This window comes from Thalassophryne amazonica, chromosome 7 (assembly GCF_902500255.1).
Source record: "Thalassophryne amazonica chromosome 7, fThaAma1.1, whole genome shotgun sequence".
NCBI lineage: Eukaryota > Metazoa > Chordata > Actinopteri > Batrachoidiformes > Batrachoididae > Thalassophryne > Thalassophryne amazonica.
Genome location: NC_047109.1, coordinates 36723634 through 36795722, shown reverse-complemented (window position 1 = coordinate 36795722; position 72089 = coordinate 36723634). Strand labels below are relative to the sequence as shown.

General features: G+C 40.0%; 1 pseudogene; it reads left to right on the top strand.

The window, feature by feature from the left end:
- The first annotated feature begins 30361 nt into the window (after positions 1–30361).
- LOC117513795 lies at positions 30362–71656 on the top strand (annotated as a pseudogene).
- Positions 71657–72089: the final 433 nt, after the last annotated feature.

The following is a 72089-nucleotide window of genomic DNA, read 5'->3' as shown; positions in this document are numbered from 1 at the left end:
AACAGTTTGTTCAAATCATCCTCCCAACAGAATGGTTCAAAATACTCCAAATTAAAGTTTAGTCAAATTATTTAATTAACATTTATTTAAATAAGGTGCCAGCACTGAACACAGGCGGTTTTTAGTTGAAAACCCTGTAGGGCGGTTGAAAGAAAACCGTTGTGCCCAGTATAATGCATGTACGTTCCACCACAGTGATGTGAAAAGCTGATCTCCAGTTAACCCAAATGTTTTTCTGCAGTTCTTCCTGTTATAGGTGGTGCAGTCACCTGGCTGCATCTCTCTCTCTCTCTCTCTCTCCCTTTAATATGATGACTAACTCATGTTTTTGTAGCGTATGTTACACAACTGGAAACCCCTGAGCAGAAAACAACACAGATGGAAGGTTAAGAGTCTTTATTTGCTGCTATGTAAGCGGGGCTGAATGGCGTCCAGATCAATACAACCAGTGTTGTTGTCAGTAACACAGAACACAGATTACCACTTCAAAAAGTCAACAGCATCACTGAAGACAGCAGCAAATGGAAAATGGAAAATCCAATTTCATGAACAATAGGTCAGTAAACATGAATCAAATAATACAACACAAAGGGTCCAATAGATGGCAGGCTACACTTGGAAGAAACAGGAAGCCAACAAAGGTCAGCAGCTAGAGATCAAAATATTGGAAATAGAACATAAAAATATTGGTTTTCACACATGTCAATGTGGCACTGGAGGGAAGGAATTGAGGTGGTAAAATAGTGAATAAGCCAATGACGACATCCATAGTACGAGCAGGACCATCAAAATAAAAATGTAAGAAGAAAAATAGTGTGGACACATCACGAGAAGATAAATACTAGAGCTATTGTTGTGTGGGCCGCTGAAGAGGAGGTACTGCTGGCCCACTACCACCAGAGGGCGCCCTGCTTGGAGTGCGGGCTCCAAGCACGAGAGGGCGCCAGACCCAGAGGATGTGACAGCTGTCACTCATTACTCCAGCTGTCACTCATCTACACCACCATATAAGCCGGACTGCAACTCCACCTCCCCGCCGAGAAATCGACTACCAGTACTAAGGTAATTTCTCTGCTGAATTTAAACTGTGACTTACGTCTGATCTGTTTGCAGCCGTTGTCCTGTGGTGCCCTTTCAACTGGGTTGGCGGTCAGTGAGAGAAGCGACGTCTTCGCCTCTCACTCCATCCAGATAAGTGGTTCCAGGAGCTGCTAGTGTGTTCCTAGGTTGGAGGTGGAGGTGCTTCCTCCCAACTGTGTTTGGACTGTTAATTACTGAGTGTGCGGACTCACACTCACACATCATCTTTCTGTTTTCTGCCAGCAGTACCAGGGTCGACAGCTGAAGACAGAGGCCACCTGGGGACTCGGGACTTGGCGGCTCCGGTGTTCTTCAGGCCGTTGGTGGTGGAGGCCGTGTGGGACGCGGCTTCTCTCTCGTCGGGCGTCTTCTATCTTCGAGCCTGCCCACACGTCACCTGGTGTTTATTGACTGTGAATATTAAGACACGTTTCGTTGTGTAATATCACAACATTAAATTGTTACCTTTTGGCTTACTCATTGTCCGTTCATTTGCGCCCCCTGTTGTGGGTCCGTGCCACGACACCTTCCCAACAGCTATAACACATAGGAAATAATACTAGACAGAATAAAAACCAGCCATCAGAAAACTAATACCAGCAGCATGTCTGTGACCAACAGACATGCTGCCTTTATCTTGGTGATTAATTGCAAACATTTGTTTTGTCTGTAGATTTTAGGTGATGTAATGAGTTGCACGCTTAAAGGTGGATAATGTCACATTTTTTGGAAGCAGTTTGGAGACATTAAACCAAATTTAAGAGGACAGACAATACAGGATTTATGATTGTCACTGCAAAGTCAACCTGTGCTTCAATAAAACATTGAAAATGGATTAGTAGGTGGGGTTCCAATACTCTCCAAACGGTGTAAACTGAAATACACACACACACACAAGCACACACTCATCTTCACCCACTTAGTCCAATCAAGGGTCGTGAGGGGCTGGAGCCTATCCCAGCAGTCATAGAGCACGAGGCGGGGTACACCCATGACAGGACGCCAGTCTGTCGCAGGGCCACAAACAGACAAACAAACACATTGACACCCACTCGCTCACCTATAGACAATTTAAAGATTCCAATCAACCCAACCCGCATGTCTTTGGATGTGGGAGGAAGCCGGAGCACCTGGAGGGAACGCAATAAAACATGCAAACGCTACACAGAAAGGCCACACGTAGGAATCAATCCCATGACCTTCTTGCTGTGAGGCAACAGTACTAACCACTAAGCCACCGTGGTGCTCCTGTAGTGGAAACCCAGCTACTGATTTGAAGTGATTTTCAATGAAGTGATCAATCTGTAACCTAAACTGAGTCTGTTTTTGTTCTTTTTTGTGCTGTTCTACATGTGGTTTTGCTGGCAGAGCAGCACAAAGTGGTGTTGTTCTCCCAGAAATCTACTGTTATTTTGACTTCATGTCTTAACATGTCTTGATTGTTGTCACAGTTCGTGTCCTAGTTTGTCTGCAGGCAGATCAGACTCCTGATTCTTGCATTTGTCACGACTTGCCATGAAGCAACCTCGTCTGTGACAACACATCAAGTCCAATCAAGTCTGGGAGCATGTGCTGGTGTCACGTATTGCCAAATCCACAATGCCATGGAACCACCTTGGGCTCTGGATGGCAGCCACTCGGGTAGATAACTGGCCCATCACCACAGCTCTAAAATGACCATCTGTCTGCTGCAGCCAGGTGAAACGTGGGCACTCCTTTGACCTTTTCCAGTCACTTTTGGAGTCAGGCACCTGACTCCATAAGCTCTTCCCAGGCATCTCTTTGTCTCTACATGATTGGAGCATTTTTAAATTTTGACCTCTGTGTAACCCTTCATTGACCTCTACATGGCTGCAGCTGCAACCCTGGGATTGTTGTATTACATTTTTGTGTAGGCCATGGTCAACTGAGGCTGTATTCTGTGTGGTTTCATCACCTTAAGTGGTACTGAAATCCTGCTTGGCACATGGACTACTTTAGGTGATTCACAACATCTCATGGAGCAAACTCCCTATATGTGCTATGCAATCCAAACAAAATAAATACTTAACATCAACAAAATTGCAGTTTTTTGAACTTTTTATTTTTAACTTATATTGTCTGTTATCTATTTGTTACCTCTGCCAACAAAATTGGAGGAGGTTATGTTATCATCCCTGTTTTGTTGTTTGTCTCTTTGTCTGATTATGAATAGCCTGGAGCCCACAATGTTTCATATATCAATATGAAATTTTTACTGAAGATTCATATGCTGATAGCCAAGAAGTGATTAAATTTTCAAGGTCATAGGTCAACAGCCAAAGTCAGGAAAAATCTTGGAAAAGTGGAAAATCCCTTTCTTTAACACAAAACGAATTTTCAAAAATTTTATAAATCTGTCAAAAAAGATGAAATTTTGTTCATATCTGAGAGCTTTATGTAGGATGGCAAACTTTACTGACTGACAAAGTTTGATCTGGATCTAATCCAAATTACAGATTTTGTGGCCATTTAAATTTAACATTGAAAACCCAATTTAATGTATATTTTACAATACATGTTAATGAAACATGCCCCGTATCACTCTCATTTGTGACAATGAGGTGCAAACAGACACTCTCAGTGAACAGATTACGTTTGATCCGCATCTGATCTCTATTGCGGATTTAGAAGATATTTAATTCTTTTTAACATTGAAAAGTTTCTAATTTGGTGGCATGCCAGAGAAATGAAGGTATATTATAATGATTTCAACACAAAGTAAATATGTGGCCAATCAAAGAGAACTACACCTTTAACAACTGCATATACAGACATTCTATCCGAACAGTCATTGGGTCAGAGGCAGGGTACACCCTGGACAGGATACCAGTCTATCACAGGGCCACATATAAACAGACAAACACATTCACTCACACCTACAGTCAATTTAGAGTCACCAATTCACCTAACCTGTCTGGATGTGGGAGGAAGCCGGAGCACCCAGAGAGAACCCAAGCTATCACTGGGAGGACATGCAAACTTCACACAGAAAGGCAGTCCCATGACTTTTTTTGCTGTGAGGCAACAGTGCTAACCACTAAACCACCGTGCCACTCCGTGTACAAACATGCAGAATAAAGCACACTTGCATGAACTGCTGATATGTATATACAGATGGGGAGCGGCCAGCCACGTCTGAGCGCACACAGTACAGCGAGCCGCCTCCCAGCTGATCGCTGACCAGAGACTCACTGACAGCTGCAAGTGACAGCTCAGTGCACATGACGTGTCACATTAAAAACACAGAGACCACCGCCACGACAGGTATATTAATAAGAACTACACTCACGACACACACAATTACATAACAAATAACTAAACCAAATGATCACATAACACAGAAAGAGAGAGTGACACGTTGGTGTGTGCGCTGAACAGACAGGGGGTGTAGTCACTGAAAGCAGCAGCTGTTAAGATCTCCGGTTCTGCATGGAGAACAGGTGCCGTGTTTTGACGGACATGACCTAACAACTGTCCACTGTGATGTGCATGTGTCTGCTTGCTGTCCTCACGTGGACATACATAAAAACATATATCGCTGTAGCAATGGGCTGTAGCGAGCGAGCACACGGAGCGCACATTGACAGGGTGAAAAGGACTGTTAGATCATAACACGCAGCAGGCGATCTGAATGTCACGTCACCTACATGAGCTCTGTTCCACAGAGCGCCATCCACAGGACACATGTGTCAGGCCGGACACATGCACGGGGCAGACTGGACACCCTGGGCCAGCAGATGTGGACATGATAAGAGCACACTGCTTCATTCATGTCATGTCATGACTCTATGTCTGTGACCATGGGTCATCTACAGAGGAACAGACGGTTCATACTTGTGCTGTCTGCTCGATAAGAGGGATTCAATAAATTGCAGTGTTTTTTTTATGGTCAAATTCAAATTTATTAATTTATATAGCGTCAGTCTGCGATGAGATCACCTCAAGGTGCTTCACACAACATAATAAAAACAGAGAAAACTGAATTAAAAACTTAAACACAATTTTAAAAAAACAAAACCATAAAAGAACACAATAAAACTAATGATAGTAAAAGTAAGTCCCTTCGGCTGCTCCCTTGTTTGCACTTGGGGTCGCCACAGCAAATCCAAGGTGGATCTGCATACTGAATTGGCACAAGTTTTACGCCGGATGCCCTTCCTGACGCAACTCCACATTACATGGAGAAATGTGGCAGGGGTGGGATTTGAACCCGGAACCTTCTGAACTGAAACCAAGCGCATTAACCACTTGGCCACCACCCTTGCCCAAACTAATGATAAAACAAGGAAAACAAATAAGTCTTTAAACGTGATTTAAAAGTCTCCACAGTATCCAACTGTCATATGTGTGCTGGGAGATTGTTTCACAGAGCCGGGGCACGGTGGGAGAAAGCTCTGTGACCAGCAGACATTTTATTCACCCTGGGAACACATAAAAGTCCTGCACCATCCAAACGCAGGGAACGAGCTGGTACATACTGTAGGAGCTTACCAGGTCAGCCAGATAAGGAGGTGCAAGTTCATGAACAATTTTATAAACTAATAACACAACCTTAAAATCTGATCTTGCAGTGACTGGAAGCCAGTGTAGGGATGCCAAAATTTTCTGCTTTGTGTCAAAAGTCTGGGAGCAGCATTTTGAACCAGTTGAAGACCCCTAATACTGGACTGCGGTAAACCAGAAAATAGAGCATCACAATAGTCAAATCTAGAGGAGACAAATCCATGAATCAAAGTCTCAGCATCGGCCATAGACAGGATGGGATGAATCTTCGCTATATTTCACAAATGGAAGAAAGCAGTCCTCATAATGTCTCTAACGTGGAGGTCAAAAAACAACATACGATCAAAAATTAGTTTTGGGGATGAAAATCTACAGGGTGATTCCATAATTTTTTCCTCAGAATTGAGTGATTCCATATTTTTTTCCTCTGCTTGGTCTAAAAAAGTAACCGTTACTGACTGCCACAATCTTTTTTTCTTGATTTCTTATAGTGTTTCTTAAAGCCAGAAAGTTGCCATTTGAAATGACCTTAGTTTTGTGTCATGTCTGTGATCTGCTTTTTTTCTACAAAATTAAACAACTGAATGAACATCCTCCGAGGCCGGTGATTCCATAATTTTTGCCAGGGGTTGTATAACACATGAACCTAAGCTAAGTGCTAGCTGATCAAATTGATGCCGATACCTCACTGGACCAAGAACCATAATTTCAGTCTTATCAGAATTTAGAAGTAGGAAGTTACTAGACCTCCAGCTTCTCACTGATGCAAGGCAATCTTCCAAAGATTTTATTTGAATGAGATTACCAGCAGTTATCGGCATGTACAATTGGGTGTCATCAGCATAGCAATGAAAGGCAATCCCACAACGCCGCAGTATATTCCCAAGGGGTGCTACATAAAGGGAAAAAGCAGGGGGCCTACGGTGTGTGGTTTAATTTCTTTTCTTTTCTCCACAGTAGAGGCATGATGTGGTGCAACACGTTCCAGCTGGTGTTTTTTTTCTCTCCACAACACAGGCACAGTGTGGTGCAACATGTTCCAGCTGCTTGCACTGTGTCGTGCACACCTGTGCGACCGTGTGTCCCTCACGACAGCAGGTGAAGTGTTTCGTGGTTGCCAATTTCGCATTTGGTTCGTGGATTTTCTTCCAGTTTCTGCGTCTTTCGTGTTATGTGTGAAGGGGCCTTAACTGTTGCATAATTGTGCTTTGTGTTTACATACTCACTGCTGGTGCACCTGTAGCTATTTACACTATTGTATCTGCTTACTGTATTCATCAAATTTTATACAAATATTGAATGTTTATGAGTTCAATGGTACGAAGGTTTCATGAGGTGAAAGCTGGAACATACCATTCAATGAGGCAAAGCCGAGTTGAATGGTATGGTTCCAGCTTCATTAAATATTTGTTCCATTGAAAGAATGTAAAAACATTCATTATTTGTTTTATATAATGGCTAAAATAGATCTTTGTCATTTGATAAGCAGGACGGTGCTTGTGCGCGCGTGCAATATCAAAAAAAAAAGACTGTGTACTTCCTCAGTGCAGCGAAAACATCATGTCAGAAATTAGTCCAACTTTCATTCTATGTAACTTCCTCCAACCAGGTCTTCATGCCTCCAGAGAGCTTACAGCGCAGTGGATTTGTTTTGTGTGTATGTGGACACACGTGTGTGCGCATGCGTGCGTGTGTGTCTGCACAGAGAGCAATGGTACCAAACGTATGGAACCAAATTTGCAAATTAAACTGAACCAAATTGCACTCTAAATGCAATGTAACACAACTGAGATGAATTAATCCATGTCACATGACATACAAAGCACCAATCAAATGACAAGGATCCACTCAGCCATTATATAAATTCATTGTATGTTTAGATTTGTTGTTGTTGCTGTTGTATGTATTTAGTATATTTTACTCATAGACATTCCTTGTATGTTCTTAGTTGGCAAAAAAAAAAAAAAAAAAAAAAAAAATCAAATTCTGATCCAGAATTTTTAGTTTAAAAAGTTGAAAAAAAATCATCAAAGACTATATTCTATTTTTGGTTGGGCCCAGAAAAACACAATGTGCTCTTTAAACTGTCTTTTGAACTTTTATTATTTTTCATTTTTACATTAAGTATTATATATGTTTTTTGTGTGTGTGTGTGTGTGTGTGTGTGTGTGTGTGTGTGTGTGTGTGTGTGTGTGTGTGTGTGTGTGTGTGTGTGTGTGTGTGTGTGTGTGTGTTTTGTTTTTTTTTGTCAAACACTGCAATCCCAAACAAGTTCTAAGAATTCCAAAAATAGAGGCAACTGACCAATTTCATTATTATTTATTACTAATTACTACTACTACTATTACTACTAACTACTTATTTATTATTACTAATTTAGAAGATCTTCACTTAGCCTGGAAAAAGAGTCTGTTGCTCTATAAAAAAGCCCTCCGTAAAGCTAGGATATCTTACTACTCATCACTAACTGAAGAAAATAAGAAAAACCCCAGGTTTCTTTTCAGCACTGTAGCCAGGCTGACAAAGAGTCAGAGCTCTATTGAGCCGAGTATTCCTTTAACTTTAACTAGTAATGACTTCATGACTTTCTTTGCTAATAAAATTTTAACTATTAGAGAAAAAATTACTTATAACCATCCCAAAGTCATATTGTTATCTTTGGCTGCTTTCAGTAATGCTGGTATTTGGTTAGACTCTTTCTCTCTGATTGTTCTGTCTGAGTTATTTTCATTAGTTACTTCCTCCAAACCATCAACATGTCTATTAGACCCCATTCCTACCAAGCTACTCAAGGAAGCCCTACCATTAATTAATGCTTCGATCTTAAATATGATCAATCTATCTTTATTAGTTGGCTATGTACCGCAGGCTTTTTAAGGTGGCAGTAATTAAACCATTACTTAAAAAGCCATCACTTGACCCAGCTATCTTAGCTAATTATAGGCCAATCTCCAACCTTCCTTTTCTCTCAAAAATTCTTGAAAGGGTAGTTGTAACACAGCTAACTGATCATCTGCAGAGGAATGGTCTATTTGAAAAGTTTCAGTCAGGTTTTAGAATTCATCATAGTACAGAAACAGCATTAGTGAAGGTTACAAATGATCTTCTTATGGCCTCAGACAGTGGACTCATCTCTGTGCTTGTCCTGTTAGACCTCAGTGCTGCTTTTGATACTGTTGACCATAAAATTTTATTACAGAGATTAGAGCATGCCATAGGTATTAAAGGCACTGCGTTGTGGTGGTTTGAATCATATTTATCTAATAGATTACAATTTGTTCATGTAAATGGGGAGTCTTCTTCACAGACTAAGGTTAATTATGGAGTTCCACAAGGTTCTGTGCTAGGACCAATTTTATTCACTTTATACTTGCTTCCCTTAGGCAGTATTATTAGAAAGCATTGCTTAAATTTTTATTGTTACGCAGATGATACCCAGCTTTATCTATCCATGAAGCCAGAGGACACACACCAATTAGTTAAACTGCAGGAATGTCTTACAGACATAAAGACATGGATGACCTCTAATTTCCTGCTTTTAAATTCAGATAAAACTGAAGTTATTGTACTTGGCCCCACAAATCTTAGAAACATGTTGTCTAACCATATCCTTACTCTGGATGGCATTACCCTGACCTCTAGTAATACTGTGAGAAATCTTGGAGTCATTTTTTATCAGGATATGTCCTTCAATGCGCATATTAAGCAAATATGTAGGACTGCTTTTTTGCATTTGCGCAGTATCTCTAAAATTAGAAAGGTCTTGTCTCAGAGTGATGCTGAAAAACTAATTCATGCATTTATTTCCTCTAGGCTGGACTATTTTGACCGTTGGGGTTTTTCCGTAATTATTGTATGGCTTTTGCCTTACAATATAAAGTGCCTTGGGGCAACTGTTTGTTGTGATTTATACAAATAAAATTGATTTGATTTGATTTGATTATTAGGTTAATTGTATTTGTCATTTAGACAACTTAGGTGCTGAGCATTAAAATGACTACATAATCAAGGGGGAGAGTACCAGTAATGCTTGTGTTGCACTGTGTACTCCTTTTACTTTATCAGTCAATATTAATATTTAAAAATCTCGAATAGAACCTTCAAAATGCATTTAATTGATTCTTTGTAGCCTAAAAAAATTCCCTTAGTTATGCTGCTATAGACTTAGACTGCTGGGGGGTTCCCATGATGCACTGAGTGTTTCTTTCTCTTTTTGCTCTGTATGCACCACTCTGCATTTAATCATTAGTGATTGATCTCTGCTCTCTTCCACAGCATGGCATTATGTTATACTGAGTTTACTTGATTTTACTCAACCTAACTATCATCAGTTGCCTCCTTGTTTCTTTTTTTTTTTCTTTTTTTTTTAGTTCTACTAATTTATTCAGGTTTATAATGCAGGAGAAGATTAAAAATAAGTCAAACTGTTGATTAAAAGTTGAGAAATTGACAGCATAAGCTCATACGCAAGCACTGTGCACGTGACCTTGTTATGCACCTTGCATTTACAGTGCCAGCATGGCAGGTCAAGAGTCCAGTGAGAGTGCCATGTGTACACATAAACACTCACATGAATTTTTCTTATTTCAGAGCCAACATCCCCAAAACATAAACTACACCGGTAATAAATAAATAAACACATACATACATAAATTTTCTTTCATGGACTTTGAGAAGTTATTTAGAGTAATTTTGAGATGCTGAGTCTGAATCTGAGGTCAGATTCCCTCTACCACATCACAGTTTTTTGCAATCTGCATGTTCCTTATTGATGAATTACAACCCCAATTCTAATGAAGTTGGAACATTGTGTAAAATCTAAATAAAAACAAAATACAATGATTTGCAAATCCTCTTCAAGCTATATTCAGTTGAATACACCACAAAGACAAGATATTTCATGTTCAAACTGATAGACTTTTTTGTTTTTGTGCAAATATTTGCTCATTTTGAAATGGATGCCTGCAACACATTTCAAAAAAGTTGGGACAGGGCAACAAAGTCTGGGAAAGTTGATGATTACTTAACAACACCTAACTGGAAACAGGTGAGTGTCCTGATTGGGTATAAAAGGAGGTTCCCCAAAAAGGCTCAGCTGATCACAAGCAAAGATGGGGCGAGGATCAGCAGTTTGTGAACAACTGTGTGAAAAAATCGTCCAACAGTTTAAGAACAATGTTTCTCAATGTACAATTGCAAGGAATTTAGGGATTCCATCAGCTACAGTCCATAATATAATCAGAAGATTCAGAGAATCTGGAGAACTTTCTACACATAAGCGGCAAGGCCGAAAACCAACATTGAATGCCCATGACCTTCGATCCCTCAGGTGGCACTGCATTAAAAACCGACATCATTGTGTAAAGGATCTTACCGCGTGGGCTTAGGAACACTTCAGAAAACCACTGTCAGTTAACACAGTTCGTCACGACATCTACAAGTGCAAGATAAAACTCTACCATGCAAAGCGAAAGCCATACATCAACAACATCCAGAAAAGCCGCCACCTTCTCTGGGCCCGTGCTCATTTGAAATGGACAGACACAAAGTGGAAAAGTGTCCTGTGGTCTGATGAGTCCACATTTCAAATTGTTTTTGGAAATTATGGACATTGTGTCCTCTGGACAAAAGAGGAAAAAGACCATCCAGACTGTTACCAGTGCAAAGTTCAAAAGCCAGCATCTGTGATGGTATGGGGGTGTGTTAGTGCCCATGGCATGGGCAACTTACACATCTGTGATGGCACCATCAATTTGGAAAGGTACATCCAGGTTTTGGAGCAACACATGCTGCCATCCAAGCAATGTCTTTTTCAGGGACATCCCTGCTTATTTCAGCAAGACAATGCCAAGCCACATTCTGCACGTGTTACAACAGCGTGGCTTCGTCGTAATTGAGTGCGGGTACTAGACTGGCCTGCCTGCAGTCCAGATCTGTTGCCCATTGAAAATGTGTGGCGCATTATGAAGCGCAAAATATGACAACAGAGACCCCGGACTGTTGAACAACTGAATTTGTACATCAAGCAAGAATGGGAAAGAATTCCACCTACAAAGCTTCAACAATTAGTGTCCTCAGTTCCCAAATGCTTATTGATTGTTGTTAGAAGGAAAGGTGATGTAACTTTTTTGAAACGTGTTGCAGCATCCATTTCAAAATGAGCAAATATTTGCACAAAAACAATAAAGTTTATCAGTTTGAACATTAAATATTTTGTCTTTGTGGTGTATTCAATTGAATATAGGTTGAGGAGGATTTGCAAATCATTGTATTTTGTTTTTATTTACATTTTACACAATGTCCCAACTTCATTGGAATTGGGGTTGTACATTATAGCGACCCGTGTGAGAGAATGGTGACCGAGCTACAGCTTTCATTGTTTTTGCACGTTGTCTCTAAAAGTTCCTCAATTTTTCCACACAATAACACAGAGACAATGGCGGACATCATCAAACACACTACACTCTACACTTTTGGTGGCGTAAGCACAATACAACCAAACTATTTTAATACATTTGCATATTCAGATGGAGGCATGGCCAGGGAGGAGTTTGGTGTGTGTGCAGTGCTCAATTCCATGTTCAGTGGGATGTACAAACCAAATGTGCATGGATCCATGCCTACACATGGATACATCTGAATACAATTTCTGGGTTTTGGAGTACGCCAAGATTCAGTAGGAAATCCACGCATGTTTTTCTATATGAGGCCCCTGGTCTGTCTTGCATGAACTGCATATTTGAGATCTCCCCAGAGTGGCTCAATGATGTTGAGGTCAGGAGACTGAGACTGCCACCTCAGAAACTTCACTTTATTCTGCGGTAGCCAATGACAGGTCGACTTGGCCTTGTGTTTTGGATCATTGTCATGTTGAAACATCCATGTATGTGTACCCCTGTGCACCTTCCGGGTTGATGAGTGCAAATTTTCCTCCAGTATTTTCTGATAACATGCTGCATTCATCCTGCCATCAATTTGACCAAGTTTCCTGTGCCTTTGTAGCTCACACATCCGCAAAACATCAGTGATCCACCTCTGTGCTTCACAGTAGGAATGGTGTACCTTTCATCATAGGCCTTGTTGACTGGTCTCCAAATGTAACATTTATGGTTGTGGCCAAAAAGTTCAATTTTGGTCTCAATACTCCAAATTACTTTGTTCTCTGTTTGGCAGATGTCAGCCAAATTCCAGGTGACACACACAGACATCTAACACCACTCACATGGCACTTAGAAAATGTGTGGCCATTCGTACTATTAACACGACAACAGTCAGCAGACAATCACTGGGGTGCTGGTAGTGAAATTTGTCTAAACGCCCCACGAGTGTGGCTTTGCAAACACACACACCGGCACGTTGGTGTGTGTGTTGCTCTGTTCCAAATGACGCTGTGTCAGTCCTGTGGCACGGCATCTACAAGACACGCGCGCGTGGCCAGCTGGATGCACCGGACCAGTAGATGTGGACATGAGAAGAGCGAACTGCTTCATCATTGATGTCATTTCATGACTGTGTGTCTGTGACCATGGGTCATCTACAGAGGAACAGATGGATCATATTTGTATTGCCTGCTTGATAAGAGGGATTCAATAAAATGCTGTGTTTTATATGGTGTGTGGTTTTTATTTATTTTTTATACATCCATGTCCTTCGTGATATGAGGCAGTTTCCCGCAGTTATCCCAGGATAAGTTTCTGACTAGCAATTAGAGCTTTGGGCGCGGGTTAGAGTCCTGTGGGTGGCATGTAATTTTTTTTTTACAGCAGCTGCGTGATGTGTAACCACATTGTGCAGCTGCTGTGAAAAGCTACTGTGTCCCATGTACACAAAAACATCACAGCACGTATTTTTTTTATTTATTTTTTCTTCACACCAGCTGCACGATGTGTATCTGGTGGCACTGTGTTCCCGCATGCACGAACCATCGCGCCGGCATTGTGCACGCCTGCCAGTCGGTGTGATGTTTCATGGTGCACTCATATGAGTTGCTCTGACAGGTGTCGCCCTGAGTTGCACATATTCGCACTATGAGTGAAGGGGCCCTTACTTACTATATTAACTTTAAATTTTGATCCCTATACAAACTGAAATTGACCCTTGTTGTCTTTTTTGCTGTTTTTACCCCATATATCCTTAATGTCCACTCATAGATAGTCCACACTATATAGTATCTTTTTTTGAATCTTTATAATCAGACAAATAATGTTGTGTGTCTTGTAAATACAATTGGAGCATTTTTTTTTTTCATTTTCATTTTGACAAATGGGTGACATATTGAAAATTCATGGCTCAATATCTAGTTTTATTTAGAATACCTTTGGCTATATGTGCAACAGATTCTAAGCTTTTATCACAAAACGCGCAGTTCTTATGGAAATTTTAGCTAAGCTGCACCAATATACCACTCAAAACATCCATGACAACACTGAAAGCATTACAGGCCTCTGTGGTTGACTGAAGAACTCAGTGGCATGTGGTACTCTTGGCGTCACCAGTCACATGGTGGAGTGGGTGATGGAAGGGTTTATTTTTATACAAGAAAATCTGTTTCTAATCTAGGCTTCATTCTAATCCATGTTTTAGTCTTGTTTATACATATAAAACAGCAGATATTTGCTTTAATGTGGCTTGTTGTTGTGAATTGTTGCCACAAGTTAACACAAGCTCTGATGGACTTTACAATTGCAGGTGTAATCACACATTTTCATATTCCGACCTGCTTTATACCTAATTATCATTGTTTGGGCCCCTCAGGGGGCCATTCACATTAGATAGAAAGAGCCAAAAGGCTTTGTTGATTTGGATCCTCTCTGTGGAAGTTCGACTGACGTCTCCCTCCTGCAGACTTTTACACCACAACAAACACTAAGGGGAGGGTCTCTTTAAACATGTTACACGTGACAGGTCTTGTCTTCAGCACTGCAGTGATAAAAACACGGAGATAAGATGTTGTTACTGAGCATCACAGTACAGTCAGGTATTTGGGTGTGACTCAGTTTTTTATGATCTTTCCTCTGTATAAAACGATAATAGATTTGAAATGAAGCAATCATGATGTGCTTGTCCTGAAGACTTTCAGCTTTAATTCAAGAGCTTTAACAAAAATATTACATTTACCACTTAGGAATTGCTGCCATGTTCATGCAAAGTTTCTCCTTTTCCAGAGGCTATAAGTAATCGGACAAAGTAAATGTAAGGATTGTTGTTTATACAAATCATAATTTTTACAGCCACTTTGGATACATGAACATTTCCAGGTCACTGAATATGTGTTGAATTTTATTTACATCAATCATAAAGAAATTCAAACAGTATGATACTGTATGGTAAATCTGTCTGTAATCCTTCGGGTTTAAGTATCCTTATACTTGTATTGTTACATTTGATTTGTACTTTTTCCTGTTACTTTTCTCCATATTGCTTTTAATCTATTACATTTTTCTTTACTTTCTTCCCTACAGCTGAGCTCTCCAAGCACCTTTCCAGTTAAAATTTAAAGTTTAGAAGGTTCTATATCGCATCAGCATCTCAGACCAAAAGGGTGGTTTCCCTTTTCCCCACTCCTCCTAAACCCTCCCTCCTCCGGGTGTAGAAAAAAAACCCCAGTGGTAAAAAAAAAGCTTCACTGAAAAAAAGAAAAAAAAAAGAAGAAAAAAACCCAGGAACAAAACTTGTATCATTCATCACAATTTACTGTCATAAGTGCAACTGCAACATTTACATCGACTTTATGTCCACCTAATGCAGGGCCCAGCCCCTGTCAGCAGTTCTCCCACACTTTTGTGACCCTCACTGTAATCCACACACAAGTTGCGTCGTCATTGCTGCCGGCATTTGGTGGCTTTCTTCACTCAGTTCATGGGTGGTTCTCCTCAAGCATCCCGCACAAGGTTGGCCTAGACAAGGGCTTGGTTCTTCTGCAAGCTCTTGATTGCTTTCCAGATGGTGGGATGTGAATGCCCAACCACCTAAAGCACCTAAAGCATCAAGCAATCCCACATCTCTTTCACGTTTCACACACATATCTGACAAATGCAAATGTGGGTGCTGTTTCAAGCATTGCTGCATGTATAATACATCCCTTTTGTTGTTTTTGCACCTAAACAATCCCACCTCTCTTTCAAGTTTCTTAATAATAAAATAAAACGTCTTTGGGGCATCCAGACCAAGTTCGCGACTACTTCTGATCAAGGAAGCTGAGGTGGAGGCTGTAGATTCCTACAAGTACCTCGGGCTATGGCTGGACAGCAAACTGGATTGGACAACCCACACCAACCACCTGTACAGGAAGGGACAGAGCAGGCTGTACTTTCTGAGGAGGTTGCAGTCGTTTAACCCTCTGGGGTCCGAGGGCATTTTTTGGACAGTTCACTCGCCAGGCATAAATGTTTTATTATGGCTGATAACAGCTCTCCCTGCATGCCACAATCAAGTTTATGTCTCTTTTTTCAGGACAACCTGTTCTTTCATAATATATATGCTTTTGTTGTGTTTTATAAGTGTAATAAAGGTTTACAATCAAAAATAAAGTAAAAACTAAAGCGAAAAATAATTTTCCACACACATTTATTCAAAACACACAGCAAACTATAATAAACAACTGTTTTGACACTTTATAAAGGTAATCTGAGGTCTTGTGTGAAAGACTGTACAACAAATAAGTTCAAACAATAAACACAAATGCACATTTTGAACAATATATACAAAATGGTCTATGGGTTTATGCTCCAGTCTGAGGAGTGGCCCCTCTCCCTCACCCCATTGATATGGTAAACTCCAAAAAGGTGCTTTCCATGGTGCGAGTGATTTTTAGCCAATATAAAAGATAGTGAAATTTAATGGTAAATTATTCAGAGTATATGTACAACTAATATAAACATAAGGTAAAATAAAATCAAATAAAATGTGGACCAAGTAAAATGTAAAATGAGAATTATATACAACTGTGGAATCATATTGCACGGGAAAATTGCACATGGTTTACAAATATTGCACAAGAAACTTGAAGGTAAGGATTAGAGTGATTTGTTATTGTTCAGAGCAGTGATCGCTCTGGGGAGAAAGCTGTCCCTGAGTCTGTTTGTCCTAGTTTTGATTGACCTATACCGTTGGCCGGAGGGTAGTAGGTCAAACAGGTGATTGCTGGGGTGGGATGTGTCTTTGCTGATGCTGGCATTAAATTTCATTGATCATTTTGTCCTCATCTGTATATAAACACACTGTCAAAAAATGCCTTACTCAACCATGTAAGGTTCATCAAAGCTCACTGCATATATTGCTGACAATAAATAGTCATAATTCATCATCTAAATTTATATCTCAGTATGCAGAGCGTACATCAGTCCTCTGATGCCTTTATTTTTCAATTAATTTGTTGCAGTAATTGCTGTGACACGTTGTGTTCACATAAGAGGCTGACATTTTTTCAGGAATCCCACGGGTCACGGCATTCCCATGGGATTCCCACAGGATTGGGATAAAAGTTCACAGGAGCAGACAGGAGCGGGAACCAAGGTTTTAGGCAGCGAGACTTCTTGCCGTCATTTAGGTGGTCAGTTTTCGAGAAAGACGCCGAAAAAAATAGCAGGCAGCTTTGCTTAAATCCATTAAAATTAGGACTGGGTTCGATCGCTGCAGACATCTGTGTGTTTGTGCAGTCGGCTCACTGTGGTGGTGGTGGGGGGGGGGGGGGGGGGGGGGGGGGGGGGGGGGGGGCAGAGGAGGGGTATGAGCTGCTTCAGTCAATGAAGAGTGAGAGCACACGCTGAGAGCAACAAACAAAACTTGGTACGTCCTGTTCACATCGTGTGCACGTGTCCCACAGAAGCCAAAGGTTCTTCCGGAGTTGTGTCTTGGTGGCTTCCCTCACTTGTCTTCTTCCAGCATGGACATTTAGTTTTTGAGATCTGCCTACCTGACACAGATTTACCATAAAGTACCACACTGTTTGTATTTCTGAACTGGCTGTAAAAATTATTAATTGATTCTTACATTTAGAATAAACTACCCTGTTCCAACCTTTTTTCTTGGAAAATGCTGCAGGCCTTAAATGTAGGAATGGATATATATTAACAAAAAAATAAATCAAAATAAAGCTGATCTCCCAAAACATGAAATATGTTGGTTTCATACAGTCAACAGTTCCAGAAATAGAAGTTAAAGTAAATATCAGGATCATTACGTGTCCACCACCACCACATTTCAAAAAACTGTAAGACCACAGGCCGCATTATTTATGTTTTGTGTCTTTTAGTGAAGTTTTTTTTTTTTCTTTTTTTTTGATTAAGGCAATATAGTGCCTCCTTGTATAACCACAGATGAACTCTTCCTGTTGCCATATCTTCTGAAATAAAACTGCAGAGCACTAAAGCCTAAAAACTAAAAGAAGGAAAAGATGGGAGCAGTACAGGAGCAGGAGTCATTCTGAATGGGAGCGGGATGGGAGTGGGAGTCATTTTACCAAGAGTGGGACGGGACAGGAATTTTTTACTTACTCTGGCCTGGGATTGGGATGGGACAGAAGTGAAAATCTACTCCCGTGTCAACCTCTAGTTCACATTTCTCAATCAGTCCTAGTGCGTCTGTCCTGATTAACCTACAGGCTGACACTAGACAGCTCAGTTATTTAAATCTAAATTTAATAGCTATTTCTGTATTATCTTTTGATTACTGTGACACACTGTGTTGCACTTTACACTATAATTAATATTAAGTCAGTCATCCATCAAGCCATTGGTCTGACTGAGTCACACCAAAAGCAACGTGACCATTTATGAGTTGAACAAAGGTTAGCAGACACCGTGTGCTGCAATGACGTCCGTGTATTCCAAAGTTTTCTTGTTATTATGTCAACCCAGACTGGAACATACTTATTCACTCATTCTGATGAGTTTTATTTTCTTAAACTTTTTATCACTAGTTTGGTTTCAAGCACCAGAAGAGTGTAATTTTTTCAACGTTGAGTTTTTATCTACACACACATAAATAATTCAAGAGTTTGTCTTTCAGAATAAATTAAATTAAATTAAAACTGAATTTTGTGTAATTATCAAATCATTATAACTACAACATGGGCCATTTTTTCTGTCTGATGCAAATAACTTTTCAACTTAATCTTAAAAAATATTAATAATTATGTTTGTTTCTATGTTTTTGTGTTTGGCCATGTACTCTTTTAAACATAATCACAGTGTGAACTAACAGCTTCTTGTGTTTCAGAAGCATGGTGGCACCCAATCATTGAACATAAACTGCCATCTAGAGGGCAAATGCTGTAACTACTTCAGGGTGAACTCTCATTCACTCATTCATCTTCAACCGCTTACACCATTTAAGGGTCATGGGGGTGGGGGGAGCCTATCCCAGCAGCCATAGGGCGCGAGGTGGAGTCCACCCTGGAGAGGACACCAATCTGTTGCAGGACTTCAGGGTGAACTGTAATCAGGGGCGTTGGACTGGGGGAGTAAAGGCTACTATGTACCCAGAGCCCAGGTCATGGGGGGGGCACAAAAAACTGGCATTAAATATATATTTTTTGTTGCATGTTATTAACATCCATACAATTCATGTTGTGAAAGAATATAATTAGAATGAATGTATAAATGTTGTGAAACATAATTCTGCTCTAACAATAATATTGAAAGATCTCTGAGGGCCCTTCCCACTCTGCACAGCTGTACAATAGTTTAGCCCAGGTGCACAGACGGCACACTGCCATACACACACACACACACACACACACACACACACACACACACACACACACACACACACACACACACACACACACACACACACACACACACACACATCCCAAACGGGATCTGACAGAAAGAGGAGAGGTGTTTAGTAGAGCTAAACGAATTAATTAAAATTATTAAAATAGTTGTCAACTAATTTAGTCATTGATTAGTTGCTAAATAACTTTGTTTTACCACAAATGTTTTGTTTCTTCCATATAACCAACCGTTTCTGCAGCACGGCTTTGCTTTGAATCTTGAACCAATGAAGCAGTGCTTTGATCTGCTGCTTCGCTGGTTCTTTGTTTTATTTCACTTTTTCTTCATTTTTCCTTGCTAGAACCCTGAAGAGCATATGTCTGTGAGTAATATTTACCTTTTTTATGTTAAACTGGCCTGTTATGGTCTTCTGAAACAGCTGATAGATGTATTTTTAAACAGGGCTGATGCTAACGCGTTAGCATGTCTATGGCATTTTCAGTGTTGAAGTTAGCATTAAGCTGTTGGCATCTCAGCACATTTGTATATATTTGTTTTCTGTATAATAATTAATGGCTCAGCATTTGTTGTAGTAAAAGAGTCAAATGTATTACAAATTGTAATTTTTTTAAATGTATTTTTATTTATATATTAATAATAATAGCAACAACAACAATAATAGCAATAATAACTAATAATGGTACAATACAATTTTAGAGAAAGAGACAAAAGAACCTGATAAAAGAAAACACAACAGAAAAGATAAAACCAATGAACAATGAACATAAATAAATAAATATAGAAATAAATAAGTTTCCTGATAACACCTAATGACTCTTACACCTCCACTTCATCCCTGTTTTATTTAAGTTTAATGACAATTTGTTTCAGTCAAACCACATCTAAGGTGTGTTTTTACATGAGACAAAATAAATAAATAAAATGCAGTAAACTGCACATTTGTGTCTTTTTTCATGAAAATATCTTATTAAAGATCACATATTACACTTTCGTCAGGCTTTAAAATACTTGCGTGGACTCTTGCTGTAACATGCTGTCAGTGGTTGAGATAGTTGCTGTAGGCATCTAAAAATGCTTATAATGCTCTGTTTTGTTTTGTTTTTTTGTTGTTGTTGTTGTTGTTGTTGTTTGGCTAAGTGGTTAGCACTGTTGCCTCACAGCAAGAAGGTCATGGCATGGATTCCCACCTGTGGCCTTTCTGTGTTGAGTTTGCATGTTCTCCCCATATTTACATGGGTTCTCTCTGGGTGTCCTGGTTTCCTCCCACATTTAAAGACATGCAGGTTTGGTGAATTGGAAACTTTAGAATTGTCCAGATCTCCCTTGCAAAAGAGATCTTGATCTCAATGGGACTAATCTGGTTAAATAAAGGTTAAATTAAAAAACTAAATAAAAAATTTAATTTATGTCATGGTCATTGTGGACCTTAAGGATGTCAACATGACCCAAAACCGGAGCTTCACTTTTCCTCACCTTTTTCAATCAGAATCCAAAACTTAAGAGCTGAATGTGCGAAGTTTAATATAGTTACTTCCCAAAATTTTGTGGACCCTGTGTGATGTCATCCATCCTGTACTTATCCTGCTAATTGCAGAGAACATATCCTGCGTATTCCATTCACTTACCCACCTCCTACACAGCGATGAAATAAAAATTGTCAGCAGCCTGGACACGCTAAAGTGGTTTCTTTTCACAAATCAACAAAACAAATTTACTCTGGAGCAAAAACTTTGCCTGCAAACATGTGACTCAGGGTGATGTTGGTTTATACCTTTATGCAAAGCAGCTGACAGTCACACGTCAAAGCCAGGGGCAATGGAACACAAGGAGCTCAGGACAAACGGTGCATCCGCACTCTCTATAGAATCCATCTGTCGATCACAGCGAGGTGAAACATAGGTGTCCTATTGGACGTCTCCAGGGGTCCTCAACACTGAAGCACCTACCTGCTGTATCATGAACAGAGAAATGCACCACATGGCCAAAATGTTAAAGCTGATGTTTCCTCACAACGCAACTGATACTCCTCATCTGAGTCTGAATAAGTAACATTTATGCTTGATACAAAATCATTCCAGGTGTATCCAAAGATCTCTGTAGAGACCTACCACAAACATCCAGTCGTCACCTGAGGTCACTGGTTAGAATTCATTACATTATGCAGTTTTAATCTAAAATGTTCTGCTGGACAGCTAAAAAAAAAACAACAAAATTTAAAAAAGAAGAAAGCAGTGAAGCTTTATCAACGTTCAAATATTAAAGGGATTAAATTCTCTTTGTGGCCAAGGAGTCACACAGTAGGTAACTGTACCCATGTGTGTGTCTGATGATGGCTTTAGTGAGACAGAAAAGTGTAAAAAATCAGCTGTGAACAAACATTTTTTTTCCTTCTGACTCATCACGTCTTTTACTTATTTGTTCTGCTCAACACCAACACATCAATGCCAAAGGGGTGTCCTGAGTTTTTGTGCAAATACAACTAGAAACCAGTCAGCAAACTCTGTGAAGGCGAGTCCAGCTTCAAGATATTAAAGGCTGGTTTAAATGCCACAGGAAGTCATTCAATAGGATTGATTTTCTTTCCTAATATAAAATTTATCTATAAGTGTTTTGCAAGTCGCCATGGTGGGTTCTGTATGGAGCTTGCATGTTGGTGCGGCTTTGCTCTGGCATTATCCAAAAACATGCAGTTTAGTTGCATTTGAAAGATTAAATTGACTGTGCCCCCCCCCCCCCCCCCGTGACCCTCAATTGGAGTAAGTGAGTATACAAAATTAATGTTATGTAGGGCTGCCCAAAAATGAGGTGGGCTTCACAGATAATTGGCAAAGCTTCTGGGGAAAACCTGGTCTTGTTAGGAGAGACGGCATCCATCCCACTTTGGATGGAGCAGCTCTCATTTCTAGAAATCTGGCCAATTTTCTTAAATCCTCCAAACCGTGACTATCCAGGGTTGGGACCAGGAAGCAGAGTTGTAGTCTTACACACCTCTCTGCAGCTTCTCTCCCCTGCCATCCCCTCATTACCCCATCCCCGTAGAGACGGTGCCTGCTCCCAGACCAACAATAACCAGCAAAAATCTATTTAAGCATAAAAATTCAAAAAGAAAAAATAATATAGCACCTTCAACTGCACCACAGACTAAAACAGTTAAATGTGGTCTATTAAACATTAGGTTTCTCTCTTCTAAGTCCCTGTTAGTAAATTATATAATAATTGATCAACATATTGATTTATTCTGCCTTACAGAAACCTGGTTACAGCAGGATGAATATGTTAGTTTAAATGAGTCAACACCCCCGAGTCACACTAACTGCCAGAACGCTCGTAGCACGGGCCGAGGCGGAGGATTACCAGCAATCTTCCACTCCAGCTTATTAATTATCAAAATCCCAGACAGAGCTTTAATTCATTTGAAAGCTTGACTCTTAGTCTTGTCCATCCAAATTGGAAGTCCCAAAAACCAGTTTTATTTGTTGTTATCTATCGTCCTCCTGGTCGTTACTGTGAGTTTCTCTGTGAATTTTCGAACCTTTTGTCTGACTTAGTGCTTAGCTCAGATAAGATCATTATAGTGGGCGATTTTAACATCCACACAGATGCTGAGAATGACAGCCTCAACGCTGCATTTAATCTATTGTTAGACTCGATTGGCTTTGCTCAAAATGTAAATGAGTCCACCCACCACTTTAATCATACCTTAGATCTTGTTCTGACTTATGGTATGGAGATTGAAGACTTAACAGTATTCCCTGAAAACCCCCTTCTGTCTGATCATTTCTTAATAACATTTACATTTACTCTGATGGACTACCCAGCAGTGGGGAATAAGTTTCATTACAGTAGAAGTCTTTCAGAAAGCGCTGTAACTAGGTTTAAGGATATGATTCCTTCTTTATGTTCTCCAATGCCATATACCAACACAGTGCAGAGTAGCTACCTAAACTCTGTGAGTGAGATAGATTATCTCGTCAGTAGTTTTATATCCTCATTGAGCACAACTTTGGATGCTGTAGCTCCTCTGAAAAAGAGAGCCTTAAATCAGAAGTGCCTGACTCCATGGTATAACTCACAAACTCGCAGCTTAAAGCAGATAACCCGTAAGTTGGAGAGGAAATGGCGTCTCACTAATTTAGAAGATCTTCACTTAGCCTGGAAAAAGAGTCTGTTGCTCTATAAAAAAAAGCCCTCCGTAAAGCTAGGACATCTTACTACTCATCACTAACTGAAGAAAATAAGAACAACCCCAGGTTTCTTTTCAGCACTGTAGCCAGGCTGACAAAGAGTCAGAGCTCTATTGAGCCGAGTATTCCTTTAACTTTAACTAGTAATGACTTCATGACTTTCTTTGCTAATAAAATTTTAACTATTAGAGAAAAAATTACTCATAACCATCCCAAAGACATATCGTTCTCTTTGGCTGCTTTCAGTGATGCTGGTATTTGGTTAGACTCTTTCTCTCCAATTGTTCTGAGTTATTTTCATTAGTTACTTCCTCCAAACCATCAACATGTCTATTAGACCCCATTCCTACCAGGCTGCTCAAGGAAGCCCTACCATTAATTAATGCTTCGATCTTAAATATGATCAATCTGTCTTTATTAGTTGGCTATGTACCACAGGCTTTTAAGGTGGTAGTAATTAAACCATTACTTAAAAAGCCATCACTTGACCCAGCTATCTTAGCTAATTATAGGTCAATCTCCAACCTTCCTTTTCTCTCACAAATTCTTGAAAGGGTAGTTGTAAAACAGCTAACTGATCATCTGCAGAGGAATGGTCTATTTGAAGAGTTTCAGCCAGGGTTTAGAATTCATCATAGTACAGAAACAGCATTAGTGAAGGTTACAAATGATCTTCTTATGGCCTCAGACATTGGACTCATCTCTGTGGTTGTTCTGTTAGACCTCAGTGCTGCTTTTGATACTGTTGACCATAAAATTTTATTACAGAGATTAGAGCATGCCATAGGTATTAAAGGCACTGTGCTGCGGTGGTTTGAATCATATTTATCTAATAGATTACAATTTGTTCATGTAAATGGGGAATCTTCTTCACAGACTAAGGTTAATTATGGAGTTCCACAAGGTTCTGTGCTAGGACCAATTTTATTCACTTTATACATGCTTCCCTTAGGCAGTATTATTAGAAAGCATTGCTTAAATTTTCATTGTTACGCAGATGATACCCAGCTTTATCTATCCATGAAGCCAGAGGACACACACCAATTAGCTAAACTGCAGGATTGTCTTACAGACATAAAGACATGGATGACCTCTAATTTCCTGCTTTTAAACTCAGATAAAACTGAAGTTATTGTACTTGGCCCCACAAATCTTAGAAACATGGTGTCTAACCAGATCCTTACTCTGGATGGCATTACCCTGACCTCTAGTAATACTGTGAGAAATCTTGGAGTCATTTTTGATCAGGATATGTCATTCAATGCGCATATTAAACAAATATGTAGGACTGCTTTTTTGCATTTGCGCAATATCTCTAAAATTAGAAATGTCTTGTCTCAGAGTGATGCTGAAAAACTAATTCATGCATTTATTTCCTCTAGGCTGGACTATTGTAATTCATTATTATCAGGTTGTCCTAAAAGTTCCCTGAAAAGCCTTCAGTTAATTCAAAATGCTGCAGCTAGAGTACTGACAGGGACTAGAAGGAGAGAGCATATCTCACCCATATTGGCCTCTCTTCATTGGCTTCCTTTTAATTCTAGAATAGAATTTAAAATTCTTCTTCTTACTTATAAGGTTTTGAATAATCAGGTCCCATCTTATCTTAGGGACCTCATAGTACCATATCACCCCAATAGAGCACTTCGCTCTCAGACTGCAGGCTTACTTGTAGTTCCTAGGGTTTGTAAGAGTAGAATGGGAGGCAGAGCCTTCAGCTTTCAGGCTCCTCTCCTGTGGAACCAGCTCCCAATTCAGATCAGGGAGACAGACACCCTCTCTACTTTTAAGATTAGGCTTAAAACTTTCCTTTTTGCTAATAGTTAGGGCTGGATCAGGTGACCCTGAACCATCCCTTTGTTATGCTGCTATAGACTTAGACTGCTGGGGGGGGTCCCATGATGCACTGAGTGTTTCTTTCTCTTTTTGCTCTGTATGCTCCCCTCCACAGCATGTCTTTTTCCTGGTTCTCTCCCTCAACCCCAACCAGTCCCAGCAGAAGACTGCCCCTCCCTGAGCCTGGTTCTGCTGGATGTTTCTTCCTGTTAAAAGGGAGTTTTTCCTTCCCACTGTCACCAAGTGCTTGCTCACAGGGGGTCGTTTTGACCGTTGGGGTTTTTCCGTAATTATTGTATGGCTTTGCCTTACAATATAAAGCGCCTTGGGGCAACTGTTTGTTGTGATTTGGCGCTATATAAATAAAATTGATTTTTTTTTTTTTTTTTTTTTTTTTAGGGTCGTACTGTTTTCATGTCATGGTCAGTGTGGTGACCATGTGGTTCATGCACTGAAAAAAGAACCAACTTAAAAAGTTCTTCAAGTTGGTAGCATCTCAATGAATTAAGTTGTTTGAATTTAAATTAATAGATCAACTCTAAATTACAAACTTAAGTTCAAACAACTTAATTCATTGAGATGTTACCAATTGAAACAATCCAATTAAGTTGAATCAACTCTCTTTTTTCAGTGTGCATTTGTATTGAGATCAAGAGGTTCCTGGTTCAAGATCACCCCCGCCCATTCTCCGTGTTATGTCCAGTTATGGGCAGCACGGTGTAAAACTTGTGCTAAATCAACATGCAGATCTATATTGAATCTGCTGTGATGACCCTCAGCGGCAAAAGGGACAAGTAGAAAGAACTCGTACTGTTTTTGAATGAATGAATGAATGAATGAATGAATGAAAACTGTTTATTTCGAACATTTGATACAACAACAATTACAAGATAGATCAGTAAAGACAACAACAAAAAAGTTCCTACTGTGTACCCAACATGTCCGAAAAGGGGTAGGGTGAAGCATCAGCTTATTTATCCCTACCCCTTCTTCCCCACAACCAGTAATACCCTTTGCCACATATACACATAGATTCCTACACACCTAAACCGATATCAATATATATATATATATACATATATATACACATACATATATACATACACACATCAACATACATACACATATACATATACATATATACACATATACATATATACACATATATATACACAAACATAAATATACATCTACACATACCTACTTACATACAAAATACTATATATTTACAAGCCGAAGCAAAAAACAAAAACACCCTAACCCTCATTACCCTTCCTCCTCCCTATACCCAGAAAAAATCATATTTTTGTACCGCTGTTTGAACTGGTTCATGCTTGGACATTGCTTGAGCCCCACTCCCAATCTGTTCCACATCCTCACCCCACAGACAGAAATACAGAAACCTTTTAATGTTGTTCGTGCCCACTGATGCTTTAAATTAAATTTCCCCCTCAGACTGTAATCCCCTGATCTGTTAAAAAACATATTTTAATATTTGCTGGAAGTAAATTGTTTATTGCTTTATACACAATTTGTACTGTTTGAAAATGAACCAAGTCTGTGAATTTTAAGAATTTGGATTGTAAAAATAGTGGATTTGTATGATCTCTATAGCCAGTATTATGAATAATTCTTATAGCTCTTTTCTGCATTACTGATAGTGATTGTGTTGTACCTTTATAAGTATTACCCCATACCTCTGCACAGTACTGTAAATATGGTAAAACCAGTGAGCAGTAAAGAATGCGGAGTGAGTTGTGGTCCAGAATATGTTTCGCTTTGTTTAGAACTGAAATGCTTCTTGACAGTTTACTTTGTATATGTTTTATATGTCTTCCAGTTTATCTTATCATCTATTATCACCCCCAGAAACTTATTTTCATGTACCCTTTCAATATCTACCCCCTCGACTTGTAACTGAACCTGTATGTCTGTATTACAATAGCCAAATAACATGTATTTTGTTTTACTTAAGTTTAATGATAGTTTGTTTCTGTCAAACCATATTTTCAATTTTCCCATTTCTATACTGATCCTCCTCAGTAACTCCTGCAAATCCCCCCTGAACAAAAAATGCTTGTGTCATCTGCAAATAATACTAATTTTAATATTTTGGAAACATTGCCAATATCATTTATATAAATTAGAAACAGTTTTGGACCCAATACTGACCCCTGTGGGACGCCACAAGCATTGTCCAAGCATGATGATGTATATTCCCCCAACTTCACAAACTGTTTTCTGTTACTTAAGTAGCTTCTCACCCAGTGCAACACCAACCCCCTAATCCCATACTGTTCAAGTTTATTGATTAATATGTCATGATTAATTGTATCAAAAGCCTTTTTAAGGTCTATAAATATTCCAACTGAATGTAATTTGTGGTCTATGGCGTTTGTAATCTCCTCAACTGATTCTATTAATGCAAGTGATGTTGAACTATGTGCTCTGAATCCATATTGACTATCAGTAAGTAATTTATGTTTATTTATGAATTTGTCTAATCTATTATTGAATAACTTTTCTAATAATTTGGAAAATTGTGGAAGCAAAGAAACAGGTCTATAATTTGTGAAGTGGTGTCTATCCCCAGTCTTATACAGTGGCACAACCTTAGCTATTTTCATTTGATTGGGAAATTTACCGGTTTGAAATGATAAGTTACAGATGTATGTTAATGGTTCTACAATCCATTCAATGACCTGTTTTACCACCACCATATCAATTTCATTTAAATCGGTAGATGTTTTATATTTACAATTATTCACAATGTCTATAATTTCATTTCCATCCACTGCTGTGAGGAATTTTCATGTCATATATAAATTTATTGCATTTATAGTACATATGACGGAGATGCTCAAAGTACTCTACAAAGATGCTTTACACACGCGCACACACACATTGATTTCAGCATGCTGTCATGCAAGGTGCTCAAATGCACGTACAGTAAATATGTGATTAAGGACCGTGCTCATACCTTGATGGTGTTTTGACCTTAGTAAACCAACAGAGGAGAGCAGTGTGTGTTTCTGTTGTGTGCAAGAAATGTCAAAATACTCTGCGCACAAATGCTTCTTGGCTTATGACAGCGTTTGTAAAAAAAAAAAAATGGTAGCGAACAGGATCTGTCTTAAATAGTTTTTCTTCATTCATCTATTTATGAAAAATGACATCACAAAGATGACTAACATCTACATACAGGCATCCATAGCCTGTAGTGTCACGTACTATTTGATTCCGAACCGCCACAAGATGTGTTACATAATATATTACAATTTGGTGCCTGCAGCACCTCTTACGGTGCTTAGATTAAAGGGGTCATACAGTGCAGAAAAAAGTTTAATCTCCCTTTAATATTTAAATATAGCTGGTGTTTTATAGTAACCATTCGCAGAGGTCCACTATTCTATGTGTTTGGATGTAGAAAATCTCATAAAATAAGATAAATTCATGTCTGAAATGGCCTAGATGTGACCTATGCAAGAGAAGTCCACACCTCTCCTGAGCAGCACCTTATTTCCATTGTGACTGCTGGCATGTCCCACTTGTGCCACATATGTGCACCTCTACTGGATCCCATTCAGGGAGCGCTAAGGATGCAACATGTATGTGGCGTGCATCCATCATGTGAAGTGGACATGTATATTGTGCAGTCAAACTGAAAACACCATCTGTCAATGCGTTATTGTGCACAACAGAGGCTTGGCACTGCACCCACAATGCAGCTGAACGGGATGTCACCCCTGTAATACACATATTATGACATGAAAATTCAGTAAGATATATCTTCTATTATACATTCCAAATCTAAGGTACAACTCTACTAGTGTACAGTGGTCCCTCACTATGACACGGTTCACCTGTCGTGGCCTCGCAGTTTCGCGGATTTTTTTTTTTAGTCCAATTTTGCATGCTTTTTTTATACAGCGCATTGTGTTCTGCGTCATCATCAAGCAGGCCGGTCGCGGCACCGGTCGGCATCACCGCAAAGGGAGAGCATGTGCATTGTGTTCTGCGTGTGTCTGTTTACATGAATCTTCTCACCCAGAAGAAAAAAGAGCACCAACAACTACCCATAACTGTGTGATTCATTCGGAAAAAGACACCTGCACCGAGGTGTCACTCAGTGGAAAAAGACGCTACAGCAGAGCGGCACGAGGACGCAGAGGCACGGTCAGAGGAACTATGAAATACTGGTGAGTCACTGTTAATAATTTCTTATGTGTCCATCCTCGTAGGTTTATTGTAGGGGTGGCCAAGTTCGGTCCTCGAGAGCCACCTTCCTGACACTCTTAGTTGTCTCCCTGCTGCAACACATCTGAATCTAATGAAAGGCTCATTAAAAGTCTGCTAACGAGTCTTTCTTTGGATTCAGGTGTGTTGGAGCAGGGAGACAACTAAGAGTGTCAGGAAGGTGGCTCTCGAGGCTCGAACTTGGCCACCCCTGGTTTACTGTTAAAATTAAATTTGTTAGTTTTAAAAGCCATCATAATTATTTATAGGAAAATGTTCTATTTTTATTTCTCAAACAAATGTTTGGGTCTGAAAACAGGTTTTGATCTTTGGTTTCATTCTAATACTGGACTTATTTTTCTACTAAGGTTTGAATTTTGAGTCCACCACAGCATAAATATAACCCATGTCAGGTGCTGTCCTGCGGTGCACAGCTTCTCTGTGTATTCCATGTGCTCAACACGTCGCCGTGCTGCATCCATGAGCACGATGCCGACAGTCCATCATGTGTGGGACACGCACATCCATCCTGCCGACGCAATGTCCTGTTCAGGTTCAGGTGCTGGTGTAATGTTTGCACAGTAGACTGGGATGCCAGCGATCTGGGTTTGCTTCCCGATTGCAGCCAAGCTCCCAACCAGCACTTTGAACGGGTGTGCTGGGAGGAGTGAGAGATCCTGGAAATAACTGAGTGCTTTCGTTGGCTACCAACATTAAATAAGAACCTCTTCTTCACTTCATAGTTGAAGGATTCCCTCTTTTTGATAGTTGCATGAAATAACATGGACAGTATTTCAAACGTTGCCTTTTCTTTGCAGAGGATTTTTGTCATCACGTCACACTGTTCTCCACGCTGCTTGGGGCGCTGAGTAACTTTTGTCACTGTGACAAACACTTGTGAGCAGGCCTATAGGCAGATTAGCTACCATGTTTAATGAGTGATTCTCTTCATTGTGTTTGTAGAAGAACAAGTTTGCTGTTGGTACTCTGAGTGCTGACTGTTGGGAAAAACCGCCGGAGTTTGGGGAACTGAAGGTTTCTCAGGAGAAAAAGACTATTTTATAAAATTCTGACAGTAGACTTTCAAATTAGATTTGCAACCAAATTTTGAAGACTTTTTTTATTGTGAAGATTTGGGACATGTAAAGGTAACATTTGTAGTAATGTTACTCACAGCAAATTATATTCTGTGTTTATTTATGATTTTAGTTTAGTTTTTGTTTTGAGGGCATTTACAATCATGTACACCTGCATTATTGTTTTGGTGAGCATTCTTCACATTACTAAGGTAAGTGTATTAATACACGTGTGTCAATAAAACATTGCAAACTCAGTTTCTTTCAACATACATTTTGATCGTCTCACTATCTGTATCTATATTCTTCTCCAGTGTCTTGAGCCAACGTTCATCGGTGAGGCGATTGTTTGTTTTTGATTAAATCTGTTCTCATTATGTCATATAACAATGCGCAGTATCTATCTATCTATTTATGCATACATACATACATATATATATGACTTTTGGCAAACTATTGATATATTTTTGTACAATTCTGAAAACGTAACTTTTAATTTCAACAGATATTGATGATGATGATGAATTGAGCCTTGATGAAATAAACAAAGGTATGTTGTAATAGATCTGGGCTCAAATTTTTCAAATTTCATAAATAAATCTATTGTTTTATGTGAAACATTTTTTTATTTTAAAATCCCATGAAGTAACCTGGAATTTTATTTAATTTAATTTATTAATTTATCTATTTTGTTTTTCTTGACAGCAATAACCATATTTTGTTTGCTCTGCAGGGTTCAATTTATTTGAAGGTGACATTTTGGAAGTAAGCATTGAAAACCCTTCAATAATTCTAGTGGAAAAACATGTGGTTCTGTGTGTTTGTATGCTCAACTAAATCAACACAACACTCTTACGGGCATGATACTTCTACATATTTAGTGTAACTTGGTACTGTTCATTGCAAATCGAATCTTTTGATACCAAACATTTGCATTGTTTTTAGATTCACAAAGCTTCTGGATCAGCACAATCATTTTTACAAACTAGCACAAAAATTAAAAGCTCTCAAAAGTTTTTAGTCCAAATGATATAAGTTTCTTATGATTAGAAGAATCATAAAAAACATTTCTTATTTGGACACATTCTGATCGTGTGCAGCTGTCGTAGATATTTAAGCCGTGTTTCCTTTTATCCAGTGTAGAATGTTAATTTTGACGAATTGGTTACATATAATAACATCTGTGGTCATAAGTAAACACTACTATTAAGTCATATATCACTTTTCCATTGGTTAAATAACTTTTTACCTTGGGTGGCACTGAAAGGTCACATTTATACAGCCTTTAATACATTACAGCCATACCTGTTGTTGTCCAAGTTAAAGGAAATTAATGTTAACCCACTTTTAATCAGATGGTATCATTCCTTTTTAACTAATAGATTACAACAAGTTAGAGTTAATCAAGCTCTTTCGGTACTCAAATCATCAAATACAGGTGTACCACAAGGCTGTGTCAGTTCTCCTGTTCTCTTCACTCTTTATACTAATAACTGTACAAATAACTACTGCAATAACTTTGTTTTAAATTTTCTGATGATACAGCTATTTTGAGCCTACTGCACAAAGATTCAAGTCCAACAAAGTACTTCCTTGAAGTGAAACACTTTGTGCAGTGGTGTGATGACAACCACTTGGTTTTAAATGTCAATAAAACCAAGGAAATGATTCTGGATCCAAGGACTGTTGGGGACCATACTCCTGTGGTCATACATGGTATTCCCATTGACCAGGTCAACTCATACAAGTACTTGGGGCTGCACATAGACAATACCTTCAGCTGGACTGCACATGTGGACAGTTTGTGCTCCCGATTCCATCAAAGACTTTATTTCCTTCGTAGACTTCGTTTGTATGGAGTCAATCAGAAAATGATGTTGTTGTTTTACCAGGCAGTGTTAGAGAGCCTAGTTAGGTATGGCATGACTGCCTGGTACGGCAATCTTTCTGTACAATTTAAAACGAAACTTAACAGACAAATTGATGATGCAATGAAGATAATCGGAAAGAAACAATATCAGTCCCTCAGTTCACTCTATGAAGAGTCTGTTTTGAAAGCAGCTCAGAGGATACTGATGGATTCAGTTCATGTTCTTCACGCAGAGTACACTCTCCTTCCTTCTGGGAGAAGGTACAGAGTTCCTCGGAGTAGACTGAATAGATTTAAAAATTCATTCGTCCCCATGTCTATTAAATTGTTAAACAATAATGTTTAAAATTGGAATTATGCAATATTTATGGTGTTTCTCCTGACTCCTGTCATGTTAATTTGTTATGGATGTGGTTGTGTTTTTATCTGTATTGTTTGTTTTCTCTTTTCTTGTAAGGCACCTAGCATGAGTCCAAGACAAATTTCCCTGAGGGGACAATAAAGTGTATCGTATCGTATCGTATCGTATTATATACAGAATTGCTATTTTGAGAAATTCTGATTACTAGAAAATATTAAAAAGAATCATCACCTTATTGTTGTTTATCAAATGACCTCTGTTTTGGAGTAGCTTGAAAGGTCATACTGGAAATGATAAGTGGTTAAATCTGGCTATACGCAATATGATGATAACATGGCCCTGGCAAAAATTATGGAATCACCGGCCTCGGATGATGTTCATTCTGTTGTTTAATTTTGTAGAAAAAAAGCAGATCACAGACATGACACAAAACTAAAGTCATTTCAAATGGCAACTTTCTGGCTTTAAGAAACACTATAAGAAATCAAGAAAAAAAGATTGTGGCAGTCAGTAACGGTTACTTTTTTAGACCAAGCAGAGGAAAAAAATATGGACTCACTCAATTCTGAGGAATAAATTATGGAAATTTCCATCCCCAAAACTAACACCTGCATCAAATCACATCTGCTCGTTGACATTAACCCTATGTCATGAAATTGACCCTATGTGTCTTTTTGCAAGGAATGTTTTCACAGTTTTTGCTCTATGGCAAGATGCATTATCTTCTTGAAAAATGATTTCATCATCCTTAAATATCAGAAAAGTGTCCAAAATATCAACGTAAACTTGTGCATTTATTGATGATGTAATTACAGCCATCTCCCAAGTGCCTTTACCTGACATGCAGCCCCATATCATCAATGACTGTGGAAATTTACATGTTGTCTTCAGGCAGTCATCTTTATAAATCTCATTGGAACGGCACCAAACAAAAATTCCAGCATCATCACCTTACCCAATGCAGATTCGAGATTCATCACTGAATATGACTTTCATCCAGTCATCCACAGTCCACGATTGCTTTTCTTTAGCCCATTGTAACCTTGTTTTTTTCTGTTTAGGTGTTAATGATGGCTTTTGTTTAGCTTTTCTGTATGTAAATCCCATTTCCTTTAGGCGGTTTCTTACAGTTAGGTCACAGACGTTGATTCCAGTTTCCTCCCATTCGTTCCTCATTTGTTTTGTTGTGCATTTTCGATTTTTGAGACATATTGCTTTGCGTTTTCTGTCTTGACGCTTTGATGTCTTCCTTGGTCTACCAGTATGTTTGCCTTTAACAACCTTCCCATGTTGTTTGTATTTGGTCCAGAGTTTAGACACAGCTGACTGTGAACAACCAACATCTTTTGCAACATTGCGTGATGATTTACCCTCTTTTAAGAGTTTGATAATCCTCTCCTTTGTTTCAACTGACATCTCTCGTGTTGGAGCCATGATTCATGTCAGTCCACTTGGTGCAACAGCTCTCCAAGGTGTGATCACTCCTCTTTAGATGCAGACTAACAAGCAGATGTGATTTGAGCAGGTGTTAGTTTTGGGGATGAAAATTTACAGGGTGATTCCATAATTTATTCCTCCATAATTTTTGCCAGGGGTTGTAGGTTGTAGTGCCATGTCAATGTAACTCAGTTCTGCATCACCGTAATGCAGGAGCGTATTGCAGATGGACCACAGAACACCTTGTACAGGTTGTGTGCCTGTATCTGTGCAGTAAAGGATGGGGCAACCTGTGCATCGCTGCACAGGTTGCCCCATCCTAGGTCAATGCAGAGCCCCACAGTGTAGAAGTAACGACACCATATTTTACTAAGCACTCAAGAAGCTGCTGTATCCAACACAAGAAGCAATTAGTTCCTATGATGGATTCATCTGTACACATACAGTGGCTTGCAAAAGTATTCAGCCCCTTGGTATTTCACGCATTTTAATTTATTTATGGCGTTTCAAATAAATAAAGTAAATCAGGCTTCTCAATATAAAAATTTCTAAAATTATCTTCCTTAGACTCAAACTGAAAACAAATCTCTACAACTTGATATAAATTAATTAAAAATATAAAAGCCAAGATGATGGGTTGCATAAGTAATCAGGCCCTTTGGTATAATACCTGTAAATAATCAGTTTAATTGCCAGTTTTCTTCAGACAAGTCAGGAGATGGATACATGAATATTTCCAAGTCACTGAATATGTCTTGAACTTTATTTACATCAGTTATGAAGAAATATAATCAGTATGACACTCTATGGCAAATCTGTGTGGAGTAGACAGTTCTCAAAAAACTGAGTGACTGTGCAAGAAGGAGAACAGTGAGGAAAGCCACCAAGACACCCAGACAACCCAGAAAAATTTTAGGCTTCTGTGGCTGTGATTGAAGAAATTGTGCACAGTGCAAATTCTGCATTTTGTATCTCCAGTTATACAGCTTCATGATGAAGTGGTGTAGAGGAGGGTCTTCTTTCACTAAAACATCAAATCTAGGCTTGCATCTCAAATGTACCTTCTGGGTAATTGTAGGTGAACTTTCAGGTTTTCTTTTTAAGAAAATCCTCCTCTGCTTCACTTCATCATGAAGCTGTATAACTGGGGATATAGAATCCAAAACTGCATGAAATATGTTATTTTAGGGTATTTATGCAGATAATAACAAACAAGGAAATACATTTATTGACTACAGCATAGATTTTTTTCAATCAGAAAGATAGGTGTATGTTAGGCAGAACATTGCCTTTACTGATGCCAAAATTATGGTATTTAAATATTTATCTCATGTACATGAATTAATCAGATTGTCAGAACAAACTACATGCTGAGTGCATTTTAAGAACTATACTTTTTTTTTTTTTTTTTTTTACCTCTCTGGTCACTTTTGTGCTTTATGGGTGTGGACACCTTAATGTGTGCACTTTGGAAGTTGGGTCCTTTCAAGTTCTACAGTTTTTTCCAAGATCTTCCAGATGACCTGTTTTGGGCTCTCAACATAGGAAACATCCATGGACGACTGGTTGACTGGTTGACTTTGGTGAACCGTTGTAGTCGACACTTCAGGTGGATCATTCTACAGAGACTGCACTCACAAAACTTGTGAATAACCTGCTGCTTGCTATGGATTCCAGTTCTGCATCTATTGTATTGATGTTGGACTTGAGTGCTGCTTTCGATACGGTTGATCATGGCATTTTGTTGTCATTTTGTTGGATAGATGAGAGAATTTGTTTGGTGTTTCTGGTTATGTGCTTTTGTGGCTGAGATCTAATTTGTTGGGTCAGTCTCAGTATATTTTATTCACATCATCAGAATCTACAGGTTACAGGGTCCCGCAGTAGTGCAGCAGATAACTGAAACAATCGTGCAAATGGTGATACAAGCACCAAGGTTGGCACAAATACTCCTTAGACATTGCTCTTTTGAACAAACCGACTGGCCACTTGAATTTTCAGTAGGTGGCCAGGTAGGGGTCAATTGAAGAATTACACAGGGGTCAAAATTTAAAATGCTGAAATCATTTTGAAAACTACACCACGTTATTTGTGTGATCATAAAGATTCCAAAAAGGTATAGATTTGGGCTATCTATGACTGAATGATTAGCAGTTATGGGGTAAAAACAGCAAAAATGGTGATAAAGGTCAGTTTCAGTTTGTACAGAGATCAAAGTTAAAGTTGCTCCAATTTTGGTAAAAAATTATGCAGTTGGGTTAACAGGGTTTTAAAAAGGAATAGTTTGCACCATGTATCATGCTTAGTTATCATGTTACAGGGTAACATATGTCACATGTCATAGAATCCAATGGACATTGACCTTGTTTGACCTTTACTTTGGAGACCAAACATTCAACACAATCAAAACTATTCCATTTATTAATCCTATTAGCTGAATGTCGTCAAACTTCCTGGTTTTGAACTCTGATAAAACATGGTTGTTTTGTTTGTTGCACCTGCCAGACTGAGACATTCATCTAATGAGTTTACACTGTCTCTGGGTCACTGTGTGATGCAACACAATGATACTGTCAAGGATCTTGCTGTGATCCTGGATCAGACCATTTCTTTTTATACATATTTTATATATTTTTTTTATTGCGAGGGGAAGACCAATTCTGTTTATGATGGATGCTGAAGTTTTGGGCCATGCCTTCGTGTCATCCAGAATTGATTACTACAGTGTGTTGTTGTTGCCAGGATTGCCACTCAGAAGTACAATGGGTCTTCCATAGGAGATTGTATACCCGCCATATTGGATTTTGGTCATGTAGGGGATTGTGGGAAATGTGTGCCTGCTGCAGATGCACAGACACAGTCAGAAAGTAAACAAGGCCCAGAATGCTGGGGATTACTTGTTGTGTCTCTGAATGCTTCAGTAACAACCTCAACATGTGTACTTCTACAGTGTATCCAGTAGGTATTCATAGTACTTCACTTTTTCCACATTTTGTTATGCTACAGCTTTATTCCAAAGTGGAGTAAATGAATTTGTTCCCCTCAAAATTCTACTCACAAGACCCCATAATGACAACATAAATGACATTTTGTTAAATTTATTAAAAATAAAAAACTTTGTTGCAGCACCTCTCAAGCTCCATCGGCTTTAATGGGGAGCATCGGTGCACAGCCATTTTCAGATCTCTCCAGAGATGTTCAATCAGATTCAGGTTTGGGCTCTGGCTAGGCCACTCAAGGACATTCACAGAGTTGTCTTGAATCCACTCCTTTCATATCTTGGCTAGTGCTTAGGGTCAATATCTTGCTGAAAGATGAACTGTCATCCCAGTCTGAGGTCAAGAGTGCTCTGGAGCAGGTTTTCATCCAGGATGTCTCTGTACACAGGAAACTTTGCTGAGTAAAATTTACTCTGCTGGGATAACATTTGATCCCAGTCTAAATAGAGTAAATATACTCTACCATGGGAATAAATCAACTCAACATAGTGTAAAATCAACTCTTATTTGAGTAAAACCATTTCCATTGACGAAACGAGTCGCTGATCGAACGGTCCGCCTGAAAACTCGTTCAGCCCTGCCTTCACTGCGCAGGCATCATCAGCTGCGGTTCACTGATTAACACCTCGTTTCTGCTTAAAACTGCACTCCAGTCATCATCTATCTGAACAACAGATATCTGAAGCTTTTGTACAACAATCATTTCGGCATAAATTCAGCATTATTTCATCAGAAAAGGCAGAGGAAGCAATCACAGCACCAAAGCTGCATGGCTGCTAGCTGTTGCTTTCACTGACCCTCCATCACTTCAAAGCGTCACAAAATATTGCTTTGTTCCTGCTTAAAGCAGCCTCGTTTCTGCTCCACAGAGGAATGATGGAGCCCTGACAGAGTGACCATCTGGTTCTTCGTCACCTCCCTGACTAAAGCCCTTCTCCCCGATCACTCAGTTTAGATGGGCGGCCAGCTCTAGGGAGAGTCCTGTTGGAGAAAATGGAGGCCACTGTGCTCATTGGGACCTTCAAAGCAGCAGAAATGCTTCTGTACCCTTCCCCAGATTTGTTCCTCGAGACAATCCTGTCTCAGATGTCTACAGACAATTCCTTTGACTTCATGCTTGGTTTGTGCTCTGACATGCACTGTCAACTGTGGGGCCTTATATTTAGACAGGTGTGAGCCTTTCCAAATCATGTCCAATCAACTGACTTTACCCCAGGTGGACTCCAATTAAGCTGCAGACGCAGCTTTGTACCAATTTGTCGATCAGCATGCTTGGCTTCGATTGCATGCAAAAATATTTGTTAAAGTGCTAATTATTCAATGCATGTGGAAAAAACACTGTTGAGGGCCCTTTCACACATAGTACGAATAAGTACAACTCAGGGTGACTCACGGCGGAACAGCTTCGTATGAGCGAACCATGACAACATCAAGCCGATGGGCAGGCATGCACAATGCCGCTGCAATGGTTCGAGCAGTTACACGATGTGGTTACACATCGCGCAGCTGCACATCGCAAAGAAAAATCAATAAAAAAAATTTAAAAATACATGCTGCAATGGTTTCATGCACGCAAGAACACAGTACGAGAAGCTGTGCAATGTGCTGTGAAAATAAAAAAATAAAAACATACATGCCACCCACGGGATTTCCAAAATCTCTGACTTCCAGTCACAAAATTTACCACTGTACTACCATCGCTGTCCTGCGAAAGGTGCAGGAAAATTAATGCCTGAAATCAAGAAGGGCATGGACGTATTTTAAAAAAATAAAACCACACACCATATAAAAACACCACATTTTACTGAATCCCTCTTATCAAGCGGGCAATACAAGTATGATCCGTCTGTTCCTCTGTAGATGACCCATGGTCACAGACATATAGTCATGACATGACATGAACGAGCAGCAGGGCGCTCTTATCATGTCCACATCTGCTGGCGGCATGTCATGCCCAATACGTGTGTCTTGTGGACGGCGCACCGCAGGACAGACACTGTGTCATGTGGAACAGAGCTCACGTGGGTGGCGTGACATTCAGATTGCCCGCTGCGTGTAATGATCTGACGGTCCGTATCACCTGGGTCAGCCTGTCAATGTGTGCAACGCATGCTCGCTGCAGCCCATTGCAACAGTGATATATGTTTTTATGTATGTCCATGTGATGACACCACACACATCACATTGGACAGTTGTTAGTTTATGTCCATCCAAACACAGTACGTGTTCCCCAGCCATGATGTCCAGAACCACAGATCTCCACAGCCACTCCTGTCGGTGGCCACACCCCTTATCAGTTCAGCACACACGCCAATGTGTCTGTTTGCAAAGCCACACTCGTGGGGCACAGACAAATTTCACATCCAGCTCGACAGTGATCATCTGCTGACTATTGTTGTGTTAACAGTGCGAATGGCCACACATTTTCTAAGTGCCAAGCGAGCGGTGTTAGTTGTTCGTGCATGTCACCTGGAATTTGGCCGACACCTACCGCAAAAGGGTTCGATGGGCTCTCACACCGCACACTCTGTCTTTCAGCCGCTGGTGTGTGTAAATAGTTGTAATAACAGGTGTAAGAGGCGTTAGAGGCAACTACGATTTTACACGTATTGCATATGATTCCTGCTTCATGCGCACTTCATGCGCAATTTGACCAAATTCGCACTATGTGTGAAGGGGCCCTTAACAATGATTGAGAAATACAAAGGCAAATATACCAGTCTTATGATCACTTCTTCTGTCCCTTGTCAGCCATGCTTTTTTCCGCTTTGGTCTCCGGAAACGAGGCTGTTTTGTCCAGAACGGCTGAATTGTCACGTAAACTGCCAATGTTGTGTCTGTGAGTGAGCTTGTTGTTACCGTAATCATTCTAGCCATCTCCAGTACGGAGATTTCAGTAATGGAAAACGATGCGTCAGTTACCCGATAGGGACATTTTATTTCAAGAATAGGTGTATTTGCGACTGATTTGATTGATCTTTCATCAGAAACTGCACATTTTATGGGGGGAACAGGAAATGTTCCATCCGGATTTAACTTTTTCTTTACATTTCTCTGTGTTCACGTGAGCACAGATGTTAATGCCTTACGTGTCAGTATGCTCCCTGAATTCACAGGGAGCTGGTTTGTTGTGTGTCGCAAGGATTAACAAGATGATAATGGGACAGTGGGAGACAGAGATAGGGCAAACATAAGACTTACCCTTTCTCTGAGGCACGTCAGAGCTGAGATTTGTATATTTTATGATAATATGGGGGAGGTTGGCTTTTATTTTAATTTTTACCTCCGTCAAGGAGGTTATGTTTTCGGTCGCATTTGTTTGTTTGTCTGCAGGTCAGCAGGATAACTCAAAAAGTTTTGAATGGATTTTGATGAAATTTTGTGGAATGGTTGGAAATGACAAGAGGAACAAGTGATTAAATTTTAGTGGTGATCCGGATCACGATCCGGATCCCAATGCTAACGCGTTAGCATGTCTATGGCATGTTCAATGTTAAAAGTTAGCATTAAGCAGTTGCAGCTGTCATCACGTTCGGGTGCATTTGTTTTCAAATTGTAATATTTCTTAAATTTATTTTGGTTTATAGAAATTTTGTGGAGTGGTTGGAAATGACAAGAGGAACAAGTGATTAAATTTTTGTGGTGATCCAGATCACGATCTGGATCCCGATGCTAACGCCTTAGCATGTCTACGGCATTTTCAATGTTAAAAGTTAGCATTAAGCAGTTGCAGCTGTGATCACGTTCGGGTGCATTTGTTTTCAAATTGTAATATTTCTTAAATTTATTTTTGTTTATATATTAATAATCTAATAATTATTATATACAATTTTAGAGAAACAGACAAAAAGAAATAGATCACTGTGCCAAGGAGGTAATCTCTTTAGGGTCAGTGACCCTATGGCCTTGTTTAGAGAAGTGTTTCATAAATGTAAAAAAATTAATATATTTGCAGTTTAGTTGAATAATAAATTGAATTTTGTCTAATTTGTTTTTGTCTATAAGCACACGCAATATCAATATCAGTGCTCAGATGACAGTATCTTCTGGGAAAGGTGCAAGTTGCAATAAACTGTGATGCCAAGTGCCAAGGATACATGCTATCCAGTCACAGCAGATGAAACTTTTTTTACTACTGAGCAAACATCATTGTTAGACTTTTTTAGCTTCAGTGATTCCACAGCGTGTAGGTGTTATGGTGTCAGTGACCCCATGGCCTTGGCGGAGGTTTGCACTCTCTGAGTGCTTCTAGTTCTAAACTGTGACATATGTACATAGAACACCTCTGTGGATTGTGAGATATGTTTTAGCTTTATGTATTGATCTCCTCATTTTTTTTTAAGTTTTTTTAATCTTATTTTAATATTTTCATCTTGTGTATTGTTTAATGGTTTAAAATATTTATGGGCTCTGTTGTATATCACAAAGAATTCTCTAACAGTACTTAATAAATAAAATGATTCTTCTTTGTCTTCTTTTTATTACATCCACCATGGATGTAATAAAATCATCTGTGTTTATTTATTTGTCTGTCTGTTAGCAGGATTACGTAAAAACTACTGCACGGATTTTGACGACATTTTCACCACAGAGAGATATTAGGCCATGGAAGACTTCATTACACGGTGGAGGTGATCCGGAATCTCGATCAAGATTTCACTTTATACAGGCTTTTAAGGATTATGTGAAAACATCAAATTTGCGACACAGATAGATATTGGGGTATGAAAGACTCCACTGATTTTTGGAGGTGATCCAGATTCTAGGTCAGAATTTGTACGCTTCACTTTGTCAAATTTGAGGATTACGTCAAAACTACTTAACGGATTTTCACCAAATTTTCACCACACTTTGGCCTTGGAAGACTCCATTAGCTTTTGGAGGTGATCTGGATCTGGATCCGGATTTTGAATCAGGATTTCACTTTGTACACTTTTAAGGATTACGTCAAAGCTATTTCATGGATATGACATCATGATGTAAATCCAAGATCAGGAAGACACTATGTTGTTTCAGCTTCTGAATTAAATATCAGCTTGCAACATTTTGATCAGATGGACCATTCTGGATCAGTGTGCAATAATTGCATTATGTTGTGGAATCCAGATCCAGGTAAAGTCTGGGTCACGATGTGAATCACATAACTTTTATTTTGAGTCCTCATCAACCCTTGGCGGACGTCAGAAATCTGGGATTGCTCTTGTTATTATTATTTGGCCATGGGTCCATGCCATTGTGGTTTACTTCTTTCTTTTGACTGATTCCATTTTGCTCAGGTGCAATGTATGTGTGTGTAGTGTTGCCACCTTTTAGTAATGAAAATAAAGGATGCACACCACAGCTCCTCAGGGCCACTACCACCACCCAAGGAGTGGCATATTTAATTCTGAAAAAAGCATTAAGACATACTTAAAGCTTTAAGTGCTTTATTAACACAAAACTGTTAATGATAAACTGTGCAGTCACTGAAGTCTGCAATAATAAAAATATTAAGGAAAACAGAGAAATACTTTTAATCTTTACAGTGAGGACATTTTTACTTTAAGAGAAAATAAAAATAAAATACTTGTTTGCCTACAGTTTGCCTTGTACCCACTGCCACTAACGCTGTCAAGCCAGCGGTTGGACTCTTCCACTCACATCTGTACATTTGCAATAATTTTTGCTTCTTTGGATGTGGTGGAGTTTCGGGTGTAGAAATGCCAGGCAGCCAGGCAACCCGTGACATGACCACACGTGAAAGTCTGAGGTCTAATCGCTGTACCTTGCGTCGGCTCCTCACTACAGGACCCGACGCAAGGTTGGCAGCTCTTAATATTTCCTGTGTATTATTTTGTTCATTATCTAGTTTTAATGAGTGTGTGTGGGACATTTATGAAAATACAGAACAATTTACATCCAATATTGATTCAATTCGGGACGCAATAATTAATTGTCAAATAAAGGACAATTCTGTTTTTTAAGAGACGGTGGAAATCCTATGTGTGTGCCTATAATAACTTAAATAAAACCATGGGATGCACATTATGATGTCATAAGGGAAATGCGGCACTGGCTGTATCACAGAAATCTTGAACATGCTAAAACTGCTAGAATGTGGTGTCAAACTGAGAGGCACGTTCTGTTGTACATATGGTGCATGTTTTTCTACAATCCTATTACATTGCTTGTTATATTCTATTGTTCTTACCAGCATGCTTATTTTATGTGATTTCATTTTTTCCCCTACTTATATTCAGATATTTTATACTTAGTTATTTATGTATATATTTGGGCATCCAGTGTGGGCAGCAAAGTAAGAATTTCATTGCACAGGGAAACATGTTTCTTTACTGTGCATATGACAATAAAAGCTTTGAATCTTGAATCTTGAATCCTGGATTAATGTGCATTTGTCTTGGATCATCATGTCATGTTCAGCTAGTTTTTGATCAAATGTCAAGGTAATACAGAATCATATATTAAGGCATCAGTGAGTCATGGAGTAATGTTGTGCTGCTGTGTGACATGCTTCCTTGCTCAGTAAGTAATTAATTTAGGGTCTTTATGTCCTCAAGGAACTTCACACAACAACTCGGGTAAAAAGGAATGCCATTTCGGAAAAAAGTTACCTGTGGAGCATCCCTGTTCCTTATGTGTTAGAAGAAAGCCTCAGTGAGTTTTAAACCTTTTCTCACCGCTGAAAATGAACAAACCCATTGACAACCTGCAACATGATGCACTATTCATTACTTTCTGTATTTGTGCACAGATGTCGGCGCTAAAGCTACCATCCTGCAGGCGTTTGATCATTTCCGTTTGAAGACGTGTATTGATTTTAAACCCAGGCAGTCTGAAGAATACTACATTTCACTCAGACAGAATGAAGGGTAACTGTATTTTTACACTCTAAACACAAATGACAAATATTCCACCCACAGTGAGTGACCGTGATTTCACATACCGTTTGCTTTTCTTCTCGCTGTAGGTGTTCCTCTCATGTTGCAAGAGTTATTAAAGGTGGCCAGATTATCTCCATCGGACAAGGATGTGGTTACCTTGGCATAATAGAGCATGAGCTTTTCCACACTCTGGGCTTTTTTCATGAACAGTCAAGATACGACAGAGATAAATATATCACCATTATGTGGGACAACATCAAAGAAGGTTTGATATCTTCAAACTATTCACAGAATGTTATTCATAGATAGATATAGTTCATCCTCTCCAGTTTGTTAGTATGATTACTGTATTTTCTGGAGTATAAATTGTAGTTGTTTTTACCCAAGGCCATCAAAATATGGCCATTGGGTATTGTCAAGGGTTTGCGTCCATCCATCCATCTGTGCATCTGTCTGTGCACAGACATTGGACAAGATGGCTAACCTTGACCTATTTTAAGAGGTATTTTAACCCTCTGGGGTCTGAGGGCATTTTTTGGACAGTTCACTCGCCTGGCATAAATGTTTTATTATTGCTGTTAACAGCTCTCCCTGCATCCCACAAACAAGTTTTATGTCTCGTTTTTTTCAGGACAACCTGTGCTTTCAGAATATATATGTTTTTGTTGTGTTTTCTAAGTGTAATAAAGGTTTCCAATCAAAAATAGGCAAGGAAAAAATAAAGCGAAAAATAATTTTACGCACACATTTATTCAAAACACACAGCAAACTATAATAAACAACTGTTTTGACACTTTATAAAGGTAATTTGAGGTCTTGTGTGAAAGACTGAACAACAAAAAGATTTAAACAATAAACACAAATGCACATTTTGAACAATATATACAAAATGGTCTATGCGCTAAATAAATCAATAAATGGTTCTTTAGAAACCTTTCATCTGTAAATTAAAACCACCTGTTATTTCATATTAGATAATTTCTTGTTTAACATAAGGAACCTCAGACATTTATTTTTAGACAAATAAAATAACATGGAAACTTGTATATTTTTTAAGTCTGGTAGATTATTTATATCTCATTTCAACCAGAAAAACAAACACTAAATAAATACAAATGTTTATTATAAATGCAAAAGGAAATAATTTAACAATGACTGCAGTGTGACTGTAAAGTAGGATTTCTGTGACATAAACCTCATGATGATTTTTTTTTATAGTCATTTCAACTTGTAATTTCGTCAAAATATGTAATTGCCTTTAATGTTATCAGGACAGAATCATTTCTAAAATATGAATTTGAGCACAATAAGTGGAGAGCTTCTACCTGTGCAAATGTCTTTTGACTTTGATTCATGGACATTTTTAATGATCCGTTCATTTATTGTTAAAATATAAAATGAAACAGCTTTTTAAAAATAATAAAATAGTTGCTGTTGAAAGAGCCTTTTATTTACAAGCAGGTGATGTTCTGCTGGATTCTCAGGACCAGATGAAGGTCTCTTCTGCAGTTTTTAACTCTGGTGGTGTTGCTGAAAAGCAGAGATGTTTTCTTTCGACTGGACTTCGCGGTGTTCAGCTCATCAATGGAAGTCTGGTTGTCTGCACAGCAAATGTTCCTGATTGGGACAAATAAAAATATTTCTTTAAATATAAAGAAACACTAAACAGTTTATACATTAAAAAAAGGGGGGGGGGGGGGGGAACAGCAAAAAAAAAAAAAAAACGCCCGAAAAAACGCCCGAAAAAATAAGTTATTTAAAGTTGAGCTTTTGTGGTGTATGAAAAAAGCTGTAGCTTTATTTGGTAAAAAATAAAGTGTTCACTCAGATCAACTGTGCTAAAAGGCTAAGCTAACGTTAGCCGATCATTAAACCTTCACAGTTCAGTAAATGTCACGTTTTACTTTTACATTATTCTCACCTCAGTAAAGCTGCAGAACTAAACTCGATTGGGCAAACTGGGACTTCGCATATATCCAAAAAGTGGGAGATTTCGGACTGAGTGGGTTTGCTTCATCACCCCGGCAGCCTGGATCGCTCTGCCCAGTGATGATGCCTGAAGGCCGGCTTCTCCGTGCGGGTCGGTCTGCTGTCGCGGTTCGATAGATATCCCACCAAGTCGTCAGTCCTCCCTCGGTCGGTGTCACTCCGAAAAGTAGCTGAAAAAAGCTTCTCCCAGCAGGGTGATGGGAGAATCGTTCTACTGCTGTTTCTTAAAGGGTTTTTTTTTGTGGTTCAGGTGACGTAAATTCAAGATGGTGATCGCTGAACTTTATTCAGGTTGTGGAAACAGCCAGAGCGGGACGTAGCAATCTCCCCTTGCCGCTTCCGAACCGACGCGTCTGACATCACGACACGTTGGAAACGCACCACCCTCTTCCGCACTGACAAGCACAACCCTCAACCTATCAAATCCCTTGAACACAGACACACGCCATATCCGTTTGTTTTAAAATTAATTACTTTAGTTAATTAATTTGGTTTATTTGTTAAATACGTGATATTATTGAATAACTAATATTTGCTATATTTTCTAGTATTTCTTTTTCTTTCTTTTTTATTTTTTTGATAACTCTAACATCCGAGGGGGCGAGGTTGATGACGTGAGGGGGCGTCGCCCCCAAACGCCCCCTCGTGGCGCCGGCTATGGGTGAATGTATCAATGATACACTGATAACACAATACTGTAAATGTTTATTTCCACTGTGGTCCTTGTGAAAATATCACGTGACAAAATTGAGGGGCTTGATTGAACATGGACAAATTTTTAAATAAGATAATAGGATCTTAATAATTACTGTATGTAACAATAAATGTATAATTATATATATATATATAGAGAGAGAGAGAGAGAGAGAGAGAGAGAGTTTGCACTGGGATACAAATTAAACAACTGCAAATTATAAAGAAGACAGTGCTCATACGGCTGAGGGTATTTTAGCATTGCGTTATAATGCTACTTGTGGAACACTTTGTATTAAGAGCTTGTTATGTTTATATGTGTAAATAAATAAGTAAATCAAACAATTGTCTGATTATGTACATATCGGATGTGCAGAGCATAAAAGAAACTTCAAGAAATTCCCTTCAAAAGTGATGACAGCATTTAATGCTCCATATGACTACTCATCAGTACTGCACTACAGCAAAAATGCTTTCTCCAAGACCTCTGCCAGAACCATCGTCACAAAGCTACCTCGGTACCAGGACATAATTGGACAGCGAATGGAGATGAGTGAAATCGATGTCTACAAGCTGAATCATCTGTATAACTGCAGTGAGTTGTAAGAGTTGCCATGTTGCTGAGAATACTGCACTTCATGATTACTGTAGGTCTGGGGTGTTATGGCACCACTCAATATACAGTACTAAGTACATGGTGCACACACTGTATTTTTTCATATGGTTTCTCTTTTCTGTAGGTTCTAATGTAATGTGAATATATTATATTTTTTAACTTGAAATATTATTAATCTGTTCTTTAAACTACAGGTAAAAATGTGGAGCCTCCTAAATCTACATTTTTCTAACCTTCCAGAAACCACAGAGAACTGTCGGAGCTCTGGTGGACCTCTATTGGAGCTCCGATGGACCTCTGTTGGAGCTGTGTTGGAGCTCTGTTTTACCTCTGTTGGAGCTCTGATGGACCTCTGTTGAAACTCTGATAGACCTCTCTTGAAGCTGTGCTGTGCTCTGATGGACATCTTTTGGAGCTCTGTTATACCTTGGCTTGAGATCTAATGGAGCTGTGTTGGAGCTCTGATGAACCTCTGTTGTAGCCCCAATGGGATTCTGTTGGCGCTCTAATGGACCTCTGTTGGGGCTCTAATGGAGCTCTGTTGTAGCTGTGTTGGAGCTCTCTTAGACCTCTGATGGACCTCTCTTCAAGCTCTATTAGACCTTTAGAGATCTGATGGAGCTGTGCTGGAGTGCTGATAGATCTGTTGAGTTTCTGATGGACTTCTCTTTGGCTCTGATGGAGCTCTTTTCAAGTGTTTTGTACAATGCATCCCGAAAGTTATTTCACAGCTCTTCACTTTGTCCCACATTTTATTATGTTTAGTTTTATTCCCAAATTGGAGAAATTCTTGGTGGTTTTTTTCCCCTTTTTAATTATACAGTTTAATTTTTAATAAGAAGTGGACTTTCTGCTTCTGAAAGCAGCAAGCAGAGAACCAATGAAGCACCGGGTTTTGAGCACTGCTTCGTGCGTCAAGCTTCAAGCAGAGCTGCGTTGCAGAAGCAGTTGATTATAGACCCGCTGCAGGGTCTGCAATCAATGTAAAGAAATGATCATTTTCCTAATAAAACACCCTCAAAAACAACAGCCGCTCTGAAGGACCGATAAGGGAATTGTTAAGCAAAAAGGTTATTGATGTCGGTGGATTGAATCACTGCCTAACGATTTTCGAAAGGAACCGGTTCTCGATACCCATCCCTAGTCTACATACAGTGAGGAAAATAAGTATTTGAACACCCTGCGGTTTTGCAAGTTCTCCCACTTAGAAATCATGGGAGGGGTCTGAAATTTCATCTTAGGTGCATGTCCACTGTGAGAGACATAATCTAAAAAAAAAAAATCCGGAAATCACAATGTATGATTTTTTAAAATATTTATTTGAATGTTACTGCTGCAAATAAGTATTTGAACACCTACCAACCAGCAGGAATTCTGGCTCTCATAGACCTGTTAATTTTTCTTAAGAAGCCCCCTTATTCTGCACACTTTACCTGTATTAAATTGCACCTGTTTTGAACTTGTTACCTGTATAAAAGACACCTGTTTACACCTTCAATCAATCACCTCTCCAACCTGTCCACCATAGCCAAGACCAAAGAGCTGTGTAAGGACACCAGGACAAAACTGTAGACCTGCAAAAGGCTGGGATGGACAACGGGACAACAGGCAAGCAGCTTGGTAGAAGACAACAACTGTTATGATTATTTATTAGAAAGTGGGAGAAACACAAGATGACTGTCAATCTCCCTCGGGTCTGGGATTTCCATGCAAGATCTCACTTTGTGGGGTAAGGGATGATTCTGAGAAAGCTCAGAACTACACAGGAGGACCTGGTCAATGACCTGAAGAGAGCTGGAGACCACAAGTCACAAAGATTACATTAGTAACACATGATGCTGTCATGGTTTAAAATCCTGCAGGCAGCAAGGTCCCCCTGCTCAAGCCAGCACATGTCCAGGCCCGTTTAAAGTTCACCAGTGACCATCTGGATGATCCAGAGGAGGCATGGGGAGAGGCCGTGGTGGTTAGATGAGACCAAAATCAATCATCAATTTTTTATATAGCGCCAAATCACAACAACAGTTGCCCAAGGCGCTTTATATTGTAAGGCAAGGCCATACAATAATTATGTAAAACCCCACGGTCAAAAACGACCCCCTGTGAGCAAGCACTTGGCTACAGTGGAAGGAAAAACTCCCTTTTAAACAGGAAGAAGCCTCCAGCAGAACCAGGCTCAGGGAGGGGCAGTCTTCTGCTGGGACTGGTTGGGGCTGAGGGAGAGACCACGGAAAAAGACATGCTGTGGAGGGGAGCAGAGATCAGTCACTAATGATTAAATGCAGAGTGGTGCATACAGAGCACAAAAGAGAAAGAAACAGTGCACATGGGAACCCCCCAGCAGTCTACGTCTATAGCAGCATAACTAAGGGATGGTTCAGGGTCACCTGATCCAGCCCTAACTATAAGCTTTAGCAAAAGGAAAGTTTTTAAGCCTAATCTTAAAAGTAGTGAGGGTGTCTGTCTCCCTGATCTGAATTGGGAGCTGGTTCCACAGGAGAGGAGCCTGAAAGCTGAAGGCTCTGCCTCCCATTCTACTCTTACAAACCCTAGGAACTACAAGTAAGCCTGCAGTCTGAGAGCGAAGCGCTCTATTGGGGTGATATGGTACTACGAGGTCCCTAAGATAAGATGGGACCTGATTATTCAAAACCTTATAGTAGAAGAAGAATTTTAAATTCTATTCTAGAATTAACAGGAAGCAATGAAGAGAGGCCAATATGGGTGAGATATGCTCTCTCCTTCTAGTCCCCGTCAGTACTCTAGCTGCAGCATTTTGAATTAACTGAAGGCTTTTAGGGAACTTTTAGGACAACCTGATAATAATGAATTACAATAGTCCAGCCTAGAGGAAATAAATGCATGAATTAGTTTTTCAGCATCACTCTGAGACAAGACCTTCTGATTTTAGAGATATTGCGTAATGCAAAAAAGCAGTCCTACATATTTGTTTAATATGCGCTTTGAATGACATATCCTGATCAAAAATGACTCCAAGATTTCTCACGTATTACTAGAGGTCAGGGGTAATGCCATCCAGAGTAAGGATCTGGTTAGACACCATGTTTCTAAGATTTGTGGGGCCAAGTACAATAACTTCAGTTTTATCTGAGTTTAAAAGCAGGAAATTAGAGGTCATCCATGTCTTTATGTCTGTAAGACAATCCTGCAGTTAGCTTAGTTTGTGTGGTGTCCTCTGGCTTCATGGATAGATAAAGCTGGGTATCATCTGCGTAACAATGAAAATTTAAGCAATACCGTCTAATAATACTGCCTAAGGGAAGCATGTATAAAGTGAATAAAATGGTCCTAGCACAGACCTTGTGGAACTCCATAATTAACTTTAGTCTGTGAAGAAGATTCCCCATTTACATGAACAAATTGTAATCTATTAGACAAATATGATTCAAACCACCGCAGCGCAGTGCCTTTAATACCTATGGGATGCTCTAATCTCTGTAATAAAATTTTATGGTCAACAGTATCAAAAAGCATCACTGAGGTCTAACAGAACAGCACAGAGATGAGTCCACTGTCCGAGGCCATAAGAAGATAATTTGTAACCTTCACTAATGCTGTTTCTGGTACTATGATGAATTCTAAAACCTGACTGAAACTCTTCAAATAGACCATTCCTCTGCAGATGATCATGGTAGCTGTTTTACAACTACCCTTTCAAGAATTTTTGAGAGAAAAAGGAAGGTTGGAGATTGGCCTATAATTAGCTAAGATAGCTGGGTCAAGTGATGGCTTTTTAAGTAATGGTTAATTACTGCCACCTTAAAAGCCTGTGGTACATAGCCAACTAACAAAGATAGATTGATCATATTTAAGATCGAAGCATTAAATAATGGTAGGGCTTCCTTGAGCAGCCTGGTAGGAATGGGGTCTAATAAACATGTTGATGGTTTGGATGAAGTAACTAATGAAAATAACTCAGACAGAACAATCGGAGAGAAAGAGTCTAACCAAATACCGGCATCACTGAAAGCAGCCAAAGATAACGATACGTCTTTGGGATGGTTATGAGTAATTTTTTCTCTAATAGTTAAAATTTTGTTAGCAAAGAAAGTCATGAAGTCATTACTAGTTAAAGTTACTGGAATACTCAGCTCAATAGAGCTCTGACTCTTTGTCAGCCTGGCTACAGTGCTGAAAAGAAACCTGGGATTGTTCTTATTTTCTTCAATTAGTGGATGAGTAGAAAGATGTCCTAGCTTTACGGAGGGCTTTTTTATAGAGCAACAGACTCTTTTTCCAGGCTAAGTGAAGATCTTCTAAATTAGTGAGATGCCATTTCCTCTCCAACTTACGGGTTATCTGCTTTAAGCTACGAGTTTGTGAGTTATACCACGGAGTCAGACACTTCTGATTTAAAGCTCTCTTTTTTAGAGGAGCTACAGCATCCAAAGTTGTCTTCAATGAGGATGTAAAACTATTGACGAGATACTCTATCTCACTTACAGAGTTTAGGTAGCTACTCTGCACTGTGTTGGTATATGGCATTAGAGAACATAAAGAAGGAATCATATCCTTAAACCTAGTTACAGCACTTTCTGAAAGACGTCTAGTGTAATGAAACTTATTCCCCACTGCTGGGTAGTCCATCAGGAGTAAATGTAATGTTATTAGAAATGATCAGACAGAAGGGAGTTTTCAGGGAATACTGTTAAGTCTTCTATTTCCCTACCATAAGTCAGAACAAGATCTAAGATATGATTAAAGTGGTGGGTGTGACTCATTACTTTTTGAGCAAAGCCAATAGAGTCTAATAATAGATTAAATGCAGTGTTGAGGCTGTCATTCTCAGCATCTGTGTGGATGTTAAAAATCGCCCACTATAATTATCTTATCTGAGCTAAGCACTAAGTCAGACAAAAGGTCTGAAAATTCACAGAGAAACTCACAGTAATGACCAGGTGGATGATAAGAATAACAAATAAAACTGGTTTTGGGACTTCCAATTTGGATGGACAAGACTAAGAGACAAGCTTTCAAATGAATTAAAGAATCTGTCTGGGTTTTTGATTAATTAATAAGCTGGAATGGAAGATTGCTGCTAATCCTCCGCCCCGCCCGTGCTACGAGCATTCTGACAGTTAGTGTGACTCGGGGGTGGTGTGACAGTCATTTAAACTAACATATTCATCCTGCTGTAACCAGGGTTTCTGTAAGGCAGAATAAATCAATATGTTGATCAATTATTATATCATTTACCAACAGGGACTTAGAAGAGAGAGACCTAATGTTTAATAGACCACATTTAAGTCTGTTTTAGTCTGTGGTGCAGTTGAAGGTGCTATATTATTTTTTTTCTTTTTGAATTTTTATGCTTAAATAGATTTTTGCTGGTTATTGGTAGTCTGGGAGCAGGCACCGTCTCTACGGGATGGGTAATGAGGGGATGGCAGGGGGGAGAGAAGCTGCGAGAGGTGTGTAAGACTACAACTCTGCTTCCTGGTCCCAACCCTGGATAGTCACGGTTTGGAGGATTTAAGAAAATTGGCCAGATGTTCTAGAAATGAGAGCTGCTCCATCCAAAGTGGGATGGATGCCGTCTCTCCTAACAAGACAGGTTTTCCCCAGAAGCTTTGCCAATTATCTATGAAAGCCCACCTCATTTTTGGACACCACTCAGACAGCCAGCATTCAAGGAGAACATGCGGCTAAACATGTCACTCCCGGTCTGATTGGGGAGGGGCCCAGAGAAAACTACAGAGTCTGACATTGTTTTTGCAAAGTTACACACCGATTTAATGTTAATTTTAGTGACCTCCGATTGGCGTAACCGGGTGTCATTACTGCCGACGTGAATTACAATCTTACCAAATTTACGCTTAGCCTTAGCCAGCAGTTTCAAATTTCCTTCAATGGTCGCCTGCTCTGGCCCCCGGAAGACAATTGACTATGGTTGCTGGTGTCGCTAACTTCACATTTCTCAAAACAGAGTCGCCAATAACCAGAGTTTGATCCTCGGCGGGTGTGTCGTCGAGTGGGGGAAAAACGGTTAGAAATGTGAACGGGTTGGCGGTGTACACGGGGCTTCTGTTTAGGGCTACGCTTCCTCCTCACAGTCACCCAGTCAGCCTGCTTTCCCGGCTGCTCGGGATCTGCCAGGGGGGAACTAACGGCGGCTAAGCTACCTTGGTCCGCACCGACTACAGGGGCCTGGCTAGCTGTAGAATTTTCCACGGTGCGGAGCCGAGTCTCCAATTCGCCCAGCCTGGCCTCCAAAGCTACGAATAAGCTACACTTATTACAAGTACCGTTACTGCTAAAGGAGGCCGAGGAATAACTAAACATTTCACACCCAGAGCAGAAAAGTGCGGGAGAGACAGGAGAAGCCACCATGCTAAACCGGCTAAGAGCTAGTAGCTATGCTAAGCTAGCGGATTCCTAAAAACACGCAAAGTGAATAATGTGTAAATAATTTAGAAGTGATTCAGCAGAAGGAGTGCTTTAGTTAAGGCACGTAAAGATTACACTGGGAAACAAATCGGAATCTAGATAACTAGATCAATCTAACTGCGCAGATTAAACAGCTAACAGATACAGAAAAACACCGCTGTGCTCCGGAACAGGAAGTGATACAATACCACAGTGAGAGCCAACCACCAGTAGAGGCAAGCAAGAAATAGAGCTTTTTGCAATCAGTTCCACTTACCATGTTAGAGGATGAGAACAACCCCAAGAAAACCATCCCAACCATGAAGCATGGGCGTGGAAACATCATATTCTGGGGGGTGTTCTTCTGCAAAGGGGACAGGTCAATGGCACCGTATTGAAGGGAGGATGGATGGGGTCATGTATCGCAAGATTTTGGCAAACAACCTCCTAGCCTCAGTAAGAGGATTGAAGATGGGTCATGGCTGGGTCTTCCAGCATGACAATGACCCCAAACACACAGCCAGGGCAACTAGGAGGGGCTCCGTACGAAGAATTTCAAGGTCCTGGAGTGGCCTGGCCAGTCTCCAGACCTGAACTCAATAGAAAATCTTTGGAGGGAGCTGAAACTCCAAACCTGAAAGATTTGGAGAAGAACTGTATGGAGGAGTAGACCAAAATCCCTGTTGCAGTGTGTGAAAACTTGATCAAGAACTACAATGAAACGTTGACCTCTGTAATTGCAACAAAGGCTACTGTACCAAACAGTACATTGATTTTCACAGGTGTTCAAATACTTATTTGCAGCAGTAACATACAATAAATTATTAAAAAAACCATACATTGTGGATTTCCAGAATTTTTTTTAGATTATGTCTCTCACAGTGGACATGCACCTAAGATGAAAATTTCAGACCCCTCCATGATTTCTAAGTGGGAGAACTTGCAAAATCGTAGGGTGTTTCAAATACTTATTTCCTCACTGTATAAGGTCCCATGGTTGACAGTGCACATCAGAGCACAAACAAGCATGAAGTCAAAGGAACTGTCTGTAGACCTCTAAGACAGGATTGTCTCAAGGCACAAATCTGGTGAAGGGTACAGAAACATTTCTGCTGCTTTGAATGTCCCAATGAGCACAGTGGCCTCTATCATCTGTAAATGGAAGAAGTTCAGAGCCACCAGGACTCTTCCTAGAGCTGGCCACTCATCCAAACTGAGCGATCGGGGGAGAAGGGCCTTAGTCAGGGAGGTGACCAAGAACCCAATGGTCACTCTAGCAGAGCTCCAGCATTCCTCTGTGGAGAGAGGAGATCCTTCCAGAAGGACTACCATCTATGCAGCAATCCACCAATCAGGCTTGTATAGTAGAGTGGCCAGATGGAAGCCAGTCCTTAGAATGGGCACATGGCAGCCCACCTGAAGTTTGCCAAAAGGCACCGTAAGTGCAGCAGATAACAGAATATTTACAAAGGAATCTTTCAAATGGTTAAACAAACACCAAATTTGGCACAAATACCCCTTAGACATTATTCTTTTGAAGAAGCCGATTAGCCACGTGAATTTTCAATAGGCAACCAGGTAGGAGTCAATTGAAGAATTACACAAGGCGGTCGTTGCATTCATTATGACCACAGGGTGGTCATAATGAAAAGATGCTCCAATCATTCGGTACTTTAATGTTTCCCATAATTCCCCTGGTGGCCCCCTGTACTTCCCTGAATGCACCGTGGTGCCAGCAGAGTTCTGGGGTCTCATAGCCCATGTAAACAATGACTAACAAGGACGTGGATGGCATTGATCCAGTAAATACACGGGCAATTATAATGATGACACATTCTCCCAGGTTGAGAGGGTTATCTGGATGAGGTGTAATACCTGTGATGAACTTCTGCCATGTCCGATGTTGTCTTGTTGTCCACACTTCACAGCATTTGTTTACATTGTGCCCTGAACCGGAAGTATGCTGAGACTGATCTCTTGCGTGAGTCATGGACCATGAGACAACGCGAGATTCACAACTGCGAAACACACAACATTGAAAACTATACCACATTATTTGTCTGATCATAAATACAGTTGTATTCCAAAAAAGTATAGTTTGGACTATCTGTGACTGTCACCATTCTTGCTGTTTTTACACCATAACTCCATAACATTCAAAGGTCAATTTCAGTTTGTACAAGGGTCAAACGTTACAACATGTCCACTGAAGTCTGTTCCAATCACCACTCTTTCTCTCTTGGGCACACTCAACAATATTATCTAACTCATTCCGGAAATCTCTTGTCTCCTTCATCTCACAACCTACCTGTTGAGCATATGCACTGATGACATTCTTCACAAATTCTTCAATTTCAAGCTGCACACTCATTGAGTTGTCATATGTTCACTTAACTTCTAACACAATCTTCATACTCTTGCTTTAAAATGACTCCAACACCGTTTCTCCTCCCATCTACGCCATGATAGAATACTCCACTGTGATATTGTAAAGAGGCAACATTACTAGAATTATGAATTTGTAGAGAAAGAGGACAACTGGTCAGAGAGTAGGGACACTAAAATGAATAATGAACATTTGTGACAAACCATAATGGATGTGTGAAAAACCATATCATTTACCTTCAAGACATCTAAGTAAATGGGCTGAACTGAAAACAGGCAAAGTATCAATAAAGCAGAAAAGCAGGAACAAGCAAAATGAGAAAATCTTTTAAGGGATCCAAAACAGCCTGTTCCCATCCTGTCTGGCAAATGCAGAGACTCTGATCCATTCATTTGTCTCCTCCAGACTGGATTGTTGCAATGTTATTATTATATATGTTATAATTATTGCAATGGTTTACCGCAGTCCAGCATTAGGAGTCTCCAATTGGTTCAAAATGCTGCTGCCAGAATTTTAACAAGAAGCAGAAAGTTCAACCACATTACATTGATTCTGGCCTCCCTTCATTGGCTTCCTATCTCTGTGAGGCCTGATTTTAAGGTTCCATTACGAACTTGGAAAATTATTCATAGACAAGCACCTCCCTACTTAGCTGACCTAGTTACACCACATACCGGCCTGTGCTCTGTGTTCTCAGGATGTAGGTCTGCTTTGTGTTCTAAGGTTAAAAAAAGTCAGCAGGCCGCAGGGCCTTCTCTTATCATGCGCCTGTCTTGTGGTATGATCTCCCTGCAGAGATAAAATGGGCAGATTCCATAGAAACATTCAAGTTCAAAATAAAGACAAATATATTCTCCCACTTGTATGGCTATCATATTGGTCCAGTATGGAATTATGGTTCCTCTGCATTTAATTCATATTATTAGCAGTGGTACAGTGCAACACCAGCCTTATTACATCTAAATTCTAGGTCTGTTAGTGAAGCCCAGGGCTAGCTGCCTGCGACCACAACAGTAATCGCTCTGCTTCCTGTTGATTTACTGCTGGTGAATTAATGCCTTAGGTGCAGTTATTTCCGAATTTTTCCCTCTGTCTGAGGCACTGACGAGACCTTTAAACGGGTGCTGACACCTGCACCAAGGGTGTCAGACTGACCACAGGAAGTCCTACCTATTCAAGACCTACCTACTCAACCACAGGGACTAAAGACCCAAACTGGACTGGTTTTGAATTTCAATTAAGTACTTTATGTTTGTTGCTCTTCTGTTTGTAAAGAAATGCTAGTAAAATTTATAAAAAAAAAAAAAAAAAAAAAAAAAAAAAAACACAAAACTTGTAACTGTTGGAATGGCTTAAGCAGTGGGTCACCCCTCTGAGTCTGGTCTGTTTTAGGGTCTTCCTCATTATCATCAGAACCACTTTCGTCTGTGTGCTTGCTCGGGGGGGTTGTAAGGTCAGACCTTACTCATGTGAAGCGCCTTCAGGCAGCGTTGTTGAGATTTTTCCCTAAAAATGAATAATTTTTAATGTTCGTGGAACATATCAGTGTATTTAGTGTATTTAGATTTTAAAAAATGCCAGTGGTCAATGTGATATGCAAGTGGTTAAAGTATTGGGCTTGCAACCAGAGGATCCTCTGTTCATGTACATGTCAGACTGAGAGCCCTGAGCAATGTCCTTAAAACCCAAGGTGTTTCCAGTGTGTAGTGAGCAACTTGCATGGCAGCACCCTGACATTGGTATGGGTGAATGTAAGAAATCAACGTAAAGCAATTTGACCATGAAAGTGCAACGTAAATGCAATCCATATAATTTGGGAAGAGAATGTTGGCAGAAGATGATTGAAATGAACTTATCTGTAACTGTTCTGACTCTATCAGACATTTTCATGGATTTTGTGTATATGGCACATTTTCTTTGCATACACAACACCAACTTCATAAGTTTGCACTCTAATCTTTTTAAACTTTTAGTCTTCATTTGTCTTGTCCACCACATCACGAAAGTCACAACTAAATTCACTTAATGTTGCAACACATTTCTCATTCATTTTCTACACCCGCTTAATCCAATCAAGGGTAATGGAGAGCTGGAGCCTATCCTAGCAGTCATAGGGCACGGTACACCCTGGACTGGACGCCAGTCTACTGCATTTGGGGGCCACATACAGACAAACACATTCATACCTACAGTCAATTTAGAATCACCAGTTCACCTAACCTTCATGTCCTTGGAAGTGCGAGGAAGCCAGAACACCCAGACGGAATCCACCCAAACACGGGGAGAACATACAAATTCCACACAGAAAGGACCCAGGTCAGAAGCGCTTGTACAACTTTCTTGCTGTGAGGCAACAATGCTAACTACTAAGCAACTGCGCCATCAATTCATTTCTTAGCCTCACTCAAATTGTCACATATTTGCTTAAATTACTTAAAAACATGGCTGAAGTGTGTATTTTATGGTATGTGTTGGTAATTTGTTCACAGATACATCCATTTCTTTCATCGGAGCACTGTGACTTCTCTGATGGAAGTGACTGCAGAATAAGTATGTGTGAAAAAGGTTCTATTAGAGGCTGGAAGAGAATGAGTGCTGCTCCTGGAGGGCCTTCCACTGACCACAACCAGCATTGATAAGTTCGGAGGTAACGTCTAAATATATATTGCACCAGGGGAAACCAACCCTGCCTCTGGAAATGACCTGCGCTGCATGTTTTCCATGTGTACCTGCTACAACCATACCTGATTAGTCAAGTCTGATGATTCCTAACTCCTGACTTAGTACAGTGGATGGAGAAGGGAGAGTTGGAGTACATGCAGGATAGCTGATCTCCAGGATCAGAGTTGGTGACACAAGTTGAAAAAAATATTTCAAAAGCAAAACCTCATCAGCTGTCACTGAGTAGCATGACAAATGTAACAAATCAATCAACCTGCAACCCTGTCCAGGTTACTTATGCATGCGAGTACAGTGTTTGGTGAGGAGGGAGATTCAGCCTGGCTGGAGACCAAGCGGATGAGTCCCAGTAGAAAATGTCATGTCCAGTGTCTCCAGTTTTACTACTACCACAGTGGGAGCCATCAGACCACCTCAACATCTGGATCAGGGGAGTTCCAGAATCAGAGGGACACTGTAGGAAAGCTTCGCCTCATGGAACAAATCACTGGTGAGGAAAATGTTCGAATATATCAACTAGAGTTCTTGGTGAAATTCTATTGAACCTGCATCAATGGTAAATGTGGATACAGGTTTCTGTGGGACAAGATGATGACCAACCTGTTGCTTATACAGTGGATTGCACAAGTATTTGGCCCCTTGGTATTTCATGCATTTTAATTTATTTATGCCATTTCAAATACAAAAAGTAAATCAGATTTCTCAATATAAAAATTTGGAAAATTATCTTCCTTAAACTCAAACTGAAAACAAATCTCTAAAAATCTCTATAAAAGCCAAGGTGATAGGTTGCATAAATAATGGGCCCTTTGGTATAATACCTGTAAATAATCAGCTTTATTGCCAGTTTTCTTCAGACAAGTCAGGGGATGGATACATGAACATTTCCAAGTCACTGAATACAGTATGTCTTGTACTTTATTTACTGCAATTATGAAGAAATACAAACAGTACGGCACTCTGTGGTAAATTTTGCATAGAGTAGACAGTTCTCAAAAACTGAGTGAGTCTGCAAGAAAGAGAAGAGTGAGGAAAGCCACCAAGACACCCAGACAACCCAGAAGAAGTTACAGGCTTCTGTGGCTGTGATTGGAGAAATTGTGCACAGTGCAAGTTTTGGATTTTGCATCACCAGTTATACAGCTTCTTGATGAAGTGGTACAGAGGAGGGTTTTAGTTTAAAAAAACTGCAGGGTGTTAATTCGGGGTGTTAATTCTCTGCAACACAGTGCAAGTTTTGGATTTTATATCCCCAGTTATACAGCTTCATGATGAAGTGGAGCAGAGGAGGATTTTCTTAAAAGAAGACCTGAAAGTTCAGCTACAATTTGCCAAAAGGTACATCTGTGATGCAAGCCTAGATTTGATGTTTTGGGTGAAAGAAAATCATCCTCTATACCACTTCATCATGAAGCTGTATACTGGGGATACAAAATACAAAACATGCACTATTGCAGAATTTCTCCAGTCACAGCCAGAGAAATCTATAACTTCTTCTGGGTTATCTGGGTGTCTTGGTGGCTTTCCTCACTCTTCTCCTTCTTGCACAGTCACTCAGTTTTTGAGAACTGTCTACTCCACATAGATTTACCATAGAGTGCCATACTGTTTGTATTTCTTAATAACTGATGTAACTAAATTCCAAGACATATTCAGTGACTTGGAAATGTTCATGTAGCCATCCCCTGACTTGTCTAAAGAAAACTGGCAATTTAACTGATTATTTACAGGTATTATACCAAAGGGGCCCATTACTTATGCAACCATCATCTTGGCTTTAATACTTTTTATTAATTTATATCAAGTTGTAGAGATTTACTTTCAGTTTGAGGTAAAGGAACATAATTTTCCCAATTTTTAGATTGAGAAACCTGATTTACTTTTCGTATTTGAAATGGCATAAATAAATTAAAATGCATGAAATACCAAGGGGTCAAATACTTTTGCAAGCCACTGTAATAGTAGATGTGCATAAGCATTAACATCTTGGTGACAGAAAAAAAAAAAATGTTCTAAAGTGAAATACAATAAAAAGCAGTAGGCCCCCAGACTATCTATCTCTGTCAACTCATTTCCCATGCAACTGCTGCTCATCACCAGCAGAGGGTGCTGCAGCCACCTCAACACCCCAAATGTCTAAAGTCCCAGCTCAGATACAGATGAATAAAATTTGAGTTGTGAGCACCTTGCATGGCAGCAACCTGACATTGGTGTGTGTGTGAATGTGAGGTGTCATTGTAAAGCACTTTCAGCTTCTGTTTCAGATGGAAAAGCGTTATATAAATTACACTCAACAAAAATATAAACACAACACTTTTGGTTTTGCTCCCATTTTGTATGCGTTTTATATTGCGTTGGTATCGATATTATCGATATTAGGATCGATCTGCCCACCTCGAGTTTACACTGACTGTTATCTTAGCATGTTAAAGAGTAGCAATGGCAAAACCGGAATGAGTGTGTGATGAAATCAAATGGAACATTGGATTAAGAAAAATGATTTGATCTTGAGAAACATTTGTAACATCTCACCAGTGATATATAGTGGCCCAAAAAAACCTCTTTCATTTGCAAACAAAATTTTGTTACTGTGTAATTCTGTTTAAATGGCAAGTGGACTGCATTTATACTTCTTCTTTGTCTTTCGGCTGTTCCCGTTAGGGGTCGCCACAGCAGATCAATTGTTTCCATCTCACCCTGTCCTCTGTATCTTCCTCTGTCACACCAACCACCTGCATGTCCTCTCTCAGCACATCCATGAACCTCCTCTTTGGTCTCCCTCTTCTCCTCCTGCCTGGTGGCTCCATCCTCAGCATCCGTCTCCCTATATACCCGGGGTCCCTCCTCTGCACATGTCCAAACCATCTCAATCTCGCCTCTCTGACTTTGTCTCCAAACCGTCCCACCTGAGCTGTCCCTCTGATATGTTCATTCCTAATCTTGTCCATTCTTGTCACTCCCAAAGAGAATCTCAACATCTTCAGCTCTGTCACCTCCAGCTCTGCCTCCTGTCTTTTTGTTAGTGCCACTGTCTCTAAACCATACAACATAGCTGGTCTCACTACTGTTTTGTAAACTTTCCCCTTCACTCTTGCTGATATTCTTCGGTCACAAATCACTCCTGCCACCTTTCTCCACCCACTCCACCCTGCCTGCACTCTCTTCTTCACCTCTCTACCACACTCTCCATTACTTTGAACAGTTGACCCCAAATATTTAAACTCATCTACTTTCACCACTTCTACTCCTTGTAACTGCACTATTCACTGGGCTTCCTCTCGTTCACACACATGTACTCAGTCTTGCTTCTACTGACTTCATTCCCCTTCTCTCCAAAGCATATCTCCACTTCTCCAGACTAGACTCAACTTGCTCTCTACTCTCACTACAGATCACAATGTCATCTGCAAACATCATAGTCCATGGGGACTCCTGTCTGATCAAATCTGTCAACCTGTCCATCACCACTGCAAACAAGAAAGGACTCAGAGCTGATCCTTTGTGTAATCCCACCTCCACCTGAATGAGTCTGGTCATTCCGACTGCGCATCTCACCGCTGTCACACTATTCTTGTACATGTCCTGCACTACCCTAACATACTTCTCTGCCACTCCAGACTTCCTCATACAATGCCACAACCTCTTCCCTTGGCACCCTATCGTAAGCTTTTTCTAAGTCCACAAAAACACAATGTAACTCTTTCTGTCCTTCTCTGTACTTTTCCAACAATATTCTCAGAGCAAACATGCATCTGTAGTGCTCTTTCCTCGGCATGAAACCATATTGCTGCTCACAGATCTTCACCTGTTTTCTAAGCCTAGCTTCTACTACTCTTCCCATACTTCATGCTGTGGCTGATCAGCTTTATGCCTCTGTAGTTACTGCAGCTCTGCACATCACCCTTGTTCTTGAAAATAGGAACCAGCACACTTCGTCTCCACTCCTCAGGCATCCTCTCACTTTCCAAGATTTATTAAACAATCTGGTTAGAAACATCTACTGCCATCCTCTCCTAGACATTTCCATGCCTCCATTGGAATGTCATCTGGAGCAACTGCCTTTCCACTTTTCATCCTCTTCATAGCAGCCCTCACTTCTTCCTTGCTAATCTCTTTACTTCCTGATTTACTCTCGCCACACTCATCCAGCCTTTTCTCTCGCTCATTTTCTTTATTCATCAACTCTTCAAAATATTCCCTCCACCTTCTCAGCACACACTCCTCACTTGTCAGCACATTACCATGTGCATCTTTTACCACCCTAACCTGCTGCACATCCTTTCCAGCTCTGTCCCTTTGTCTGGCCAATCGGTACAAGTCCTTTTCTCCTTCCTTACTATTCAACTTCTTGTACAGCTCGCAATATGCCTTTTCCTTTGCTTTTGCCACTTCTCTTCTCACCTTACGCCGCATCTCCTTGTACTCCTGTCTACTTTCTTCATCTCTCCGACTATCCCAAAACTTTTTCGCCAACCTCTTCTCCTTATGCTTTCCTGGACCTCTTCATCCCACCACCAAGTCTCCTTGTCTTCCTTCCACTGTCCAGATGTCATACCCAGTACTGCCCCTAGCTGTCTCCCTCACCACATCTGCAGTACTTTTCCAGTTGTCCAAATTGCTTCCCCTCCAACTAGTGCTTCTCTCACCTGCTCGCTAAATTTCACACAACAGTCTTCCTCCTTCAGCTTCCACCATCTGATCCTTTGTTGAGCTCTCACTCTCTTCTTCTTCTTTACCTCTAAAGTCATCCTACAAACAACCATCCTATGCTGTCTAGTGACACTCTCTCCTGCTACCACCTTACAGTCTGTGATTTCTTTTAGCTTGCATCTCCTATAAAGAATGTAGTCCACCTTTGTGCACCTTCCTCCACTCTTATATGTTACCCTGTGCTCCTCCCTTTTCTTAAAGTAGGTATTCACCACAGCCATTTCCATCCTTTTGCAAAATCAACTACCATCTGTCCTTCCCCATTCCTATCCTTGATACCATATCTACCCATTACTTCCTCATCACCTCTGTTCCCTTCACCAACATGCCCATTGAAGTCTGCTCCTATCACCACTCTTTCATGCTTGGGCACACTCTCCACCACCTCATCTAATACACTCCAGAAATCTCTTTCTCCTTCATCTCACAACCTACCTGTGGGGCATATGCACTGATGATATTCATCATCACCCCTTCAATTTCCAACTTCACACTCATCACCCTGTCAGACACTCGCTTAACCTCCAACACACTTTTAACATACTCTTCCTTTAAAATGACCCCAACACCATTTCTCTTCCTGTCCTCACCATGGTACAACAACTTGTACCCACCGCCGATGCTCCTGCTCTTACATCCCTTCCACTTGGTCTCTTGCACACACAATATGTCTACCTTTCTCCTCTCCATCATATCAGCCAGCTCGCTCCCTTTACCAGTCATACTACCAACATTCAAAGTCCCCACTCTCATTTCCACCCTTCTAGTTTTCCTCTTCTCCCGCTGTTCGTGGCAACGTTTTCCTCCTCTTCTTCGTCGTCTTCGCCCAGCAGTAGCCCAATTTCCACCGGCACCCTGTTGGGCAACAGCACCGGTGGCGGACGTTGTTAACCCGGGCCGCGACGATCCGGTATGGGAACGATTCTGAGTCTGCATAGTTGGGTTGGCTTGTTTTACGCCGGATGCCCTTCCTGACGCAACCCTCCTCATTTATCCGGGCTTGGGACCGACACTCAGAATGTACTGGCTGCACACCCCATGTGGCTGAGTGGACTGCATTTATACACTCAACGAAAATATAAATGCAACACTTTTGGTTTTGCTCCCATTTTGTATGAGATGAAGTCAAAGATCTCAAACTTTTTCCACATACACAATATCACCATTTCCCTCAAATATTGTTCACAAACCAGTCTAAATCTGTGATAGTGAGCACTTCTCCTTTGCTGAGATAATCCATCCCACCTCACAGGTGTGCCATACCAAGATGCTGATTAGACACCATGATTAGTGCACAGGTGTGCCTTAGACTGTCCACAATAAAAGGCCACTCTGAAAGGTGCAGTTTTGTTTTATTGGGGGGGGGATACCAGTCAGTATCTGGTGTGACCACTGTTTGCCTCATGCAGTGCAACACATCTCCTTGCATAGAGTTGATCAGGTTGTCAATTGTGGCCTGTGGAATGTTGGTCCACTCCTCTTCAATGGCTGTGCGAAGTTGCTGGATATTGGCAGGAACTGGTACACGCTGTCGTATACGCCGGTCCAGAGCATCCCGAACATGCTCAATGGGTGACATGTCCGGTGAGTATGCCGGCCATGCAAGAACTGGGACATTTTCAGCTTCCAAGAATTGTGTACAGATCCTTGCAACATGGGGCCGTGCATTATCCTGCTGCAACATGAGGTGATGTTCTTGGATGGCACAACAATGGGCATCAGGATCTCGTCACGGTATCTCTGTGCATTCAAAATGCCATCAATAAAATGCACCTGTGTTCTTCGTCCATAACAGACGCCTGCCCATACCATAACCCCACCGCCACCATGGGCCACTCGATCCACAACATTGACATCAGAAAACCACTCACCCACACGACGCCACACACGCTGTCTGCCATCTGCCCTGAACTGTGTGAACCGGGATTCATCTGTGAAGCGAACACCTCTCCAACGTGCCAAACGCCAGCGAATGTGAGCATTTGCCCACTCAAGTCGGTTACGACGACGAACTGGAGTCAGGTCGAGACCCCGATGAGGACGACGACCATGCAGATGAGCTTCCCTGAGACGGTTTCTGACAGTTTGTGCAGAAATTCTTTGGTTATGCAAACCGATTGTTTCAGCAGCTGTCCGAGTGGCTGGTCTCAGACGATCTTGGAGGTGAACATGCTGGATGTGGAGGTCCTGGGCTGGTGTGGTTACACGTGGTCTGCGGTTGTGAGGCTGGTTGGATGTACTGCCAAATTCTCTGAAACGCCTTTGGAGACAGCTTATGGTAGAGAAATGAACATTCAATACATGAGCAACAGCTCTGGTTGACATGTCAGCATGCCAATTGCACGCTCCCTCAAATCTTGCGACATCTATGGCATTGTGCTGTGTGATAAAGCTGCACCTTTCAGAGTGGCCTTTTATTGTGGGCAGTCTAAGGCACACCTGTGCACTAATCATGGTGTCTAATCAACATCTTGATATGGCACACCTGTGAGGTGGGATGGATTATCTCAGCAAAGGAGAAGTGCTCACTATCACAGATTTAGACTGGTTTGTGAACAATATTTGAGGGAAATGGTGATATTGTGTATGTGGAAAAAGTTTTAGATCTTTGACTTCATCTCATACAAAATGGGAGCAAAACCAAAAGTGTTGCATTTATATTTTCGTTGAGTGTATAAATGCAGTCCACTTGCCATTTAAACAGAATTACACAGTAACAAAATTTTGTTTGCAAATGAAAGAGGTTTTTTTGGGCCACTAGATATCACTGGTGAGATGTTACAAATGTTTCTCAAGATCAAATCTTTTTCTTAATCCAATGTTCCATTTGATTTCATCACACACTCATTCCGGTTTTGCCATTGCTACTCTTTAACATGCTAAGATAACAGTCAGTGTAAACTCGAGGTGGGCAGATCGATACCAACGCTGGTATTGATATTGAACAATCCTTGTGTAAAAAGATCGGTACTCAAGATTTTTTCTCTCCCACACGTACTGACTGCTGCACACGCAGATTCATCAAAGTCTACTCTCTGTCTGTAAGAGCAGCGCTGCGCTGTGTCACACAACATGGAGCAGCACACCCTTGTATTGTGGTTTGTCAGCCCTCTACCTCAGGAGATTTTGTTTTAAGTTGTGTTGAGTGATATTTTTTAAACAAAAATGTTGATTGTGATAGTAAAGTTTTTTGTTGTCACGTACAATGTTTGGCGAAATTCTATCCTAGGTCTTTTGGATCCTTTGGATCTATGAAGCTTAAATATGAAAAAGTATCAGTATCGATATCACCGATACTGGGCCTGTATTTACTTGGTATCGGATCAATACCAAAATTCCTGGTATTGCCCAGGTCTAGTGTAAACTGAGATGATGTTTTGTACTTAAATTAATATGATTTTATTCAAAACAGTGTGGAAAAGTAAAAAGTTAAATAAAAGCAGATGCAAGAGTTAATTAATCAGAGGGCTGATGCATACCCTGCACTCTCTACACACCACAATATACAGTTGTGTTCAAAATAATAGCAGTGCATTCAAAAAAGTCAGTAAATCTCAAAATCCTTATAACAGCTTTTATTTCCATACACACAAATGCATTTGGAACACTGCACTTTCTATTCTAAATCAAAACATCAAGAAAAAATTATTACATTTATTATATTACAGAAAGTGAAGAAAAAGGAATATTAGGCTGTTCAAAAAAATAGCAGTGTCTGAAGTTTTCTTCGCAAACAAACATTTACTGTATAAAATGAAAAATGCTTGAAGATTTATTAGCTTGCATGTGAATCACTGAACTAATATTAAGTTGAATAACCACTGTTTCTGGGAACTGCTTCACATCTGTGTTACATTGAGTTGACCAAGTACTGGCACCTGTGAACAAGTATTCCAGCACAGGATGATTGGACTACATTCTGCAGTTCCTCTGCATTTCTTCTTTTTTTTTTTTCCTCAGAAACCTCCCAAAGGTTTTCTGTTGGATTAAGGTCCTGGGATTGGGCCGGCCACTCCATAACACTAATCTTGTTGGTCTGGAACCAAGATGCTGCTCACTTACTGGTGTGCTTGGGGTCATTGTCTTGTTGAAACACCCATTTCAAGGGCATTTCCTCTTTGGCATAAATCAACATGACCGCTTTATGCATTTCATACTGGCCCCTGATCTCTGGTATATGTGATAAATAGGCCCAACACCATAGTATGAGAAACATCCCCATATCATGATGCTTACTCCACCATGCTTGACTGTCTTCACAGTGTACTGTGGCTCACATTCAGTATTTCGGGGTTGTCTGAACAATCTTGCTTTCATCAGTCCACAAAATATGGCACCATTTCTCTCTTGGCCAGCTGGTGTGTTTTTTGGCAAATTGTAAGCTCTTCAGCACGTTTTTTCAACAATGGGACTTTGCAGTGGCTTCTTGCCCATAGCTTGGCTTCACATAGGCGTCTTCTAATTGTTCAAGTACTCACAGGTAACTTCAGACCTTCCTTGATCACCCTGGAGCTGATCATGGGCCTTTCTATTCATCTGAATGGTGGTTTTAAACATTAATCAAAGTACGCTGTTCTTCTGAACAATGTCTGGAACAATCCATTTTACTCCGATTTTCAGAGAGAAATGCACTACAACCTGGATGTACATTTGCTGCCTTCATCCTTCAATAAAGGACACCTGCTTGACACCTGTTTGTTTTTTTGTTTTTTTCTTCACAAAAACAAAAATGCAGACACTGCCTTTTTCAACAGCCCACACATTCCTTTTTCTTCACTTTCTGTAAAGCAATAACAAATTTGATACATTTTTCTTAATGTTTTTATTTGGAATAAAATGTGCAGTGTTCCAAATGCATATTCATTTATAGAAATATAGCTACATATTTAAGGACTTTAAGCTTACTCACTTTTTTAAAACACACTATTATTTTGAACACAACTGTACATACGGCAGTAAAAACAATACCCTACAATCGCTGCTTCACCAATCTGCAGGATAAAAATTTCTCTCCCCTCCAGGTCAGCCATCCTTCCACTGGCTATTTCACATAGTTCCCCTGGATGCTGCAAAGCCTTTTCAGATTGTTTTTGAGGTGCGTAAGGGAAAAGAGGAGTCTTCGGGAGGCTTTTCCATCGACGATATCAACTTGTCTGAATCAGAGTGTCCACATCACGTGTGGCAAATTAAGGACTTTGACAAACTGCTGATGGACACCGACTACAACAGCAACTTGCTGAGTCCTCGGATCTATTCTCCAGAAGGCTACAGGTATCAGGTGGTGATTGCTCTCAGAGAAACATACTTTGGACTGTATGTGCGTTTAGTGTCTGGAGATTACGACTCACAGCTAGAATGGCCTTGTCCATGGAGGCAGATCACCATCATCATGCTGGACAAGAAGACCCACATTCAAAAACAGATGTCCAAACAGCTTGATCTGAGCACAGATCCAGCAATATGTGAGTCACTTCCACTCAATAGCTGCAGTACATAATGCCATTAGCACCATTTTAGAAATGCTATGATATAGATTATACAAATCTATGAAATGATTCGTCTTGGTTTTTTGCAGCTGCGTTTGACAACCCTCGTAAAGTGGGTAGACACATTTTTGAACATGAAGAGTCTGTCTACGAGAACTCATCCTACGGTGTGAGAATGTTTCACTCCCTGAAGATGATGAAAAGCAGGGACTTCTTGAAGGGGGGCACAGCTGTGTTCCTCCTTTCAATGAAAGGTAACCAATGGCATCTCAGTTAGCGTCATTATGGAATAGATATGGCATCAGTCATATGGCCCATGTAGTTTGTCCAGTAGTAGGTGCTCAGATAGCTTAGTTTACAATGATGTTAAACACTGCTAGGACCCCCGTTGCTCTTTGGCCAAATTAGCATTAACAAGAGAGAGAGGAAAAGTGAACACCTGCCATTCATTTTCAACCAGAGTGGGCATTTTACAATGACAACAGACAAGTGGGTAATATGCTGCCAAAACCGTGGGACCAAAATACATGAGAAGTCAATTGTATGCAAAGGTCGAGCACCATAACACAGCAACTGATCTGAACCAATCTGAGTGATGGCAGCATGACATATGGTGATTAATTGTTGGTTATAGTTACAGTTATTTACAACAAGATCAAGATTTTAATTTTGAAGTAGCATACAACCCCAATTCCAATTAAGTTGGGACGTTGTGTAAAATGTAAATAAAAACAGAATACAATGATTTGCAAATCCTCTTCAACCTATATTCAATTGAATACACCACAAATACAAGATATTTAATGTTCAAACTGATAAATGTCATTGTTTTTGTACAAATATTTGCTCATTTTGAAATGGATGCCTGCAACACATTTCAAAAAAGCTGGGACAGTGGTATGTTTATCACTGTGTTACATCACCTTTCCTTCTAGCAACACTCAATAAGCATTTGGGAACTGAAGACACTAATTGTTTAAGCTTTGTAGGTGGAATTCTTTCCCATTCTTGCTTGATGTACGACTTCAGTTGTTCAGCAGTCCAGGGTCTCCGTTGTCGTATTTGTGCTTCATAATGTGCTACACATTTTCAATGGGCAACAGATCTGGACTGCAGGCAGGCCAGTCTAGTACCCGCACTCTTTTACTACGAAGCCACGCTGTTGTAACACGTGCAGAATGTGACTTGGCATTGTCTTGTTGAAATAAGCAGGGACGTCCCTGAAAAAGACATTGCTTGGATGGCAGCATGTGTTGCTCCAAAACCTGGATGTACCTTTCAGCATTGATGGTGTTCCTGAGCCCACGCGGTAAGATCCTTTACACAATGATTCGTTTTTTTAATGCAGTGCCACTGAGGGCTCGAAGGTCATGAGCATTCAGTGTTGGTTTTTGGCCTTGCCGCTTACATGTAGAAAGTTCTCCAGATTCTCTGAATCTTCTGATTAAATTATGGACTGTAGATGATGGAATCCCTAAATTCCTTGCAATTGAATGTTGAGAAAACTTTGTCCTTAAATTGTTGGACTATTGTTTCATGCAGTTGTTCACAAAGTGGTGATCCTCGCCCCATCTTTTCTTGTGAATGGCTGAGCCTTTTGGGGATGTTCCTTTTATACCCAATCATGACACTCACCTGTTTCCAATTAATCTGTTCACCTGTGGAATGTTCCAAACGGGTGTTCTTTGAGCATTCATCAACTTTCCCAGTCTTTTGTTGCCACTGTCCCAGCTTTTTTGAAATGTGTTGCAGACATCCATTTCAAAATGAGCAAATATTTGCACAAAAATAAAAAAGTCTATCAGTTTGAACATTAAATAGCTTGTCTTTCTGGTGTATTCAGTTGAATATAGGTCGAAGAGGATTTGCAAATCATTGTATTCTGTTTTTATTTACATTTCATACAATGTCCCAACTTCATTGGAATTGGGGTTGTAGAACAAAGTTCATGTTTAAACTGTACAACATCAAGCCTCAATTTTTTTTTTTTTTGTCATAAAGGTTTGATAATATGTTCAGAATCACTGCCATTTTTATGCACACGTATGTCAGCAGACATATCGATATCTTTATTTTTTTCCTCCCTCTTTACTATTATCGTATCGGCTCCCCCCGGAAAATCCATATCAGTCTGGCTCTGAATAATATTTTTAAACCATGTGTGTTAAAGCTGAAATTCTTGCTTCCTGTGGTTGTTTTTATTATTATTATTATATACAACGGTTTAATTCTATACAAATTCTTTGTAGATATCTCCAGTCTGCAGCATGGAAGCTCTTTGGCTTGTCCAAAGCGTCCACCAAGCAACTTGCCAACATCATATCCACACAACAGTGAAGGGCCTTGTAAATGACAGTAAGCATTTTAAAGTGTTGCACTACAATAGAGGTGAGTTCATAAGTATTAGGACAGTTCTTGTTGACAGTGTACACATCCAATGGATTGTTGTGGTGTACTGGGTTAGATTTAAATAAATGGGTTTCACAAAAATATCACAGCCATTTAGGACTCATGGCCACTTGTATACATAGTGCCATCATTTTCAGAGCTCATAAGTAATTGGATAAACTTTATATAAGGATTCTTTTTAGGGAATGGACACATGAACATTTTGTTAGGGGCTCTGAAAATGGAGGCTCTTTGAAGCCTTTGAATTAAAGTGGAAAAGTCTGCACCATCTCCATTGAGGTGGTGTACACACAATTACAAAAATTATGTACCTGTCCAAATACTTATGGGCCACACAGTACGTTTAACATTGTTGCATTTCATTAAACATTTGTGTAATATGTATATTTCGTGAAGTTGCACAGTATGCTCACCAGTAATGTGCAATTTGACATGGCACTACATAGCAATGGCTTTACACTCTGCACTTCATGAGTCTTTGTGGATCTTAATCACCCCAGAACCTTTAGTG